This window comes from Phyllobates terribilis, unplaced genomic scaffold, assembly GCF_046119375.1.
Source record: "Phyllobates terribilis strain yellow unplaced genomic scaffold, ASM4611937v1 Scaffold_3__8_contigs__length_932513732, whole genome shotgun sequence".
NCBI lineage: Eukaryota > Metazoa > Chordata > Amphibia > Anura > Dendrobatidae > Phyllobates > Phyllobates terribilis.
The window spans coordinates 46,912,847-46,973,794 of record NW_027362763.1 but is presented as its reverse complement, the minus strand read 5'-3'; the positions used below and the strand labels follow the sequence as shown (position 1 = coordinate 46,973,794).

The following is a 60,948-nucleotide window of genomic DNA, read 5'->3' as shown; positions in this document are numbered from 1 at the left end:
GGAAAGTTCTCCTAAAAGACTTCATGAAGTTCAATGCGTCTGAGGTCTACGCTCTGATCCATATCCCATCCAGCAGGATCTATGACATCAGCTTTAAGCTCCAGTGCGATCTGGATTTGTTCTGGAACATCTATAATGACACCAGAGAAGATGAGATCTGGGATGACCTCCATTGTATCCAGCTGTCTAAGCCGCAGGAGATGACGGCCACTGTCCTGTTCCAGTCTGAGGTGGTGGCGGTGGCGGATCTGCAGCACTGGCTGAACCGGCAGTGCATAGTGAGAAGTCATCCTGACAAGATCTATGATGAGGAGCAGATATGGAATGGAGGATATACACTGAAAATCCAGCTGATACAAGAGAGCGGTGTGACCAGACATCTGCCGCACTCCTACCTGGGCTCAGAGAGGGGGATCTGCTACTACCCTGGTCAGCCACGTCTGTGCCATAGATGTGGGGGCCGGCATCTCGCCATAAACTGCTCTCGTATCACATGCTCATTATGTGGACAGTCAGGTCATACAAAGGACAACTGCACAGGACCCGTCATCTGTAATCTGTGCTCAGAACCAGGGCATACGTTCCAGGATTGCCGGCATGCAGAACACAATAAATATAATGGCCAGACCTCCTCAGAAGTTATTCAGGAAGATGTCACCAGAGGTTCTGATGTCCCAGAAGCTGGTATGGATGAGGACAGAAGTCACAGTATCAGTGAACCTGCTCCAGAGTCTGAGGTACTAACGGATGCTGCACTACTAGGACCACCAGCCACTGAAGAACCACCTAAAGGCCCACCAGCCACTAAAGAAAGACCTAAACCGCCATCAGCCAATATAATAAGACCTAAGCTTCGATCAGCCACTAAAGTAGGGCCTAAAATGCCAGTTGTTAAAGAGAGGCCTAAGGTGTCCAGAAAGCCTGCAACCAAACCATCCAAACATCAGCCCAGTACATCTGTGGAAGCAGTTAGTCCGCCTGCACTGTCCAGTGTGGATGAGGAAGGCTTTGTGACCGTAAAAAGAAAAAATGCATCTGTGGATCCCACCAGAAAAGTCACAACAGTACAGAAAACCTCTGAGCCTCCAGTGCTGGTGATAAGTCCTGGACGTTACAATGTGCTGGGAGAAGACCAAGATGAAGAGGCATAAATGGAGCAAAGTCCTCCATGCGTCCTCGAAAACGTCTCTGATGAGGGGGATCCTGACCCTCCCGTGTCCACAAAGAGATGGGGCACTACAGGTGACAGCAGTGGAAGGAGGAAGAAGACTAAAAAGTCTAAGTGATCAGGATGCGGCTGAGAATAAACTCCATTAATGTGAACAGTGTGAGGACTGCGAGCCGGCGGCAGGCGATTTACCAGCGTTTGTCTGACGAGAGATCTGACGTCTTCTTCTTGCAGGAGACATATTTGAAGAGCAATGCTCATGTGTATGCAGCCAAGAGAGACTGGAGACTTGGGCCGTCATACTGGTCCTTCGGTCTGGAGAGAAATGACGGTGTGGGGGTCCTCTTTAATACCATGAATGTCCAGGTGGACAGAATCCTGGAGATCTGTCCGGGTCGCTGTCTGATGCTGGACTTTACATTGGACTCCATCCATTATAGAGCCATAAACATTTATGCTCCGCAGACCAGGAAAGAGCGGAGGGAACTATTTGACCACATGAAACCATATTGCTTTACATCTAAAGTATTTATATTGTGTGGGGACTTTAATAATGTGTCCTGTAATGTGGACAGATCCAGCAGTCATAAGCAACTAAGATATGATGAGACGTTCCTTAATAATATAGTCCAGCAGGCCCACCTAGTAGACCCCTATGGGTCTCATCATACCAGTAAGACGTACACTTACCATAAGGGTGGTAATGCCAGTAGGATAGACCGGGTGTATGTAAAGAGGGAGGTGAGATGCTCTCAGTACAGGATCAGCCCCCTGGAGTATTCGGACCATTGTATGGTGAGTGTGACGCTGGATCTGGCCCAAGCTGTGGTCTGTGGAAAGGGGTACTGGAAGGTGAACAGCTCTGTGGTCCAAGATCCTCGGTTCAGAGAGGCCTTCACCACATTCTATAATGAACGTAGGACCACCCAGTGTATGTGTGATGACACAGCTGAGTGGTGGGAGATCATGAAGAGTGACATCAAGCAGTTTATTATACGAGCAGCCAGGAGACGTAGTAATATGGATTATATGAGATACACAGCCCTGAGACTGCACCTCAGCCGGCTATACAGCAGGATGAATGGTGGTGAGGAGGTGGACGGACGGAGCGTCAGCCATATAAAGCAGCGGATGAGGGTGCTGCAGTACGATCGCCTCAAGTCTCTCAAGGCGGAGGGACAGTTTGATAGTTGGGGCGTCCATAACCCAGATCCCTTTATTGCCTGTAAGAACAGGGTTAGTAAGAAGCTGATCACTGGCTTGTTAGATGAGAATGGGGTGGAGCAGTCAGAGCCGGAGAAAGTCCACAGGATCATTGGGGATTATTATAGAGATCTGTATAAAGGGGCTCATATTAATAAGGATGACATTAAAGCTTATCTGAAGGGGGTGTCCCTACCAACGTTAGACCTAGTGCAGGCAGATAGTATGGCCGATCCCATAACTGAGGATGAGGTGAAGAGGAGCATTGACTCCTTAAAGGCCAACAAGAGCCCAGGACTGGACGGCCTGACCAGCGAGTTTTACAAAGAGTTCAGGGACTTGTTGGCTCCGGACCTGGTGCAGGTCTATAATGATTGCCTCTCTGCAGGGAAGCTCCTACAGTCCCAGTATAGATCTGTTCTGGTTCTCTTAGCAAAGAAGGGAAATCTAAAAGATGTAAAGAACTGGCGTCCACTGTCTTTGCTAAACACTGACTATAAAATCCTGGCCAAGATCTTGTATTATCGGCTGAGTGAGGAGGCGGGTGAGCTGATCATCGCCAACCAGACGTGTGGTGTGAAGGGTCGGACGATAGAGGACTCATTGCTGCTGGTGAGAGAAGCTGTGACGTACATTAAGCAGCACAATGTGGGGGCGTATATTGTGGGCTTAGACCAGAGTAAAGCCTTTGATAGAGTCCATCATGACTACCTGTACCAGGTGTTGTTACACTATGGCCTCCCGGTGCGGTTTGTGCAGTGGCTGCAGGTTGTGTATAAGGAGGCTGTAAGCCTGCCGCTGATTAATGGTCACTTGGCTGAGCCCTTCAGGATCATGTCAGGGGTGAGGCAGGGCTGTCCTCTCAGCCCATTGTTGTATGTCTTTAGTCTGGATCCTTTCCTCAGAAAAGTGCAGGATCATAGAGGTTTCACAGGGCTGAGGTGTTGCCTGCAGAGTACAGTGGAGGATGTAAAGTTCTGCGCCTATGCGGATGACGTGTCGGCGGTGGTGTCTTCTAGAGAAGACTGTACGGCTCTACAGCAGGAGATGACAGCCTTCTCCAATGTGTCTAACTCCTCTGTGAACATGGAGAAGAGCGAGGCGTTGTGGTTGGGGGGTGACAGTGATGTCTTCTCTGTGCCCTTCAGAACAGTTCAGGGTCAGATAAAGATTTTGGGAGTAGTGTTTGGAGCTGTAGATGATGGGAAGGTGAACTGGGAGGAGAAGCTGGTGGTGTGTGAGCAGAAGGTGCAGAGCTGGAGACACTGGAAGCTGACGTATCTGGAGAAGGTCCGCCTGCTGAAGACCTTCCTGCTCCCGCTCTTCCTCTATATCAGTGTGGTGTTCCCTGTGCCCGATGTGTTACTCCCCAGACTTACCAATGTCTTCTTTCACTTCTTGTGGGGTAACAGAGTGAATGTGGTCAGGAGAAACATTGTCTATCTCCCCCATAAGGAGGGTGGTCTCTCCATGCCCTGTCCTGAGCTCTTCTTTAATCTCATGTTTCTTATGAAGAATTTCTCTTTTTGTAAGAATTCAGAGAAGACGCCATGGTCTTGTTTGTTTAAGAGCCAGATCCAGCAGTTTGTGTCCGTGTGGTCGGTAGGGGACCCCATCAAGAGAATCTCAGGACGACTAAAGAATAATGTTTCTTGGTATGGTGTCCATGTAATAAGTAAGGTCATTAGATGGAGGATCCTGTATGAGGACGTCAGGCAGCTCAGTAGGAAGGAGTTGTATAAGAACGTGCTGTCATCTCACTTTAGTGTCCATGTTCAATTGAGGGGCGCCCCAAGTCTAGATGTAAAACAGGCTGCAAAAAACGTACTAGATCCCAGAGTTCCCCCTCATATGAGAGATGTGGCGTGTCTGGGGCTCCATGGTAAGATGTACGTCAGAGACAACCTAAAGTGCAGGAATGTATCAGACAGATCCTGTCCTAGAGAAGAGTGCCCCCATATACAGGAGACTATGGAGCATCTGCTGCTAGAGTGTCCCCGTATACAGGAGACTATGGAGCATCTGCTTCTAGAGTGTCCCTTCAGTATGCAGGTATGGGAGTGTGTGTCCTTGTCCCTAAAGTTACCGCACCTGGTGGGACAGTCGTATGGTCAGCTGCTGTACGGAGACTTCCAGCCTGAGCTCAGGGCGTATAACCGAAGCTCACTATATGTAATAAATGTGGTGACCATCTATCATCTGTGGTGTGCACGGTGCTGCCTGCTCATCAATAAGGAGGTCCTGTCCTGTGATAGTGTCAGGTATAAGATCCTGGAAAGTCTCAAGTCAGTGTATAAGAAGGACATAAAGATTAACTCAGGTAATGTGAACTGGAGGAACTTTCATGTGGCGGGATTTATCAATGTTTTCTAATATTATTGTGTCAGTGATGTAACAACACAGTATTTATTTTCTTTAATATTTATTATTTTGTGATTTTAATGTAATTATTCTGTAATATTTGGTTGTCAGTTTTAAATAAAAAGATCATTATAGTAGTTATATTCTTGTACATAGGGGCAGTATTATAGTAGTTATATTCTTGTACATAGGAGCAGTATTATAGTAGTTATATTCTTGTACATAGGGAGCAGTATTATAGTAGTTATATTCCTGTACATAGCAGTATTATAGTAGTTATATTCTTGTATGTAGGGGGCAGTATTATAGTAGTTATATTCTTGTACGTAGGAGGCAGTATTATAGTAGTTATATTCTTGTACGTAGGAGGCAGTATTATAGTAGTTATATTCTTGTACATAGGGGGCAGTATTATAGTAGTAATATTCTTGTACATAGGGAGCAGTATTATAGTAGTTATATTCTTGTACATAGCAGTATTATAGTGGTTATATTCTTGTACATAGCAGCAGTATTATAGTAGTTATATTCTTGTACATAGAGGCAGTATTATAGTAGTTATATTCTTGTACATAGGAGCAGTATTATAGTAGTTATATTCTTGTACATAGGGGGCAGTATTATAGTAGTTATATTCTTGTACATAGGGGGCAGTATTATAGTAGTTATATTCTTGTACATAGGGGGCAGTATTATAGTAGTTATATTCTTGTACATAGGGGCAGTATTATAGTAGTTATATTCTTGTACATAGGGGGCAGTATTATAGTAGTTATATTCTTGTACATAGGGGCAGTATTATAGTAGTTATATTCTTGTACATAGGAGGAGTATTATAGTAGTTATATTCTTGTACATAGGGGCAGTATTATAGTAGTTATATTCTTGTACATAGGGGCAGTATTATAGTAGATATATTCTTGTACATAGGAGCAGTATTATAGTAGTTATATTCTTGTACATAGGGGGCAGTATTATAGTAGTTATATTCTTGTACGTAGGAGCAGTATTATAGTAGTTATATTCTTGTACATAGGGAGCAGTATTATAGTAGTTATATTCCTGTACATAGGAGCAGTATTATAGTAGTTATATTCTTGTATATAGGGGGCAGTATTATAGTAGTTATATTCTTGTACGTAGGGGGCAGTATTATAGTAGTTATATTCTTGTACATAGGGGGCAGTATTATAGTAGTAATATTCTTGTACATAGGGAGCAGTATTATAGTAGTTATATTCTTGTACATAGCAGTATTATAGTGGTTATATTCTTGTACATAGGAGCAGTGTTATAGTAGTTATATTCTTGTACATAGAGGCAGTATTATAGTAGTTATATTCTTGTACATAGGAGCAGTATTATAGTAGTTATATTCTTGTACATAGGGGGCAGTATTATAGTAGTTATATTCTTGTACATAGGGGGCAGTATTATAGTAGTTATATTCTTGTACATAGGGGCAGTATTATAGTAGTTATATTCTTGTACGTAGGAGCAGTATTATAGTAGTTATAGTCTTGTACATAGGAGCAGTATTATAGTAGTTATATTCTTGTACATAGGAGCAGTATTATAGTAGTTATATTCTTGTACATAGGGAGCAGTATTATAGTAGTTATATTCTTGTACATAGGGGCAGTATTATAGTAGTTATATTCTTGTACATAGGAGCAGTATAATAGCAGTTATATTCTTGTACATAGGGGGGCAGTATTATAGTAGTTATATTCTTGTACATAGGGGGCAGTATTATAGTAGTAATATTCTTGTACATAGGGAGCAGTATTATAGTAGTTATATTCTTGTACATAGCAGTATTATAGTGGTTATATTCTTGTACATAGGAGCAGTGTTATAGTAGTTATATTCTTGTACATAGAGGCAGTATTATAGTAGTTATATTCTTGTACATAGGAGCAGTATTATAGTAGTTATATTCTTGTACATAGGGGGCAGTATTATAGTAGTTATATTCTTGTACATAGGGGGCAGTATTATAGTAGTTATATTCTTGTACATAGGGGCAGTATTATAGTAGTTATATTCATGTACATAGGGGCAGTATTATAGTAGTTATATTCTTGTACATAGGGGCAGTATTATAGTAGTTATATTCTTGTACATAGGAGGAGTATTATAGTAGTTATATTCTTGTACATAGGGGCAGTATTATAGTAGATATATTCTTGTACATAGGAGCAGTATTATAGTAGTTATATTCTTGTACATAGGAGCAGTATTATAGTAGTTATATTCTTGTACATAGGAGCAGTATAATAGCAGTTATATTCTTGTACATAGGGGGGCAGTATTATAGTAGTTATATTCTTGTACATAGGGGGCAGTATTATAGTAGTAATATTCTTGTACATAGGGAGCAGTATTATAGTAGTTATATTCTTGTACATAGCAGTATTATAGTGGTTATATTCTTGTACATAGGAGCAGTATTATAGTAGTTATATTCTTGTACATAGAGGCAGTATTATAGTAGTTATATTCTTGTACATAGGAGCAGTATTATAGTAGTTATATTCTTGTACATAGGGGGCAGTATTATAGTAGTTATATTCTTGTACATAGGGAGCAGTATTATAGTAGTTATATTCTTGTACATAGCAGTATTATAGTGGTTATATTCTTGTACATAGGAGCAGTATTATAGTAGTTATATTCTTGTACATAGAGGCAGTATTATAGTAGTTATATTCTTGTACATAGGAGCAGTATTATAGTAGTTATATTCTTGTACATAGGGGGCAGTATTATAGTAGTTATATTCTTGTACATAGGGGCAGTATTATAGTAGTTATATTCTTGTACATAGGAGGAGTATTATAGTAGTTATATTCTTGTACATAGGGGCAGTATTATAGTAGTTATATTCTTGTACATAGGGGCAGTATTATAGTAGATATATTCTTGTGCATAGGAGCAGTATTATAGTAGTTATATTCTTGTACATAGGGGACAGTATTATAGTAGTTATATTCTTGTACATAGGGGACAGTATTATAGTAGTTATATTCTTGTACATAGGGGCAGTATTATAGTAGTTATATTCTTGTACATAGGAGCAGTATTATAGTAGTTATATTCTTGTACATAGGAGTAGTATTATAGTAGTTATATTCTTGTACATAGGAGCAGTATTATAGTAATTATATTATTGTACATAGGAGTAGTATTATAGTAGTTATATTCTTGTACATAGGAGCAGTATTATAGTAGTTATATTCTTATACATAGGAGCAGTATTATAGTAGTTATATTCTTGTACATAGGGGCAGTATTATAGTAGTTATATTCTTGTACATAGGAGGAGTATTATAGTAGTTATATTCTTGTACATAGGGGCAGTATTATAGTAGTTATATTCTTGTACATAGGGGCAGTATTATAGTAGATATATTCTTGTACATAGGAGCAGTATTATAGTAGTTATATTCTTGTACATAGGGGGCAGTATTATAGTAGTTATATTCTTGTACGTAGGAGCAGTATTATAGTAGTTATATTCTTGTACATAGGGAGCAGTATTATAGTAGTTATATTCTTGTACATAGGGGCAGTATTATAGTAGTTATATTCTTGTACATAGGAGCAGTATAATAGCAGTTATATTCTTGTACATAGGGGGGCAGTATTATAGTAGTTATATTCTTGTACATAGGGGGCAGTATTATAGTAGTAATATTCTTGTACATAGGGAGCAGTATTATAGTAGTTATATTCTTGTACATAGCAGTATTATAGTGGTTATATTCTTGTACATAGGAGCAGTGTTATAGTAGTTATATTCTTGTACATAGAGGCAGTATTATAGTAGTTATATTCTTGTACATAGGAGCAGTATTATAGTAGTTATATTCTTGTACATAGGGGGCAGTATTATAGTAGTTATATTCTTGTACATAGGGGGCAGTATTATAGTAGTTATATTCTTGTACATAGGGGCAGTATTATAGTAGTTATATTCATGTACATAGGGGCAGTATTATAGTAGTTATATTCTTGTACATAGGGGCAGTATTATAGTAGTTATATTCTTGTACATAGGAGGAGTATTATAGTAGTTATATTCTTGTACATAGGGGCAGTATTATAGTAGATATATTCTTGTACATAGGAGCAGTATTATAGTAGTTATATTCTTGTACATAGGAGCAGTATTATAGTAGTTATATTCTTGTACATAGGAGCAGTATAATAGCAGTTATATTCTTGTACATAGGGGGGCAGTATTATAGTAGTTATATTCTTGTACATAGGGGGCAGTATTATAGTAGTAATATTCTTGTACATAGGGAGCAGTATTATAGTAGTTATATTCTTGTACATAGCAGTATTATAGTGGTTATATTCTTGTACATAGGAGCAGTATTATAGTAGTTATATTCTTGTACATAGAGGCAGTATTATAGTAGTTATATTCTTGTACATAGGAGCAGTATTATAGTAGTTATATTCTTGTACATAGGGGGCAGTATTATAGTAGTTATATTCTTGTACATAGGGAGCAGTATTATAGTAGTTATATTCTTGTACATAGCAGTATTATAGTGGTTATATTCTTGTACATAGGAGCAGTATTATAGTAGTTATATTCTTGTACATAGAGGCAGTATTATAGTAGTTATATTCTTGTACATAGGAGCAGTATTATAGTAGTTATATTCTTGTACATAGGGGGCAGTATTATAGTAGTTATATTCTTGTACATAGGGGCAGTATTATAGTAGTTATATTCTTGTACATAGGAGGAGTATTATAGTAGTTATATTCTTGTACATAGGGGCAGTATTATAGTAGTTATATTCTTGTACATAGGGGCAGTATTATAGTAGATATATTCTTGTGCATAGGAGCAGTATTATAGTAGTTATATTCTTGTACATAGGGGACAGTATTATAGTAGTTATATTCTTGTACATAGGGGACAGTATTATAGTAGTTATATTCTTGTACATAGGGGCAGTATTATAGTAGTTATATTCTTGTACATAGGAGCAGTATTATAGTAGTTATATTCTTGTACATAGGAGTAGTATTATAGTAGTTATATTCTTGTACATAGGAGCAGTATTATAGTAATTATATTATTGTACATAGGAGTAGTATTATAGTAGTTATATTCTTGTACATAGGAGCAGTATTATAGTAGTTATATTCTTATACATAGGAGCAGTATTATAGTAGTTATATTCTTGTACATAGGGGCAGTATTATAGTAGTTATATTCTTGTACATAGGGAACAGTTGTTATGATCTGCTACAGGGACTAAGGAAAGACAGGAGATCTGTCCCTACAATACAACTAAACTAGATCCCTACGATGTAACGGGGAACCTGATCCTGCGATCAGACCCGCTAAAGTCCTCGGCTGGTCTGTACGAAGACCTATAGATGTGAGGGAGGGATCCCTACAAGAACTAGGGACTGGGATAAGTTGGACACCTCCTAGCAGAAATAGTAGCAGTCAAAGACAAACACACAACAAAAAGCATAGAGGTCAGAAGACCTAGCAAAACTAACAGAGAACGGCAACAGAGCACCAAGCTAGCTCAAGAGTAGTAAATTAATGAAGTCCAGCAAGGCCAGGAGGGCGGAGCCGTATTAAATAGGCAAAAATGGTCATGTGACCAGCAAACTAAAAAAAACCTAACAGGATAGTTCTAACAGCAGTATTATAGTTATATTCTTGTACATATGGGCAGTATTATAATAGTTATATTCTTGTGCATAGGGGCAGTATTATAGCAGTTATATTCTTTTACATAGGGAGCAGTATTATAGTTATATTCTTGTACATAGGGGCAGTATTTTAGTAGTTATATTCTTGTACATAGGGGCAGTATTATAGTAGTTATATTCTTGTACATAGGGGCAGTATTATAGTAGTTATATTCTTGTACATAGGGGCAGTATTATAGTAGTTATATTCTTGTACATAGGGAGCAGTATTATAGTTATATTCTTGTACATATGGGCAGTATTAGAGTAGTTATATTCTTGTGCATAGGGGCAGTATTATAGCAGTTATATTCTTTTACATAGGGAGCAGTATTATAGTTATATTCTTGTACATAGGGGCAGTATTATAGTAGTTATATTCTTGTACATAGGGGCAGTATTATAGTAGTTATATTCTTGTACATAGGGGCAGTATTATAGTAGTTATATTCTTGTACATAGGGGGCAGTATTATAGTATTTATATTCTTGTACATAGGAGCAGTATTATAGTAGTTAAGGTATTTTATTAAGAAGGGATTTTTTTGTACTTATATTTTTGCAAATAGAGGCATTTACTGTACGTTTATGCTGTAATAGTTTGGTACGGGGCTATACACCTTACATATTTTTAGGATATAGTAATTTGAAGAGTGAGAACTGATTCCTTAGACATCTTTCTTTTGATGGCACAGGGCAGCTTTATCTCTGAATCCGGAGTCACTGTAGCTCGGAGATGTGTTTAGACAGATGTTAATGAGTTCTCTTATTATAGATCCGCATGAAAGAATCATCACGTGTTTTCTGTGTGAAAACAATTACCGTATATACTTTTTTCCGTACATTTATATATATACATCAGTGACACTTTCTTCGTATTTTTAGCATGTTGTGATATAATGGTTACAACATGTGAGATTTCTTTTGAAGTGCGATCCAGCCTTGTTTCAGTTGTATTCAATGAATTGGATCGCACGGAATCTGCAGGCTTCGTAGGAAATCACAAGTAAAGGAGACAAGTTCCACAATCCAGGACTTACAATAAAATATTCCAAAAATGTTCTTTATTTCATATTCAGCCTATCGACAGACACTAAAAGTAGGGTAAGAAAAACCGACGCATTTCGAACTCTACTGGTCATTACTCATGGCATAATATGAACATGTTTAAAACAACATCTAAATGCAAGTATTAAATTAAACCCCTCTTAAAGGGAACATGACATGTAATAAAAAAACACCCTTTTAATTTGCAGATATGGAGGTAATCTGCAGGTTAATATTGCTCTGAAGCAGCCTGGAAACCACACTGAGCAAATTAATTTTAATCCTCCCAGTAGCCTTGGGCTTTCAGTCATAGGGATAGGCCGGCACGGATTAAGCCACCACACACTTACTCCATGGTGAGCGGCGGCGGTATCCTCATTCCCAGCACTGACTGACAGCCGGCTCACCATTAGGAAGCAGAAATCCTAAAAAATCAATATCGACCCTTTAACGAGCCTTGTCCCGTGACAAAATCCAAACCAGAATCTCAATTTGCAAGCACGGTGTTTTGGGGTGATGATATCCTAAGTCATGTGGCAAGGCTTGTTAAAGGGTCGATATTGACTTTTAGGATTGGTACTTTCAATAGGTGCCGTTAGAGTTCAAGTTGTCTTCAATTTGCATTTTTAATTTTGCCTATGTAGCGCCCCGAGGGTTCGGTCGCTACAGAGGTATTGCATCTCACCCAGAGGTGTGATATCTCACTTCCAGGTAAGGAAGGAGTATGGCTCAGGACCCTAACACCCACATGCACTACACCACATTTCCGGGGGAGCAGGGCGACAATGCTCCCGGGTGTGAGCACAACTGCCCCTGTCCCCGGCTGGAGTAGGGGGAGGGAACACCTAGAAAGGGGGAACCCGGTAGTGTGTGGGTGGGGAGAGTAGATTCTGGGTGCACTAAAAAGGGGAGTATATAAGGTGGGCACCATCTTAGAGTCAGAGAGGAGAAAGGGGAGAGCAGAGAGAGAGAAGGAGGCTGGGAGCAGAGGCTCTGCATGGGCTCTGCTCCGTAGGCAGGCCAAGTCTCAAGGCCTGAGCCTGGAGAAGAGAGGGAAACAGGGAGGAGAGGAACGGAGGAGGCTCCAGGAGTGGAGTGAAGGGACCCCAGGGGTGCGGACCGGGCAGTCGCCACCGTACGCCCGCTGCTACCAGAGTAGGGGGGTCAGGCCAAGAAAGGGAACCGGATCCCTCATCTAGTGGAGGAGAGCAACTACCCTCAGCTAGTAACCGGAGGCCGTGGCATTGCACGTGTTACGGCCCCTCACTACACCCGTTAGGAAGGCACCATATAGGGCTCAGGGAAACGGAACATACGTTTGCCCGCCAAGGCCCGAGGCAGCTGGACAGAAACGTGGTCAATTGTGGGGTACGACGGGCCAGAGAAAGGACACACGAAGGTGTCCTGAAAAGGACTCCAAAGGTACCTGGGAGATGGCCGAGCCCCTCACCTGGTGAGCCCAGCACGACGTGGGCAGCCATAACCTACAGAAGTGGCTTGGAGTGTAAAACTGTGAGTAAATACCCTGGACTGCATCACTGGACTCTGAGTCATTACTGCTGCTCCCACGCACCATCACCCCCACCATCTGCACTCACTGCCCTGAGGCTATACTCCTCCCGTGGGGAGTTATACTACCCTCTGCTGCGCACACAACATCAGCCTCAGCGGTCTGCCCCGCAGCGGCGGTTCTCAGTGACCGCAATCCACGGGTGGCGTAGTCAGACATTTAAACATTACAAAACCAAAGAAACAGATCTGCCACTGGTTTGACCACCCTGAGCCACGGGACCGGGTCGCCGCCACGGAGACTACAACCCCCAGCGTTACCCAGAGACCCGGCTCCGGGTATCCCCCCCACACGGCCCAGGGGGCGCGTCACCTACAAGTCTCCTTACACTAGTATGTCGTTCCCTACAAGGAAAGACGTTACCCTTTAGACCCCAATAAAGGAGAGAAAAAGGTATCTGGAGTAGTGAAACACTTTGTAGAGAAACATAATGGGAACTTTGAACACTTCAGTTTTTTTGCCATTGAACAGTTAATAATAGTAATTAGGAGAGAAGCAAGAGAGAGAAGCATTTTTGATTTTGCAACTGGACAGAAGAATACCTATAGGTATGAAGAATTATTTTATATTTATTAGTGAATATTTTGTGACAGTTTTCATATATTCATACTAGTCCCGTTTGAATCGTGATACATTTACTCAGGATTCATAACTTTAAGAGTTAATTACGAGGGGTAAAGTTTGGTTTCATACATCCTTAGAAATGTTCGTATCTTCTATGCTCATATTATACTATGACTAGTAGAGTTCGAAACGCGTCGGTTTTTCTTATCATACTTTCTCATAGAGTCTGTCTGGAACTTTCTCACTTTACTTACAATAATACTGGGTTTGGGTGATAGATCCCACAGCTGCTACATTATGTTAAAAGGATGATCCTTCATATAATCAGAACGATAAACCAGGAGTATCTCGTAATGTAGAAGGCAGAGGACAGGGCTAGGAAGAGGTTTATAGAGATATTTTGGGATAAACATAGTAGAAAAGTTTATCGTGGCCTTTTTCCATCATGTCCAGGTGAGCTGTGATTCTTCTACCCTCACTAGTTGGGGCTTAGTTGTCACAAGACAGTGTAAGTGCTGAGGAGCCTGATCGCCTACTGATGTGTCCAGCCATCAACTACTACAATGTAAAAGCTGAAAAAAGGTAATTAGCTCATATCACCTGATACTCACAGGAATCCCCGGCTCACGGATTAGTGTCCAGCATACACTTGCAAGGATATATAAAGAAGATATATAAATCCGGTGCCACATGCGATAAATCCTTTTATTCCAAAATTAAAAATCACAACATGTCCCTAGGAGGGGAACAACTGGACGCGTTTCGAGGACACAGCCCCTTATTCGTCAGTATACAAATGAATTAAAAAACAACACATTTATAATAAAAACTGTGACCACCCCTAGACATGTGTGATAGATTAGTATACAAATTAGGATATTAACTCCTACTTAGACAAGATTTGCGTGCAACGAATTCTCATAAAATATTCAGATATAAACTTAGGAGAAAAAAAAATGATTAAAAAAATAAATAAATAAAATGAAAAAAATCAGATTATCAGGTCTCTCAAAACATTTCAGGGAGGTACATGCGTTCAATATAAGTACATTAAATATTAGAGGCATAAAGAGAGTACCACGTCCCCATCGTGGCGGTAATTGGGAAAAAATGCTCCATAACAAAGAAAAATTATGGATATTGAAATTAAATGCACGGATACCGCAAGGTATGAATTATAGATCAGATCTAATGTTTTTTTATTAAATTATACATATATGCTTGCATTTACAATATTATATGCATGTTCTGTTCTGTGCATTTATATGGCAAATTTATTACATATAAAAAAATATTTTTTATTTATTTTGTTTTTTTTTATTTTTTTATTTATTTTTTTTCTAAGTTTATATCTGAATATTCTATGACAATTCGTTGCACGCAAATCTTGTCTAAGTAGGAGTTAATATCCTAATTTGTATACTAATCTATCACACATGTTTAGGGGTGGTCACAGTTTTTATTATAAATGTGTTGTTTTTTAATTCATTTGTATACTGACGAATAGGGGACTGTGTCCTCGAAACGCGTTCAGTTGTTCCCCTCCTAGGGACATTTTTAATTTTGGAATAAAAGGATTTGTCGCATGTGGCACCGGATTTTACCTTCTTTACAATGTTAAAGCCATGCTATAACTGGAGCTCAGAAAACATTATTAATTGATTTTATGGAATCACCACGGTTCCAGTTAGAGATGATACACTTCAATATTTTCCTTCTTTTAGACCATTCGTGCCATAAAAGTTCTCATTAAAGGGGTTGTCCTAGTAGTGATTAGGATCATCCCTTCTTAAACTAAATGTTCTGCCCCAATAAAATAAAAAAAACTATACTCACCTCCTGTGCCGGCTCCGTTCCAGCGGTGTCGGCACTCGCGGTCCCGGGTCGGTGATGCGGTGGAATGACACGCAGTCCAGACTTCCTCTTCATGTTCCATTTGTCCGAAGGCGGGGACAGTGATGCTAGTGCTGATTGGGCACCGGGCATCACATGTCATTCCACCGCACCAGAGCTCCGGGACCGCGAGTGCCGACACTGCTGGAATGGAGCCGGCACAGGAGGTGAGTATAGGAGTTTCTATTTTATCGGGGCTGAACATTTAGTTTAAGAAGGGGTTGTCCTAGTAGTGGACAACCCCTTCAATGAGAACTCTTATGACACGAATGGTCTAAAAGAAGGAAAATATTGCCGTGTATCATCTCTAACTGGAACCGTGGTGATTCCATAAAATCAGTTAATGATGTTTTCTGAGCTTCAGTTTTTATTTTCTGGCCCAGATAAAGACATACTAAAACTATAACGGGAAGCTGTCAGAAACTTCTGCACCTGAAAACCTTTTGCATGACTGTGCAGTCCTTTAAAAGATAAGCAATGAGTTAATATTGGAAATATGCGCAGCGTACAACTTCTGATCTGTTCTATGTTCAGTTAAGTCTATGATTTATTGGGAACTTATTTTTGTTTAAATTATATTTAAATTTTAAAATTTCTGTGGGTTATCCATTTACCAAAATTTTACCAACATTTTCTGATGTATTAATAACACAAGGTACAGGGAACAATTACAGTAATTTATGTGTCACGGGGTTACCGCAACAGGGTGGAGCCAAAAGACCGCAGCGTCTGAGGGCTCCTACTCCGGCTCCGAGAAGAAGCACTTCTCCTTCATTTTAAGACATGATTTATTTCTTCTGGCAGAACAGGGGTTAAACGGCCATGTTGGAAATCTTGGTGCTCGCAGCTGAGCTCGATTAGCCACTCCTTTTCCCTTTATAATCTGGGCTCTGATATTAGTCCTTGTCACAGTTAGCTTTTGCTGCGTGGCTAATGGAGGGAGAGGAGTTATTATGAGAAGGAGAGTTGGAGGAATTATCAGTGACTGTTGTTTGGTTTGTACGCATGGTAATTCCTTATCCTTCTCCATTTTGGTTTATTCCCCTACCTTCATACCCTAGTGTTTTCCTCTGTTATACAGTACAGACCAAAAGTTTGGACACACCTTCTCATTTAAAGATTTTTCTGTATTTTCATGACTATGAAAATTGTACATTCACAGTGAAGGCGTCAAAACTATGAATTAACACATGTGGAATTATATACTTAACAAAAAAGTGTGAAACAACTGAAAATATGTCTTATATTCTAGGTTCTTCAAAGTAGCCACCTTTTGCTTTGATGAGCTTCAAGAGGTAGTCACCGGAAATGGTCTTCCAACAATCTTGAAGGAGTTCCCAGAGATGCTTAGCACTTGTTGGCCCTTTTGCCTTCACTCTGCGGTCCAGCTCACCCCAAACCATCTCGATTGGGTTCAGGTCTGGTGACTGTGGAGGCCATGACATCTGGTGTAGCCCCTCATCACTCTCCTTCTTGGTCAAATAGCCCTTACACAGCCTGGAGGTGTGTTTGGGGTCATTGTCCTGTTGAAAAATAAATGATGGTCCAACTAAACGCAAACCGGATGGAATAGCATGCCGCTGCAAGATGCTGTGGTAGCCATGCTGGTTCAGTATGCCTTCAATTTTGAATAAATCCCCAACAGTGTCACCAGCAAAGCACCCCCACACCATCACACCTCCTCCTCCATGCTTCATGGTGGGAACCAGGCATGTAGAGTCCATCCGTTCACCTTTTTTGCGTCGCACAAAGACACGGTGGTTGGAACCAAAGATCTCAAATTTGGACTCATCAGACCAAAGCACAGATTTCCACTGGTCTAATGTCCATTCCTTGTGTTCTTTAGCCCAAACAAGTTTATTCTGCTTGTTGCCTGTCCTTAGCAGTGGTTTCCTAGCAGCTATTTTACCATGAAGGCCTGCTGCACAAAGTCTCCTCTTAACAGTTGTTGTAGAGATGTGTCTGCTGCTAGAACTCTGTGTGGCATTGACCTGGTCTCTAATCTGAGCTGCTGTTAACCTGCGATTTCTGAGGCTGGTGACTCGGATAAACTTATCCTCAGAAGCAGAGGTGACTGTTGGTCTTCCTTTCCTGGGGCTGTCCTCATGTGAGCCAGTTTCTTTGTAGTGCTTGATGGTTTTTGCAACTGCCCTTGGGGACACATTCAAAGTTTGCCCAATTTTTCGGACTGACTGACCTTCATTTCTTAAAGTAATGATGGCCACTCATTTTTCTTTTCTTAGCTGCTTTTTTCTTGCCATAATACAAATTCTAACAGTCTATTCAGTAGGACTATCAGCTGTGTATCCACCTGACTTCTGCACAACACAACTGATGGTCCCAACCCCATTTATAAGGCAAGAAATCCCACTTATTAAACCTGACAGGGCACACCTGTGAAGTGAAAACCATTTCCGGTGACTACCTCTTGAAGCTCATCAAGAGAATGCCAACAGTGTGCAAAGCAGTCATCAAAGCAAAAGGTGGCTACTTTGAAGAACCTAGAATATAAGACATATTTTCAATTGTTTCACACTTTTTTGTTAAGTATATAATTCCACATGTGTTAATTCATAGTTTTGATGCCTTCAGTGTGAATGTACAATTTTCAAAGTCATGAAAATACAGAAAAATCTTTAAATGAGAAGGTGTGTCCAAACTTTTGGTCTGTACTGTATGTGAGTGAATATTTTGTGTGCCTGGAGTTTTCTCTTTACCCCTGTCTGTGTAGCCTTGTTTGTCAGGTGGGTGTTCTACGGTGCAAAGTAGCGCCCCCTTCCCTGGGTGGGGGTGGTGAACAGATGGAGGGCTAACTCAGGAGTTAGGGCTAGGGTGGAGGCCCCAGCATCCTCACCTTCAGAGGTATCCTGGGGAATAGGGTGAGCTAGGGCTCCCTCTAGTGTTAGGGACAGGGTAGGAGCCCCTGTTTCCTGGTCATCAACTAGCTGTGTGGTAACATTATGCAGGCGATAGGTGAGTCTTGGCGGCATGCTTGCATAGTGCACCATCTCCCACTATGCAAGATCGCATCTTAACCTTCAGTCTAGTTTGTAAGTCGTGCTCCTGTTTTACTGTGTGCATGCTTTGGTCTGACTGCTTGGGGCGGCGGCCCGGTTACTTCCTGTTTATTATAGCTGCTGTCGGCGTACTCCTAATGCGTCCCCAGCCTATTGCTGTGAGTCACTGGATATTTAAACCCACTCCACCCTGTAGGAGATGCCTGAGCAACTCTTACCTTCAGAGGGCTCCTTGCCTCTGATGTGCCAGGTCCCGTTCTATTTCTTGCCTGTCCGCCAACCTGGGGGCTGTATTCCCAGGCCTGTCTGAACTATCTCTTAGCCTGTTTGTCTGCCTCTCTGGGGGCTGTATACCCAGACTCGCTCCTGTATCTTGTTGCAGTGTCAGTTCCTGTCTGAACACTCTCCAAGCCTGTTTGTCCGTCTCTCTGGGGGCCGTATACCCAGACTCACTCCTGTATCTTGTTGCAGTGTCAGTTCCTGTCTGAACACTCTCCTAGCCTGTTTTTCTCTATGTCCGTACCTTCCCTTTTCCTGCAGTATCTGAACCTGCACCTAACTCCAACTCGTTGTCTCTGTTCTTCTGTTTGTGAGTTTTGTGTCCACTCGCTACTTCATGTGTAGTACCTTGTGTGTATCTGGTTCTGCTTGTCCCTTTTCCCTTCCTCCGTATCTTCCTCCTGTGTTCTAGCCATCTTCCTGCATTTTTCTGTCTGTTCCATGTGAACAGAGCCCTGTCCTCTCTGCCTTGTCCATCGCACCTGCGGTTTCGCTCTGCTCAGCCTTGTCCACCGCACCTGCGGTTTGGCTCTGCTCAGCCTTGTCCACCGCACCTGCGGTTTCGCTCTGCTCAGCCTTGTCCACCGCACCTGCGGTTTCGCTCTGCTCAGCCTTGTCCACCGCACCTGCGGTTTCGCTCTGCTCAGCCTTGTCCACCGCACCTGCGGTTTCGCTCTGCTCAGCCTTTTCCACCGCACCTGCGGTTTCGCTCTGCTCAGCCTTGTCCACCGCACCTGCGGTTTCGCTCTGCTCAGCCTTGTCCACCGCACCTGCGGTTTCGCTCTGCTCAGCCTTGTCCACCGCACCTGCGGTTTCGCTCTGCTCAGCCTTGTCCACCGCACCTGCGGTTTCGCTCTGCTCAGCCTTGTCCACCGCACCTGTGGTTTCGCTCTGCTCAGCCTTGTCCACCTCACCTGCGGTTTCGCTTTGCTCTGCTTGACTACCGCATCTGCGGCTCTGAACCCGTTTCCCAGTCTGTACTGGACCCTATCCAGCCTGCACTCCAACCTGCCAGTGCCCACCTGTTTGCATACCAGCTGTGCTTGCCAATACCCACCTGCCTGTCTGCCAGTCTAACCTGCCTGTTCCTGCATTCCCCGGTATGGGTCAACAACTGTGACCGGGGTCTGACCTGCAGTCGCACCTGGTCCCTCTGCTCTGCTCCTCCTTGGTCCACGGAGTCGACTGAGCCTCCGTGCGACCTTGGTCGGATCGGGTTGATACTTAGTTACGCCCCTCCAGGCACTCCTCGGTTCATGGTACAGTGGGATCACTAATCACGCTCACGCCAGTCAGTGCAGGCGCGAGCGTAACAAGTCTTTTAATTAGTGAGCACTTATTATTCTGCTGTCCATTTACCTATTGTACTATAAGCATGGGCCTACATTGGCTCCTATGATGACTATAGATATTTTGATAAATCTGCTTTGTCCTTCCTGACTGGGCCCTAAATGTCCAATAGAAGTCTTTTCTGGGTCTCTGGATCCTTGGTGATTTGTGCATTGTGTTATGGAGCAGTAATGTTTTTCTTATAAACAGTTTGAAATTTCTCTACGTTTGTTATCAATTTACCATGATTGCTGCTTCCAATAGGTGGCGCTATAGAGTACAAGTCCTCTTTTTCTCTGAAGAGGCAATTTGCATATTAAATTTCCCAGAGGAGCATTGCCCGGCGAATAAGCCTCCTTACCTTGTGCCAGAGCTGGTGTGTCACTCTCCATAAGGAGAAATGTTACCCCTTAGACCTTATCAATTTACCAAAATTTTCTGGTATATGTCATCATGAGGTGCAAGTAATAACAACTACAATTTCTGTAGGCAACAGATGAGTCTGTGATTTACTGGATTCTTATTTTAATGGTTCCCACTAATCTACATTATTGTTGACTTCAATGTCATTGCCTACAATCATTCATGAGATATTCTTTGTCCTCCCTCACTAGAATCTAAATGTCCTAAAAAAGCCTGTACTTGGTCTCTAAATCTTATCAATTTCTCCCCAAATTATTAAAGTTTTGGAGAAATAATGTTTTTCTTACCAGCAGTTTGAAATTTGTCTATAATTGTTACAAATGTACTAAAATTTTACCAAAATTTTCAGATGTATGGTCATCACAAAGCACATAGAACTACTACTGTAATTTTACCAGGCAACAGTTGAATCTATGATTTATTGGATACTTATTTTGTGTCGCCTGCTACTCTATGTTACTGTAGGCAAGTGTGTTCGTTGGCCAATATGGTGTCTATAGATGTTTTGATAAATCTGGTTTGTCCCTCTTGGCTGGGCCTAAAAATGTCCAAAATAAGTTTTGACTGGGTTTCTGAATCCTTGTTAATTCCTGCATTGTGTTGTGCAGAAGTTAAGTTTTTCTTATCAATACTTTGAAATTTCTCTACAATTGTTATCAATTTACCAAAATTTTACCAAAATATTTTGGTATATGTTATCACGGTGATACACAACTGTCCTGGGTCCAGGCTCTGTGCCCTTCACCCCGGTCCACTAAACTCTCTTGTGCCCTACGTCGGGCTTTGTAAAGTAGCCTGACGTGCTTCCATATAATCATCTACCTAGGTCTATATAGGGCCACCTAGGCACACACCTGTGTCTTGGTATTTAGACTCTTAGTCTGACTGTGCACCACTACCTGCTCCATACCTGTTTCCCTGTGTCTTGTCTGCCTGCAGCCTCCAGTGCTTCAAGTACCTGTTTCCCGCGTGCCTTACCTGCCTATTGCACCGACCGACGCCCATGGTCCATGTGCCCACCTGGACCTGGGGCTTAGAGTATCCACATCACAAGGTGAGCCCATAACACACGGGGCTCAAAGAACAACTTCTGAATTTTCTGTAGGCAAGAGTTTAGTCTATGATTTACTGGACACTTATTTTGCTTATGTTACTGTAGGCGAGGGCCTAAATTGGCTCATATGGTATCTGTACATTATATCTGAAAGGGTTCCAAAATAAATCTGGATTGGGTTTCTTAATCCTTGGTAATTTAATCATAGCATCCTCAGTGTTATGAAGAAGCAATGTTTTTCTTACAAAAAGTTTGAAATTTCTCTATATTTTTATCAATGTACTAAAATTTTACCAAAATTTTCAGATGTACTGTATAGTCAAGTCATCACAAGGCACATGCAACTACTACTGTAATGTTTTAATGTTATTGGGCGATATTGAATCTATTATTTATTGTGCACTTATTTTTGTTCAAAATCTTACATTTATGTGCCTTGTTATCAATTTACCCAAATTTTACCAAAATTTTCAGATGTATGGTCATCACAGGGCACATGGAATTACTACCGTAATTCATTAATCTTAGTAGGCAATATTGAATCTATGATTTAATGCAGGGGTCTCAAACTCAGCTGGGCATATGGGCCGCACAAGGAAAAACATTTAATTTGGGGGGCCGCATTATTTGCATGACAGAGTGACATTTTTAGTGATACCATTTTATTTTCTATACACTTTTTGAACTGGTCCTCATCTTGTAGACATGGTCTCCCCTCCAGGTCCCCCATATTGCAGACATGGTCTCCCCTCCAGGTCCCCCATATTGCAGACATGGTCTCCCCTCCAGGTCTCCAATATTGCAGACACGGTCTCCCGTCCAGGTCCCCCATATTGCAGACATGGTCTCCCATCCAGATCCCCCATCCATCAGACATGGTCTCCCATCCAGGTCGTCAGGTCCCCCATATTGCAGACATGGTCCCCCATCCAGGTCCCCCATATTGCAGACATGGTGCAGACATGGCCTTCATATTGCAGACATGGTCCCCATATTGCAGACATGAACCCCCATCCAGGCCTCCCCACCCATACTGCCCACAGGGCCGTCCCCCCATACTGCGCACAGGGTCCCCATCCCCCCCATTCTGCGCTCAGGGTCCCCCCCCCATACTGCACTCAGGGTCCCCGTCCCCCCCATACTGCGCTCAGGGTCCCCGTCCCCCCATACTGCGCTCACGGTCCCTTGTCCCCCCCCCATTCTGCGCTCAGGGTGCCCGTCCCCCCCCATACAGCGCTCAGGGTCCCTGTCCCCCCCCATACTGCACTCAGGGTTCCCATCCCCCCCATACTGCGCTCAGGGTCCCCGTCCCCCCATACTGCGCTCAGGGTCCCCGTCCTTCCACACTGCGCTCAGGGTCCCCCCCCCCATACTGCGCTCAGGGTCCCCCCCCCCATGCTGCGCTCAGGGTCCCCGCCCCCCCGCCCATACTGCGCTCAGGGTCCCCGCCCCCCCGCCCATACTGCGCTCAGGGTCCCCATCCCCCCATATTGCGCTCAGGGTCCCCGTCCTCCCCCATACTGCTCTCAGGGTCCCCGCCCCCCCATACAGCGCTCAGGGTCCCCGTCCTCCCCCATACTGCGCTCAGGGTCCCCGTCCCCCCCATACAGCGCTCAGGGTCCCCGTCCCCCCATACTGCGCTCAGGGTCCCCATCCCCCCATACTGAGCTCAGGGTCCCCGTCCTCCCCCATACTGCGCTCAGGGTCCCCGTTCCCCCATACAGCGCTCAGGGTCCCTGTCCCCCCTATACAGCGCTCAGGGTCCCTGTCCCCCCCATACTGCGCACAGTGTCCCCCCTATACTGATCACAGGTCCCCTGTGCTGTATTTCACATGACAGAGAAAAAAAAAAAAAGATTCTCACCTGTCCTCCATTCCCTCGGCGTCCTTTCTGCACCTGTGGCCCGCAGGCATAGACCTGTCCCCCCCATACTGCACTCAGGGTCCCCGTCCCCCCCATACTGCGCTCAGGGTCTCCGTCCCCCCATACTGCGCTCAGGGTCCCCGTCCCCCCATACTGCGCTCAGGGTCCCCGTCCCCCCATACTGCGCTCAGGGTCCCGTCCCGCCATACTGCGCTCAGGGTCCCCGTCCCCCAATACTGCGCTCGGGGTCCCATCCCCCCATGCTGCGCTAAGTGTCCCCATCCCCCCATACTGCGCTCAGGGTCCCCGTCCCCCCCATACTGCGCACAGTGCTCCCCCCATACTGAGCACAGGTCCCCTGTGGTGTATTTCACATGACAGAGAAAAAAAAAAAACGATTCTCACCTGTCCTCCGTTCCCTCGGCGTCCTTTCTGCACCTGTGGCCCGCAGGCACAGACCCCCTAACGATCGCGGCTCTCTCCAGCAGCCGCCGACATCAGCGCTGTAGTGCAGAGTATTGCCGCGCAGAGACCGGGTCAGCCGCCGGCCTATCAGAGGTCAGCAGCTGACATCTGCGTGTGGCAGTGACGTCATACGCCGCTGCGCTGGGACGCAGATATCAGCTGCTGACCTCTGATAGGCCGGCGGCTGGCACTGGTATTGCTGTGCAGAGAGCCGATCTCTGCGCAGCAATACACTGCACTACAGCGCTGATGTCGGCGGCTTCTGGAGAGAGCCGCGATAGTTGCGGGGTCTGTGCCTGCGGGCCGCAAGAAGCAGCCGGAGGGGCCTCATGCAGCCCGCGGGCCGCGTGTTTGAGACCCCTGATTTAATGAGAACTTAGTTTTGTTTAAAATGTATTTGAAAATCTTACATTTCTGTGCCTTGTTATCAATTTACCCAAATTTTACCCAAATTTTCAGATGTATGGTCACCGCAGGTCACATGAAACAACTACTGTAATTTTAGTAGGAAACAGTTTAATCTACGATTTATTGGGCACTTATTTTTGTTTAAAATATATTTCAAATTTGAAATTTTTGTGCCTTGTTTACCAAAAATTTTACCAAAATTTTCTGATTTATGCTTTAACACAAAGGACGTGGAACAACTACAGTCATAGGTGAGTCTTTTAATTAGAGGGTACTTATTTATGCGTTTCCTGTTATTCTATGCTACTTTAGGCAAGTGCCTACATTGGCTCATATGGTTTCTATAGACTTTTTGATACATCATTTTGACCTTGCTGACTGCGGAATAACGCTGTCTTGAGTCAGCTCAGGAATGATGTCATAGATATAGAACCCTTCTGTAAAAAGAACTATGAGGGTTGTAGTCCAAGTAGAGGTCCCACTGCATAGTACAAGTGGTCCTGTAGACCACGCCGATGATGAGTAATGACACAGACACATGTGTATAACCTGATAACGTATGTATTGATGGCATTATAATGGTAGACATAGAAAATTAGTGCCAATTAATAGCCCTGTCTATAGCAGACAAACAGATCGGTTGGTTCATCTGCGCTACAGTAGCCTGACAACCACCGGCGCTTTCCCCATCATATACGGATGCATTGATGTAAAGTTAATGTTGAAGGCAGGGTTCATGGGTATAACTCTTTAGGACTTGCGGATGAGATGGCCAACCCTTCCCGTTACATCCTCCCAATGCCCGCCCTAAGCTGTCTTAAAAAAAAGGTGGCTTTGCCGGTCATCTCTTGACATTCACAAACAAACAAAGCAAAAGAGTCTCAGTCGCTTAACATTGTGCTGCGCCTCTCGGGGCACCTTGTGGGGGTCCTCAGTCCAAATTGTGAAAGCCACCATCACCTTCTACCTCGAAGCTTCTTCCTTAAGTTCTTTGTTTTTCCTTACTTCTTCTGCATGTTTGTCCTGGAAAGGAGACAACGTCCCTATTAGTTGAAGATATAACATGTATATAATGTGTTTAGAAAATGAATCCATCTCCCGATTTACCATTTTGACCCATCTCATGACTTATTACCCCAGAAAACCAAAAATTTAAAAGGTAAAATGTAATATTTTGTAACAATGTGCATTATTTTATAGAAAGATAATAAGCACTATACCAGCTCAGAGTCGAGATCATTTGACGAGACCAAGCACCAGCCCGTTGATCTCCATTGATTAGGTTAAGATGAAGTATGAACCTCCTGTTGTGATATATCCCCAAAAAATGGATGATAGTGACCAAATTGGTGTTTTCAAACCTCCATTGTCTACGAAGAGCAGATCAGATTGAAGGAGAGAGGTCATAGACATTGAGGTGCCACCTTCACCAAAATTGTTGGTCAATATCTATGCTCGGAAGATATGGGGTCATGCAGTAATTCAGTGTGTGAGTCAATGTTTGTAGGTAGACAATCCCTCAACTTGTCCTCAGGTGTAGTACTAGGTGGCATAAGCTTTTACACTTGGGAACTCAAGGACAGAAGAAGACATTGACTTGAACAGAAGCGAAGAACGTTTTGTGACCAACTTTAACTGACCTTTAACTAACCTTCTCCTGCAGACGTTCGATCATGGCGGCTAAGTGGGCTTCCCTGTTCTCCTTGTTGACTTCCATTTTCTGGGTTAGTTTTTCCTTGGCCATTTTGCTGAAGTTGTTGTTTTCTTCTATCGCTTTCTGGATGACTTCACGTTCATGTTCCCTTTTCTCCGCCAGGTGCTTGAGCAGCTCGGCCTCCTGACACTACGAAAGGAAGAAAGGGAAATAATGTCAGTCTAAGAAGTTTATGATAGTTTCAAAGTTAACAGGGTTGAAAAAAACACAGAGGTCCATCAAGTCCAAAACTATAATCCTAACATACTGAAGAGGGCAAAGACTTATTATGAGGTTATTGCAAATTGCCCCATATTAGTGGGAAAATTCCTTCCCGACTCTGGTTTTGATGCTTCATTTCCAAAAATATAACTTGCAATATTATCTACTTTTTCAAGAAAAGCATTCTTTCTCCTCTTGGTATGGCAGAGAACTCCATAGTCTCAATGCTCTTATAGTAAAGAATCCAATGTGTGATTGCTTCCTCTGGGCCATTCTCAGGTTTCAAAGATCACTTGAAGAACTCAAAATCATACTACCTAAATAGGTGACCGAGGCATTAAACCAGTGAAACAACTCTTTATCACTTGCCTAGAGTACGGTCTAAGCTAAACTTTTCATTTTTCTATGTGGCATCTGCGTATTGTCCACCTCCAGGTCATGAGAAGTAACCCACCCCAAGTGTATTGCAGGAGGAACATAGTGCACTTGATCACGAGTGGACATCCAGGTCTATGGTCCTCTACTATCAAGTTCTGCCTTGAATTTGGCCCTGGGAAAATCCTGAGCAGGTCTTCCTTTGCTAATATTAGCTAAACATAATCTTGTGGGTTGTCCAACATCTTCAATTGGCCAAAATGGTTCCCTACTAGTAGTTTCATGCCCCATGTAAGATCACCAGACACTGTAGGGTCCAGTTATTCCAAGTTATCTTGCGCTTACCTTGCGTCTTTCCTCAGCGGCTTCCAGTTTTTTCTGAATCTCTTCCAAGGATGGGTCTCGTCGATGAGGGAGGGCATTAAATTCTGGGACTCCATCGAATGAAGATGGCTTTAGGATGACTTCAAAGGCATGTCCTGAGGTTCTCTTATTTAACTCTATGACTTCCATGTCTGAGATAACGCACCAGGTGAGGTCCACAGTGTCTGCTGTAATTAGGGGAGGTACGGAATAGGTGACATTGAATCTAAAAGTCTACATAAAAGTAACAAAATGTAATGTAAACCATCAGGATCTGCACATAACTAAGGCAGTGGGGTCAGCAAAAAAACCCTAACCAGACGTTCGCTGGACCTTTACAAAGAAGATCATGATACTAGGACATCACTTTTGAGTGTTATTGAAATTAGTAAGACCCAATGCAAAAATACAGTATGCCCCTCTGAAGCATTATTACTAGTGTCGGCCGCCCTTCCATGTAGCAGACTGGACTTTGGTTTTACTATAACTTCTGTACCCAAAGGGTCAAGACGCTACAGTACGGTACTCGCTAACCTGATATTGGTGTAAGGAAATAAGTTACAAGTTACACAGCATCCATTTTGCAAAAACTGGAAATAGATTTTTAGGGAAACATCGACTATTGACTCTAGAAGCAGCTGCTGATTTCCCAGTTATGTGACTTGTGGTTTTGGATGCCATATGCCCCAAATCTATGAATTAGGAGGAGCAGGTAATATCTACTCCAGATCCAAGCTCTGCAATCACAGAGAGACCCCATTAGGATTTCTGCTGAAGCCCCAGTGATGCCGCAGGTCGTCCTGTTATCTCAGCCACCACTCACCATCATATTTGTACGTTTGCTTCTTAGTGGGATCAGAGAGGAAACAGGAGCAGAAAAGAGACACGAGAGGAAGCTCCTTCATCTTCTCCTTGTAAGCTGCGGACAACATGGACCCCGGTCATAGAAGCCTCATAGATCAGTATGTTCTTATATCAATGAGGTTATCTATCATCTATCTATGTATTATCTATCATCTATCTATTATCTATCTATTATCTATCATCTATCTATGTATTATCTATCATCTATCTATTATCTATCTATCATCTATCTATCATCTATCTATGTATTATCTATCATCTATCTATTATCTATCTATTATCTATCATCTATCTATGTATTATCTATCATCTATCTATTATCTATCTATTATCTATCTATCATCTATCTATCATCTATCTATCATCGATCTATTATCTATCTATTATCTATCTATTATCGATCTATTATCGATCTATTATCTATCTATTATCTATCATCTATCTATTATCTATCCTCTATCTATTATCTATCTATCATCTATCTATCTATCTATCTATCTATTATCTATCTATCATCTATCTATCTATTATCTATCTATCTATCTATTATTTATATATGTATCTATCTATTATCTATCTATCTATTATCTATCTATCATCTATCTATTATCTATCTATTATCTATCTATCTATTATCTATCTATTATCTATCTATCATCTATCTATTATCTATCCTCTATCTATTCTCTATTATCTATCTATCTATCTATTATCTATCTATCTATCTATTATCTATCTATCATCTATCTATTATCTATCTATCTATTATCCATCTATCTATTATCTATCATCTATCTATTATCTATCTATTATCTATCATCTATCTATTATCTATCTATCATCTATCTATTATCTGTTTATTATCTATCTATTATCTATGTATTATCTATCTATCTATTATCTATTATCTATCTATCTATTATCTATCTATTATCTATCTATTATCTATCCTCTATCTATTATTTATCCTCTATCTATTATCTATCATCTATCTATCTATTATCTATATATCTATCATCCATCCATCCATCCATCCATCCATCCATCTATCTTGGCCAGTCCTTACCTGCCAGAGTCATGATGCTGAGGTTCTTGGTTGGTGATCTCTGAGGTTATAGATTGAGGTAAATCACCTATTAATAAAGGAGAATAAATTCAGGGACAATTCAGACTTATGGCAAAAATATTATAATTTGCAGTAAAATAGAATTTATTCTAGAAATATCTTTCTTCGCAGTCAGAGAAATACAGAAGTGTCCTGAGCTAAACTCTGCAGTAATGTCTGATCTCTGGATCTCCTGTGATATTATCTCCGTTCTGCTGAATAATGTACAGACCCTGAACGAGGAGAAACCAGGACCAGCACCGGCAGCAGCCGACGTACGGACGAGAGTAATGATGGTGCCTTATTTTAATCACTTGGAAATTAGAAAATCTAGGAAACTTGATGACATTTATAGAGGCGAGAGAGATACATAAATAATAGATTTCCTTTAAAGGGGAAAATAAATACAGAAAATATCTATTTATCCCCAGGTTTGTAATCTGAGAGCAGCATGATGTAGATGCTGAGACCCTGATTCCAACAATGTGTTACTTACTGGTCTACAAGTTGCTGTTTCAATACAATCATTGTTTTATCAGCAGGAGATTATCACTACAGGACTAGGTGTCTGGTGCCTCCTTGTCCAACCAGGCCCCCAGCACTGATACAGTGTACACAGAAAGCAGCCAATCAGAGGTGGGGGCGGGGTTATACACAGCTCAGCATTCTGAGCTCTGTTAGATCTATAGCAGAGAAAACTGTCACAACTGCAGCAAGCAGCCCAGTAAGTGACACATCACTGGAATCAGGGTCTCTGCCTCTACATTATGCTGCTTTCTGATGGAGGAGCAAAAATGTAGTGACAGATTTTATGTAAGTGAGCTATTTTTCTCTTTATTTATTGGTTTCTTGACACGCCCCCCTCCCGGGATCAGGACCGCCTGGTGCGCCTTGTCTTTTATTATACCACAAAACAAAGAAAGGAGCCAAAGCAGCGATCACAGGGTAACAATGTGCGGTCTGTCCTCCGCAGCCATCAGCAGGACGGGCGCTGGGGACACATTACGTGGGATAAGCACTGTTTGGCGGATGTTTTGCCAGAAGGGAACATGTGATTCATTCTATGGAAAGAAACAAGCGCAGCGTCCAAGTGACGTCACCTTGTTTATGAGAAGCCGAATGTCCACGAGTCATATACAAGGCACCACAACTCCCAGCATGGTCTCACTGTCTGCTGCTTACTGGGTATGCTGGGAGTTTTGCAATAAGGACAGGTTGGAGACAACTGATTGAAGGGATTTCTTTTGACACATATGTCTGTCATTTAGAAAAAGCTAAAAGTAGAAATTAAATAAATAAATAAATAATAATAATAATAATAAAAGCTCTTACAGTATTATTTGTCTGTTATTTTCTAAAAAAAAATTAAAAAATAAAAATATATATATAAAAATAAATATATATCATTTTATATATATATTATATAATTATATAAATAGAAATAATGTAAAAAAAATATAATATTGTTAAAATAAAATAAGAAATAAAAAAACTTACATTTCTAAAAAGAAAAAGTAAATGTAATCATATATATAAATATATATATATATATATATATTGTGCATTTCTAAAAAGAAAAAAGAAATATATATAATCATATTATATATATATATATATATATATATATATATAAATATATATATATATATATAGATACATGCACATTTTCTTTTTAGAAATGTATGTTTTTTTTTATTAAATTATTCTAACAATATTATATTTTTTTTTACATTATTTCTATTTTTCTGCCGGATTTCATTTAATATGTCTAGATCATCTATGCAGTCTATCTATTTATCAGTGGATTAATTTTATTATTATGCTTCTTTTTAGAATTATTTTTATTTTTACAAGTACATGTTACTTTTATAAAAAAAAAAGAAAAAAAAAAAACCCTTACATCGACTTGAATTACTGATTTGAAAAAAAAACAGCAAAAAAAAACAAAAAATAAAATAAATAAAAAATAAAATTCCCATCCAGGTAATAGTGACTCGTCCATGTAAACAAACCTCCCGGAAGCTGCGTGTACGGCGAATGTGACATCACAAGGCGTCAGGTGACCGCTTCCCGTCATCTGACTTTTTTTTCCATGTGATCGAAAGTACATGTGATTTTTTTCTCCCAATGAATCTTTTTTTTTTTAATTTAGGATCCATTCTACAAATTATATATATATATACATATATATATATATACATATATATACATATATATATATATATATATATATATATATATATATATATATATAAAAACTTGATTCGAATTTTACATTACTTTTCGGATTTAGTATTTTTTTTTCTCCAGTTATTTTTTTTAACTTTAGCTGTAACTGTAAAACATTCTATAAAAGTTGAACTTTTTGTTATGAGGCTTCTAGGGGTGATCCAGGTAGAAGATACATAATATGGGGCATGTTTACAGGTAGAAGCCATTCTAATATGTTTTTCTCCAGTATCACATCGATGAGCGTTGTGCCTCCCTCCTCCATGGTGTCTGCAGCTTCTAGCTCCAGTCTGGGGGTATAACTGCATCCACACTAAAGTAGTTAACAAACTATGTGCATAGGAATAAGTGTTTTGTGCTGCTTTCTGGATTCCTTTCCAGCAGTGCAGACCACAGCATCTGATCTAGTGAAGTCATAGGATATTGTTCTGGGATCAGGAATGATGCGGAGGGTCCTTATTAACCCCTGTGGGCAATGACTGCACTGCAGATGGGGCCACTGCTTCCTATGATACGTCATATATGAGACCTGGCAATGCAATGGTTTAGGGGTGCAGGTAGGGGCGGGGGAGGTATTTTTTACTCTTTTCCCTTCCTCCTCCAATGACATCACTATTAAATGCACTCGGACATTACTCATTACATCCTTTCTATCCATGCACATACAAGTCATAGGGGGGTTTGTAGGATCAGGGTGTAACCTAAAGCAAATATTAGGTCTATATACAGGGAATATATCAGGATATGAAGAATTCCATAAAAAAAAAAAAAAGAGGGGAAAAAAATATTGAGGCATAGCGTGCCTCATACCTCACAGGACAAGAAAAGGAAATAATACAGCATAATAGACCCTAAAATTGACCACACGCTTCTATCCAGCGCTCAAGTGGTTAAAAACATAGAATCCCCCCCCGCAATCATTTTGTCGGTTTAACCCTTTCAGACAATGATGTCACGTCTGCCGCGTCTCCCAGACATCTCTGTGGGAACCGAAGCAGATGACACGGACACATGTGGTTCGTTTTCTGATCTCCGGATGAGACTACAACCGGCTAATTACCTCTTGTCACCCCGCACCCCAACCATCGCCACCACCCCCCCATATTCCTGGCGGTATTCGTACAGGTGACCATTACGTTGTATAAAGGGCGAGACCTTCCCTATAAGTGCAAATGTAACAAAAAAAGCACAATATGAACCATAAACAGAAAAGCAAATAAATAAACGAATGAATGATATTGATACACTGTAGCAAGTAAATAAGCAATAAATAAATGATACATTGTAGCAAGGAAAGAGCACAAAGCAACAACAATGATGGCAACAATTTTATAAATATTATTTTAATCGGTTAAAAATGATACATTTAATAATGGTCCTAGAAATATAAAAAATAAAAAAAATTCACTATTGAAATATTATATACGCATGACGTTGCTTTTAGCATAAATTCAGTAAATTTTTAAACAATTCTTTAAAAAAAGGAAAATAAAAATGATTTACAAAAATAAATAAATAAATATTAGAAGTAATTAGAAAGGTTGAGTAAATTTAGCGTCAGCGTCACTCACCTTTGTCTGGCAGAAGACTGCGCTCCGATCAGATCAACTCCCTGTATTAAATCCCTGGTAGAGATGGAGGCAGCATCAGCACCAGCGCTCGGCTCTCCCCATGACATCATTTCTAAGCCCTCTCATTGGCTGCGCCTGCGAGCCCTGTGATTGGGCAGCATCGTCCTGGGGAAGCTCGTTCTGACCAACACGCGGCTGATACAGGAGCAAAAGGATGATGTCACATAGAAACCCGGATCCTCCATCACATCAGGAGAAAACCTACCAGAAAGAGGAGAACAGGAGCGAATGACTGCACCGGCTGTGAGATAATGTCTGCGGATCCGCACAAGGCAGGAGGAGGAAAGACGATTACCAGCTACATCATACATTACTAATATATTGTCATTAATAACAGACAGTGATACATACATGCTAAAATAATTATATACAAGAGATGCCCAGGTTATACCAGCTGTACATATATAATTATATACAGGAGATGCCCAGGTTATACCAGCTGTACATATATAATTATATACAGGAGATGCCCAGGTTATACCAGCTGTACATATATAATTATATACAGAAGATGCCCAGGTTATACCAGCTGTACATATATAATTATATACAGGAGATGCCCAGGTTATACCAGCTGTACATATATAATTATATACAGGAGATGCCCAGGTTATACCAGCTGTACATATATAATTATATACAGGAGATGCCCAGGTTATACCAGCTGTACATATATAATTATATACAGGAGATGCCCAAGTTATACCAGCTGTACATATATAATTATATACGGGAGATGCCCAGGTTATACCAGCTGTACATATATAATTATACACAGGAGATACCCAGGTTATACCAGCTGTACATATATAATTATATACAGGAGATGTCCGGGTTATACCAGCTGTACATATATAATTATATACGGGAGATGCCCAGGTTATACCAGCTGTACATATATAATTATACACAGGAGATACCCAGGTTATACCAGCTGTACATATATAATTATATACAGGAGATGCCCAGGTTATACCAGCTGTACATATATAATTATATACAGGAGATGCCCAGGTTATACCAGCTGTACATATATAATTATATACAGGAGATGCCCAGGTTATACCAGCTGTACATATATAATTATATACAGGAGATGCCCAGGTTATACCAGCTGTACATATATAATTATATACAGGAGATGCCCAGGTTATACCAGCTGTACATATATAATTATATACAGGAGATGCCCAGGTTATACCAGCTGTACATATATAATTATATACAGGAGATGCCCAGGTTATACCAGCTGTACATATATAATTATATACAGGAGATGCCCAAGTTATACCAGCTGTACATATATAATTATATACGGGAGATGCCCAGGTTATACCAGCTGTACATATATAATTATACACAGGAGATACCCAGGTTATACCAGCTGTACATATATAATTATATACAGGAGATGTCCGGGTTATACCAGCTGTACATATATAATTATATACGGGAGATGCCCAGGTTATACCAGCTGTACATATATAATTATACACAGGAGATACCCAGGTTATACCAGCTGTACATATATAATTATATACAGTAGATGCCCAGGTTATACCAGCTGTACATATATAATTATATACAGGAGATGCCCAGGTTATACCAGCTGTACATATATAATTATATACAGGAGATGCCCAGGTTATACCAGCTGTACATATATAATTATATACGGGAGATGCCCAGGTTATACCAGCTGTACATATATAATTATACACAGGAGATACCCAGGTTATACCAGCTGTACATATATAATTATATACAGTAGATGCCCAGGTTATACCAGCTGTACATATATAATTATATACAGGAGATGCCCAGGTTATACCAGCTGTACATATATAATTATATACAGGAGATGCCCAGGTTATACCAGCTGTACATATATAATTATATACAGGAGATGCCCAGGTTATACCAGCTGTACATATATAATTATATACAGTAGATGCCCAGGTTATACCAGCTGTACATATATAATTATATACGGGAGATGCCCAAGTTATACCAGCTGTACATATATAATTATACACAGGAGATACCCAGGTTATACCAGCTGTACATATATAATTATATACAGGAGATGTCCGGGTTATACCAGCTGTACATATATAATTATATACGGGAGATGCCTAGGTTATACCAGCTGTACATATATAATTATACACAGGAGATACCCAGGTTATACCAGCTGTACATATATAATTATATACAGTAGATGCCCAGGTTATACCAGCTGTACATATATAATTATATACAGGAGATGCCCAGGTTATACCAGCTGTACATATATAATTATATACAGGAGATGCCCAGGTTATACCAGCTGTACATATATAATTATATACGGGAGATGCCCAGGTTATACCAGCTGTACATATATAATTATACACAGGAGATACCCAGGTTATACCAGCTGTACATATATAATTATATACAGTAGATGCCCAGGTTATACCAGCTGTACATATATAATTATATACAGGAGATGCCCAGGTTATACCATCTGTACATATATAATTATATACAGAAGATACCCAGGTTATACCAGCTGTACATATATAATTATACACAGGAGATACCCAGGTTATACCAGCTGTACATATATAATTATATACAGGAGATGCCCAGGTTATACCAGCTATACATATATAATTATACACAGGAGATACCCAGGTTATACCAGCTGTACATATATAATTATATACAGGAGATGTCCGGGTTATACCAGCTGTACATATATAATTATATACAGCAGATACCCAGGTTATACCAGCTGTACATATATAAATATATACAGGAGATGTCCAGGTTATGCCAGCTGTACATATATAATTATATACAGGAGATGCCCAGGTTATACCGGCTGTACATATATAATTATATACAGGAGATGCCCAGGTTATACCAGCTGTACATATATAATTATATACAGCAGATACCCAGGTTATACCAGCTGTACATATATAAATATATACAGGAGATGTCCAGGTTATACCAGCTGTACATATATAATTATATACAGTAGATGCCCAGGTTATACCAGCTGTACATATATATTTATATACAGGAGATGCCCAGGTTATACCAGCTGTACATATATAATTATATACAGGAGATACCCAGGTTATACCAGCTGTACATATATTATTATATACAGGAGATGCCCAGGTTATACCAGCTGTACATATATAATTATATACAGGAGATACCCAGGTTATACCAGCTGTACATATATAATTATATACAGGAGATGCCCAGGTTATACCGGCTGTACATATATAATTATATACAGGAGATGCCCAGGTTATACCTGCTGTACATATATAATTATATACAGCAGATACCCAGGTTATACCAGCTGTACATATATAAATATATACAGGAGATGTCCAGGTTATACCAGCTGTACATATATAATTATATACGGGAGATGCCCAGGTTATACCAGCTGTACATACAGTACAGACCAAAAGTTTGGACACACCTTCTCATTTAAAGATTTTTCTATATTTTCATGACTATGAAAATTGTACATTCACAGTGAAGGCGTCAAAACTATGAATTAACACATGTGGAATTATATACTTAACAAAAAAGTGTGAAACAACTGAAAATATGTCTTATATTCTAGGTTCTTCAAAGTAGCCACCTTTTGCTTTGATGACTGCTTTGCACACTCTTGGCATTCTCTTGATGAGCTTCAAGAGGTCGTTACCAAAATGGTTTTCACTTCACAGGTGTGCCCTGTCAGGTTTAATAAGTGGGATTTCTTGCCTTATAAATGGGTTGGGACCATCAGTTGTGTTGTGCAGAAGTCTGGTGGATACACAGCTGATAGTCCTACTGAATAGACTGTTAGAATTTGTATTATGGCAAGAAGAAAGCAGCTAAGTAAAGAAAAACGAGTGGCCATCATTACTTTAAGAAATGAAGGTCAGTCAGTCCGAAAACTTAGCAAACTTTGAAAGTGTCCCCAAGTGCAGTTGCGAAAACCATCAAGCGCTACAAAGAAACTGGCTCACATGAGGACCGCCCAAGGAAAGGAAGACCAACAGTCACCTCTGCTTCTGAGGATAAGTTTATCCGAGTCACCAGCCTCAGAAATCGCAGCTTAACAGCAGCTCAGATTAGAGACCAGGTCAATGCCACACAGAGTTCTAGCAGCAGACACATCTCTACAACAACTGTTAAGAGGAGACTTTGTGCAGCAGGCTTTCATGGTAAAATAGCTGCTAAGAAACCACTGCTAAGGACAGGCAACAAGCAGAAGAGACTTCTTTAGGCTAAAGAACACAAGGAATGGACATTAGACCAGTGGAAATCTGTGCTTTGGTCTGATGAGTCCAAATTTGAGATCTTTCGTTCCAACCACCGTGTCTTTGTGCGACCAAGAAAAGGTGAACGGATGGACTCTACATGCCTGGTTCCCATCGTGAAGCATGGAGGAGGAGGTGTGATGGTGTGGGGGGGCTTTGCTGGTGACACTGTTGGGGATTTATTCAAAATTGAAGGCATACTGAACCAGCATGGCTACCACAGCATCTTGCAGCGGCATGCTATTCCATCCGGTTTGCATTTAGTTGGACCATCACTTATTTTTCAACAGGACAATGACCCCAAACACCTCCAGGTTGTGTAAGGGCTATTTGACCAAGAAGGAGAGTGATGGGGGGCTACGCCAGATGACCTGGACTCCACAGTCACCAGACCTGAACCCAATCGAGATGGTTTGGGGTGAGGTGGACCGCAGAGTGAAGGCAAAAGGGCCAACAAGTGCTAATCATCTCTGGGAACTCCTTCAAGATTGTTGGAAGACCATTTCCGGTGACTACCTCTTGAAGCTCATCAAGAGAATGCCAAGAGTGTGCAAAGCAGTCATCAAAGCCAAAGGTGGCTACTGTGAAGAACCTAGAATATAAGACATATTTTCAGTTGTTTCACACTTTTTTGTTAAGTATATAATTCCACATGTGGTAATTCATAGTTTTGATGCCTTCAGTGTGAATGTACAGTTTTCATAGTCATGAAAATACAGAAAAATCTTTAAATGAGAAGGTGTGTCCAAACTTTTGGTCTATACTGTATATAATTATATACAGGAGATGCCCAGGTTATACCAGCTGTACATATATAATTATATACAGAAGATACCCAGGTTATACCAGCTGTACATATATAATTATACACAGGAGATACCCAGGTTATACCAGCTGTACATATATAATTATATACAGGAGATGCCCAGGTTATACCAGCTATACATATATAATTATACACAGGAGATACCCAGGTTATACCAGCTGTACATATATAATTATATACAGGAGATGCCCAGGTGATATCAGCTGTGCATATATAATTATATACAGGAGATGCCCAGGTTATACCAGCTGTGCATATATAATTATATACAGGAGATGCCCAGGTTATACCAGCTGTACATATATAATTATATACAGGAGATGCCCAGGTTATACCAGCTGTACATATATAATTATATACAGGAGATGCCCAGGTTATACCAGCTGTACATATATAATTATATACAGAAGATACCCAGGTTATACCAGCTGTACATATATAATTATACACAGGAGATACCCAGGTTATACCAGCTGTACATATATAATTATATACAGGAGATGCCCAGGTTATACCAGCTATACATATATAATTATACACAGGAGATACCCAGGTTATACCAGCTGTACATATATAATTATATACAGGAGATGCCCAGGTGATATCAGCTGTGCATATATAATTATATACAGGAGATGCCCAGGTTATACCAGCTGTGCATATATAATTATATACAGGAGATGCCCAGGTTATACCAGCTGTACATATATAATTATATACAGGAGATGCCCAGATTATACCAGCTGTACATATATAATTATATACAGGAGATGCCCAGGTTATACCAGCTGTACATATATAATTATATACAGGAGATACCCAGGTTATACCAGCTCTACATATATAATTATATACAGGAGATACCCAGGTTATACCAGCTGTACATATATAATTATATACAGGAGATGTACGGGTTATACCAACTGTACATATATAATTATATACAGGAGATGTCCGGGTTATACCAGCTGTACATATATAATTATATACAGCAGATACCCAGGTTATACCAGCTGTACATATATAATTATATACGGGAGATGCCCAGGTTATACCAGCTGTACATATATAATTATATACAGAAGATGCCCAGGTTATACCAGCTGTACATATATAATTATATACGGGAGATGCCCAGGTTATACCAGCTGTACATATATAATTATATACAGGAGATGCCCAGGTTATACCAGCTGTACATATATAATTATATACAGAAGATACCCAGGTTATACCAGCTGTACATATATAATTATACACAGGAGATACCCAGGTTATACCAGCTCTACATATATAATTATATACAGGAGATACCCAGGTTATACCAGCTGTACATATATAATTATATACAGGAGATGTACGGGTTATACCAACTGTACATATATAATTATATACAGGAGATGTCCGGGTTATACCAGCTGTACATATATAATTATATACAGGAGATACCCAGGTTATACCAGCTCTACATATATAATTATATACAGGAGATACCCAGGTTATACCAGCTGTACATATATAATTATATACAGGAGATGTACGGGTTATACCAACTGTACATATATAATTATATACAGGAGATGTCCGGGTTATACCAGCTGTACATATATAATTATATACAGCAGATACCCAGGTTATACCAGCTGTACATATATAATTATATACGGGAGATGCCCAGGTTATACCAGCTGTACATATATAATTATATACAGAAGATGCCCAGGTTATACCAGCTGTACATATATAATTATATACGGGAGATGCCCAGGTTATACCAGCTGTACATATATAATTATATACAGGAGATGCCCAGGTTATACCAGCTGTACATATATAATTATATACAGAAGATACCCAGGTTATACCAGCTGTACATATATAATTATACACAGGAGATACCCAGGTTATACCAGCTGTACATATATAATTATATACAGGAGATGCCCAGGTTATACCAGCTATACATATATAATTATACACAGGAGATACCCAGGTTATACCAGCTGTACATATATAATTATATACATGAGATGCCCAGGTTATATCAGCTGTGCATATATAATTATATACAGGAGATGCCCAGGTTATACCAGCTGTGCATATATAATTATATACAGGAGATGCCCAGGTTATACCAGCTGTACATATATAATTATATACTGGAGATGCCCAGGTTATACCAGCTGTACATATATAATTATATACAGGAGATGCCCAGGTTATACCAGCTGTACATATATAATTATATACAGGAGATACCCAGGTTATACCAGCTCTACATATATAATTATATACAGGAGATACCCAGGTTATACCAGCTGTACATATATAATTATATACAGGAGATGTACGGGTTATACCAACTGTACATATATAATTATATACAGGAGATGTCCGGGTTATACCAGCTGTACATATATAATTATATACAGCAGATACCCAGGTTATACCAGCTGTACATATATAAATATATACAGGAGATGTCCAGGTTATGCCAGCTGTACATATATAATTATATACAGGAGATGCCCAGGTTATACCGGCTGTACATATATAATTATATACAGGAGATGCCCAGGTTATACCAGCTGTACATATATAATTATATACAGCAGATACCCAGGTTATACCAGCTGTACATATATAAATATATACAGGAGATGTCCAGGTTATACCAGCTGTACATATATAATTATATACAGTAGATGCCCAGGTTATACCAGCTGTACATATATATTTATATACAGGAGATGCCCAGGTTATACCAGCTGTACATATATAATTATATACAGGAGATACCCAGGTTATACCAGCTGTACATATATTATTATATACAGGAGATGCCCAGGTTATACCAGCTGTACATATATAATTATATACAGGAGATACCCAGGTTATACCAGCTGTACATATATAATTATATACAGGAGATGCCCAGGTTATACCGGCTGTACATACATAATTATATACAGGAGATGCCCAGGTTATACCGGCTGTATATATATAATTATATACAGGAGATGCCCAGGTTATACCTGCTGTACATATATAATTATATACAGCAGATACCCAGGTTATACCAGCTGTACATATATAAATATATACAGGAGATGTCCAGGTTATACCAGCTGTACATATATAATTATATACGGGAGATGCCCAGGTTATACCAGCTGTACATATATAATTATATACAGGAGATGCCCAGGTTATACCAGCTGTACATATATAATTATATACAGAAGATACCCAGGTTATACCAGCTGTACATATATAATTATACACAGGAGATACCCAGGTTATACCAGCTGTACATATATAATTATATACAGGAGATGCCCAGGTTATACCAGCTATACATATATAATTATACACAGGAGATACCCAGGTTATACCAGCTGTACATATATAATTATATACAGGAGATACCCAGGTTATATCAGCTGTGCATATATAATTATATACAGGAGATGCCCAGGTTATACCAGCTGTGCATATATAATTATATACAGGAGATGCCCAGGTTATACCAGCTGTACATATATAATTATATACAGGAGATACCCAGGTTATACCAGCTGTACATATATAATTATATACAGGAGATGCCCAGGTTATACCAGCTGTACATATATAATTATATACAGGAGATACCCAGGTTATACCAGCTCTACATATATAATTATATACAGGAGATACCCAGGTTATACCAGCTCTACATATATAATTATATACAGGAGATGTACGGGTTATACCAACTGTACATATATAATTATATACAGGAGATGTCCGGGTTATACCAGCTGTACATATATAATTATATACAGCAGATACCCAGGTTATACCAGCTGTACATATATAAATATATACAGGAGATGTCCAGGTTATGCCAGCTGTACATATATAATTATATACAGGAGATGCCCAGGTTATATCGGCTGTACATATATAATTATATACAGGAGATGCCCAGGTTATACCAGCTGTACATATATAATTATATACAGCAGATACCCAGGTTATACCAGCTGTACATATATAAATATATACAGGAGATGTCCAGGTTATACCAGCTGTACATATATAATTATATACAGTAGATGCCCAGGTTATACCAGCTGTACATATATATTTTTATACAGGAGATGCCCAGGTTATACCAGCTGTACATATATAATTATATACAGGAGATACCCAGGTTATACCAGCTGTACATATATAATTATATACAGGAGATGCCCAGGTTATACCGGCTGTACATATATAATTATATACAGGAGATGCCCAGGTTATACCGGCTGTACATATATAATTATATACAGGAGATGCCCAGGTTATACCTGCTGTACATATATAATTATATACAGCAGATACCCAGGTTATACCAGCTGTACATATATAAATATATACAGGAGATGTCCAGGTTATACCAGCTGTACATATATAATTATATACAGTAGATGCCCAGGTTATACCAGCTGTACATATATATTTATATACAGGAGATGCCCAGGTTATACCAGCTGTACATATATAATTAGATACAGGAGATGCCTAGGTTATACCAGCTGTACATATATAATTATATACAGAAGATACCCAGGTTATACCAGCTGTACATATATAATTATATACAGAGGATGCCCAGGTTATACCAGCTGTATATATATAATTATATACAGAAGATGCCCAGGTTATACCAGGTATACATATATAATTATATACAGGAGATACCCAGGTTATACCAGCTGTACATATATTATTATATACAGGAGATGCCCAGGTTATACCAGCTGTACATATATAATTAGATACAGGAGATGCCTAGGTTATACCAGCTGTACATATATAATTATATACAGAAGATACCCAGGTTATACCAGCTGTACATATATAATTATATACAGAGGATGCCCAGGTTATACCAGCTGTATATATATAATTATATACAGAAGATGCCCAGGTTATACCAGGTATACATATATAATTATATACAGGAGATACCCAGGTTATACCAGCTGTACATATATAATGATATACAGGAGATGCCCAGGTTATATCAGCTGTACATATATAATTATATACAGGAGATGCCCAGGTTATACCAGCTGTACATATATAATTATATACAGGCGATGCCCAGGTTATACCAGCTGTACATATATAATTATATACAGGAGATGCCCAGGTTATACCAGCTGTACATATATAATTATATGCAGGAGATGCCCAGGTTATACCAGCTGTACATATATAATTATATACAGGAGAGCCCAGGTTATACCAGCTGTACATATATAATTATATACAGGAGATGCCCAGGTTATACCAGCTGTACATATATAATTATATACAGGAGATGCCCAGGTTATACCAGCTGTACATATATAATTATATACAGGAGATACCCAGGTTATACCAGCTCTACATATATAATTATATACAGGAGATACCCAGGTTATACCAGCTGTACATATATAATTATATACAGGAGATGTACGGGTTATACCAACTGTACATATATAATTATATACAGGAGATGTCCGGGTTATACCAGCTGTACATATATAATTATATACAGCAGATACCCAGGTTATACCAGCTGTACATATATAAATATATACAGGAGATGTCCAGGTTATGCCAGCTGTACATATATAATTATATACAGGAGATGCCCAGGTTATACCGGCTGTACATATATAATTATATACAGGAGATGCCCAGGTTATACCAGCTGTACATATATAATTATATACAGCAGATACCCAGGTTATACCAGCTGTACATATATAAATATATACAGGAGATGTCCAGGTTATACCAGCTGTACATATATAATTATATACAGTAGATGCCCAGGTTATACCAGCTGTACATATATATTTATATACAGGAGATGCCCAGGTTATACCAGCTGTACATATATAATTATATACAGGAGATACCCAGGTTATACCAGCTGTACATATATTATTATATACAGGAGATGCCCAGGTTATACCAGCTGTACATATATAATTATATACAGGAGATACCCAGGTTATACCAGCTGTACATATATAATTATATACAGGAGATGCCCAGGTTATACCGGCTGTACATATATAATTATATACAGGAGATGCCCAGGTTATACCGGCTGTACATATATAATTATATACAGGAGATGCCCAGGTTATACCTGCTGTACATATATAATTATATACAGCAGATACCCAGGTTATACCAGCTGTACATATATAAATATATACAGGAGATGTCCAGGTTATACCAGCTGTACATATATAATTATATACGGGAGATGCCCAGGTTATACCAGCTGTACATATATAATTATATACAGGAGATGCCCAGGTTATACCAGCTGTACATATATAATTATATACAGAAGATACCCAGGTTATACCAGCTGTACATATATAATTATACACAGGAGATACCCAGGTTATACCAGCTGTACATATATAATTATATACAGGAGATGCCCAGGTTATACCAGCTATACATATATAATTATACACAGGAGATACCCAGGTTATACCAGCTGTACATATATAATTATATACAGGAGATACCCAGGTTATATCAGCTGTGCATATATAATTATATACAGGAGATGCCCAGGTTATACCAGCTGTGCATATATAATTATATACAGGAGATGCCCAGGTTATACCAGCTGTACATATATAATTATATACAGGAGATACCCAGGTTATACCAGCTGTACATATATAATTATATACAGGAGATGCCCAGGTTATACCAGCTGTACATATATAATTATATACAGGAGATACCCAGGTTATACCAGCTCTACATATATAATTATATACAGGAGATACCCAGGTTATACCAGCTCTACATATATAATTATATACAGGAGATGTACGGGTTATACCAACTGTACATATATAATTATATACAGGAGATGTCCGGGTTATACCAGCTGTACATATATAATTATATACAGCAGATACCCAGGTTATACCAGCTGTACATATATAAATATATACAGGAGATGTCCAGGTTATGCCAGCTGTACATATATAATTATATACAGGAGATGCCCAGGTTATATCGGCTGTACATATATAATTATATACAGGAGATGCCCAGGTTATACCAGCTGTACATATATAATTATATACAGCAGATACCCAGGTTATACCAGCTGTACATATATAAATATATACAGGAGATGTCCAGGTTATACCAGCTGTACATATATAATTATATACAGTAGATGCCCAGGTTATACCAGCTGTACATATATATTTTTATACAGGAGATGCCCAGGTTATACCAGCTGTACATATATAATTATATACAGGAGATACCCAGGTTATACCAGCTGTACATATATAATTATATACAGGAGATGCCCAGGTTATACCGGCTGTACATATATAATTATATACAGGAGATGCCCAGGTTATACCGGCTGTACATATATAATTATATACAGGAGATGCCCAGGTTATACCTGCTGTACATATATAATTATATACAGCAGATACCCAGGTTATACCAGCTGTACATATATAAATATATACAGGAGATGTCCAGGTTATACCAGCTGTACATATATAATTATATACAGTAGATGCCCAGGTTATACCAGCTGTACATATATATTTATATACAGGAGATGCCCAGGTTATACCAGCTGTACATATATAATTAGATACAGGAGATGCCTAGGTTATACCAGCTGTACATATATAATTATATACAGAAGATACCCAGGTTATACCAGCTGTACATATATAATTATATACAGAGGATGCCCAGGTTATACCAGCTGTATATATATAATTATATACAGAAGATGCCCAGGTTATACCAGGTATACATATATAATTATATACAGGAGATACCCAGGTTATACCAGCTGTACATATATTATTATATACAGGAGATGCCCAGGTTATACCAGCTGTACATATATAATTAGATACAGGAGATGCCTAGGTTATACCAGCTGTACATATATAATTATATACAGAAGATACCCAGGTTATACCAGCTGTACATATATAATTATATACAGAGGATGCCCAGGTTATACCAGCTGTATATATATAATTATATACAGAAGATGCCCAGGTTATACCAGGTATACATATATAATTATATACAGGAGATACCCAGGTTATACCAGCTGTACATATATAATGATATACAGGAGATGCCCAGGTTATATCAGCTGTACATATATAATTATATACAGGAGATGCCCAGGTTATACCAGCTGTACATATATAATTATATACAGGCGATGCCCAGGTTATACCAGCTGTACATATATAATTATATACAGGAGATGCCCAGGTTATACCAGCTGTACATATATAATTATATGCAGGAGATGCCCAGGTTATACCAGCTGTACATATATAATTATATACAGGAGAGCCCAGGTTATACCAGCTGTACATATATAATTATATACAGGAGATGCCCAGGTTATACCAGCTGTACATATATAATTATATACAGGAGATGCCCAGGTTATACCAGCTGTACATATATAATTATATACAGAAGATACCCAGGTTATACCAGCTGTACATATATAATTATATACAGAAGATACCCAGGTTATACCAGCTGTACATATATAATTATATACAGGAGATGTCCAGGTTATACCAGCTGTACATATATAATTATATACAGAAGATGCCCAGGTTATACCAGCTGTACATATATCATTATATACAGGAGATGTCCAGGTTATACCAGCTGTACATATATAATTATATACAGAAGATGCCCAGGTTATACCAGCTGTACATATATAAATATATACAGGAGATGCCCAGGTTATACCAGCTGTACATATATAAATATATACAGGAGATGCCCAGGTTATACCAGCTGTACATATATAATTATATACAGGAGATGCCCAGGTTATACCGGCTGTACATATATAATTATATACAGGAGATGCCCAGGTTATACCAGCTGTACATATATAATTATATACAGGAGAGGCCCAGGTTATACCGGCTGTACATATATAATTAAATACAGGAGATGCCCAGGTTATACCAGCTGTACATATATAATTATATACAGGAGATGCCCAGGTTATACCAGCTGTACATATATAATTATATACAGGAGATGCCCAGGTTATACCGGCTGTACATATATAATTATATACAGGAGATGCCCAGGTTATACCAGCTGTACATATATAATTATATATAGGAGATGCCCAGGTTATGTCGCCTATACATATATAATTATATACAGGAGATACCCAGGTTATAGCAGCTGTACATATATAATTATATACAGGAGATGCCCAGGTTATAGCAGCTGTACATATATAATTATATACAGGAGATGCCCAGGTTATACCAGCTGTACATATATCATTATATACAGGAGATGCCCAGGTTATAGCAGCTGTACATATATAAATATATACAGGAGATACCCAGGTTATACCAGCTGTACATATATAATTATATACAGGAGATACCCAAGTTATACCAGCTGTACATATATAATTATATGCAGAAGATGCCCAGGTTATACCAGCTGTACATATATAATTATATACAGAAGATACCCAGGTTATAGCAGCTGTACATATAAAATTATATACAGGAGATGCCCAGGTTATACCAGCTGTACATATATAATTATATACAGGAGATGCCCAGGTTATACCAGCTGTACATATATAATTATATACAGGAGATGCCCAGGTTATATCAGCTGTACATATATAATTATATACAGGAGATGCCCAGGTTATACCAGCTGTACATATATAATTATATACAGGAGATGCCCAGGTTATACCAGCTGTACATATATAATTATATACAGGAGATGCCCAGGTTATACCAGCTGTACATATATAATTATATACAGAAGATGCCCAGGTTATACCAGCTGTACCTATATAATTATATACAGGAGATGCCCAGGTTATACCAGCTGTACCTATATAATTATATACAGGAGATGCCCAGGTTATACCAGCTGTACCTATATAATTATATACAGGAGATGCTCAGGTTATACCAGCTGTACATATATAATTATATACAGGAGATGCCCGGGTTATACCAGCTGTACATATATAATTATATACAGGAGATGCCCGGGTTATACCAGCTGTACATATATAATTATATACAGGAGATGTCCGGGTTATACCATCTGTACATATATAATTATATACAGGAGATGCCCAGGTTATACCAGCTGTGCATATATAATTATATACAGGAGATGCCCAGGTTATGCCAGCTGTACATATATAATTATATACAGGAGATGCCCAGGTTATACCAGCTGTACATATATAATTATATACAGGAGATGCCCAAGTTATACCAGCTGTACATATATAATTATATACAGGAGATACCCAGGTTATACCAGATGTACATATATAATTATATACAGGAGATGCCCAGGTTATACCAGCTGTACATATTTAATTATATACAGGAGATGCCTAGGTTATACCAGCTGTACATATATAATTATATACAGGAGATACCCAAGTTATACCAGCTGTACATATATAATTATATACAGGAGATGCCCAGGTTATACCAGCTGTACATATATAATTATATACAGGAGATGCCCAGGTTATACCAGCTGTACATATATAATTATATACAGGAGATGCCCAGGTTACACCAGCTGCACATATACAATTATATACAAGAGATGCCCAGGTTACACCAGCTGCACATATACAATTATATACAAGAGATGCCCAGGTTATACCAGCTGTACATATATAATTATATACAGGAGATACCCAAGTTATACCAGCTGTACATATATAATTATATACAGGAGATGCCCAGGTTATACCAGCTGTACATATATAATTATATACAGAAGATGCCCAGGTTATACCAGCTGTACCTATATAATTATATACAGGAGATGCCCAGGTTATACCAGCTGTACATATATAATTATATACAAGAGATGCCCAGGTTACATCAGCTGTACATATATAATTATATACAGGAGATACCCAGGTTATACCAGCTGTACATATATAATTATATACAGGAGATGCCCAGGTTATACCATCTGTACATATATAATTATATACAGGAGATGTGCAGGTTATACCAGCTGTACATATATAATTATATACAGGAGATGCTCAGGTTATACCAGCTGTTTATATATAATTATATACAGGAGATGCCCAGGTTATACCAGCTATACATATATAATTATATACAGGAGATGCCCAGGTTATACCAGCTGTACATATATAATTATATACAGGAGATGTCTGGGTTATACCAGCTGTACATATATAACTATATACAGAAGATGCTCAGGTTATACCAGCTGTACCTATATAATTATATACAGGAGATGCCCAGGTTATACCAGCTGTACATATATAATTATATACAGGAGATGCCTAGGTTATACCAGCTGTACATATATAATTATATACAGGAGATGCCCAGGTTATACCAGCTGTACATATATAAATATATACAGGAGATGCCCAGGTTATACCAGCTGTACATATATAATTATATTCAGGAGATGCCCAGGTTATACCAGCTGTACATATATAATTATATACAGGATATGCCCAGGTTATACCAGCTGTACATATATAATTATATACAGGAGATGCCCAGGTTATACCAGCTGTACCTATATAATTATATACAAAGCATACCCAGGTTATACCAGCTGTACATATATAATTATATACAGAAGATGCCCAGGTTACATCAGCTGTACATATATAATTATATACAGGAGATGCCCAGGTTATACCAGCTGTACATATATAATTATATTCAGGAGATGCCCAGGTTATACCAGCTGTACATATATAATTATATACAGGAGATGCCCAGGTTATACCAGCTGTACATATATAATTACATACAGAAGTTGCCCAGGTTATACCAGCTGTACATATATAGTTATAAACAGGAGATGCCCAGATTATACAAGCTCATAATTATACACAGGAGATGCCCAGGTTATACCAGCTGTACATTTATAATTATATACACGAGATACCCAAGTTATACCAGCTGTACATATATAATTATATACAGGAGATGCCCAGGTTATACGAGCTGTACATATATAATTATATACAGGAGATGTCCAGGTTATACCAGCTGTACATATATAATTATATACAGGAGATGCCCAGGTTATTCCAGCTGTACATATATAATTATATAGAGGAGATGCCCAGGTTATACCAGCTGTACATATATAATTTTATACAGGAGATGTCCAGGTTATACCAGCTGTACATACATAATTATATACAGGAGATGTCCAGGTTATACCAGCTGTACATATATAATTATATACAGGAGATGCCCAGGTTATTCCAGCTGTACATATATAATTATATACAGAAGATACCCAGGTTATTCCGGCTGTACATATATAATTATATACAGGAGATGCCCAGGTAATACCGGCTGTACATATATAATTATATACAGGAGATACCCAGGTTATACCAGCTGTACATATATAATTATATACAGGAGATACCCAGGTTATACCAGCTGTACATGTATAATTATATACAAGAGATGACCAGGTTATACCAGCTGTACATATATAATTATATACAGGAGATGCCCAGGTTATACCAGCTGTACATATATAATTATATACAGGAGATGCCCAGGTTATACCAGCTGTACATATATAATTATATACAGGAGATGCCCAGGTTATACCAGCTGTATATATATAATTATATACAGGAGATGCCCAGGTTATACCAGCTGTACATATATAATTATATACAGGAGATGCCCAGGTTATACCAGCTGTACATATATAATTATATACAGGAGATGCCCAGGTTATTCCAGCTGTACATATATAATTATATACAGAAGATGCCCAGGTTATACCAGCTGTACATATATAATTATATACAGGAGATGTCCAGGTTATACCAGCTGTACATATATAATTATATACAGGAGATGTCCAGGTTATACCAGCTGTACATATATAATTATATACAGGAGATGCCCAGGTTATTCCAGCTGTACATATATAATTATATACAGGAGATGCCCAGGTTATTCCAGCTGTACATATATAATTATATACAGGAGATGTCTGGGTTATACCAGCTGTACATATATAATTATATACAGGAGATGCCCAAGTTATACCAGCTGTACATATATAATTATATACAGGAGATACCCAGGTTATACCAGATGTACATATATAATTATATACAGGAGATGCCCAGGTTATACCAGCTGTACATATTTAATTATATACAGGAGATGCCTAGGTTATACCAGCTGTACATATATAATTATATACAGGAGATACCCAAGTTATACCAGCTGTACATATATAATTATATACAGGAGATGCCCAGGTTATACCAGCTGTACATATATAATTATATACAGGAGATGCCCAGGTTATACCAGCTGTACATATATAATTATATACAGGAGATGCCCAGGTTACACCAGCTGCACATATACAATTATATACAAGAGATGCCCAGGTTACACCAGCTGCACATATACAATTATATACAAGAGATGCCCAGGTTATACCAGCTGTACATATATAATTATATACAGGAGATACCCAAGTTATACCAGCTGTACATATATAATTATATACAGGAGATGCCCAGGTTATACCAGCTGTACATATATAATTATATACAGAAGATGCCCAGGTTATACCAGCTGTACCTATATAATTATATACAGGAGATGCCCAGGTTATACCAGCTGTACATATATAATTATATACAAGAGATGCCCAGGTTACATCAGCTGTACATATATAATTATATACAGGAGATACCCAGGTTATACCAGCTGTACATATATAATTATATACAGGAGATGCCCAGGTTATACCATCTGTACATATATAATTATATACAGGAGATGTGCAGGTTATACCAGCTGTACATATATAATTATATACAGGAGATGCTCAGGTTATACCAGCTGTTTATATATAATTATATACAGGAGATGCCCAGGTTATACCAGCTATACATATATAATTATATACAGGAGATGCCCAGGTTATACCAGCTGTACATATATAATTATATACAGGAGATGTCTGGGTTATACCAGCTGTACATATATAACTATATACAGAAGATGCTCAGGTTATACCAGCTGTACCTATATAATTATATACAGGAGATGCCCAGGTTATACCAGCTGTACATATATAATTATATACAGGAGATGCCTAGGTTATACCAGCTGTACATATATAATTATATACAGGAGATGCCCAGGTTATACCAGCTGTACATATATAAATATATACAGGAGATGCCCAGGTTATACCAGCTGTACATATATAATTATATTCAGGAGATGCCCAGGTTATACCAGCTGTACATATATAATTATATACAGGATATGCCCAGGTTATACCAGCTGTACATATATAATTATATACAGGAGATGCCCAGGTTATACCAGCTGTACCTATATAATTATATACAAAGCATACCCAGGTTATACCAGCTGTACATATATAATTATATACAGAAGATGCCCAGGTTACACCAGCTGTACATATATAATTATATACAGGAGATGCCCAGGTTATACCAGCTGTACATATATAATTATATTCAGGAGATGCCCAGGTTATACCAGCTGTACATATATAATTATATACAGGAGATGCCCAGGTTATACCAGCTGTACATATATAATTACATACAGAAGTTGCCCAGGTTATACCAGCTGTACATATATAGTTATAAACAGGAGATGCCCAGATTATACAAGCTCATAATTATACACAGGAGATGCCCAGGTTATACCAGCTGTACATTTATAATTATATACACGAGATACCCAAGTTATACCAGCTGTACATATATAATTATATACAGGAGATGCCCAGGTTATACGAGCTGTACATATATAATTATATACAGGAGATGTCCAGGTTATACCAGCTGTACATATATAATTATATACAGGAGATGCCCAGGTTATTCCAGCTGTACATATATAATTATATAGAGGAGATGCCCAGGTTATACCAGCTGTACATATATAATTTTATACAGGAGATGTCCAGGTTATACCAGCTGTACATACATAATTATATACAGGAGATGTCCAGGTTATACCAGCTGTACATATATAATTATATACAGGAGATGCCCAGGTTATTCCAGCTGTACATATATAATTATATACAGAAGATACCCAGGTTATTCCGGCTGTACATATATAATTATATACAGGAGATGCCCAGGTAATACCGGCTGTACATATATAATTATATACAGGAGATACCCAGGTTATACCAGCTGTACATATATAATTATATACAGGAGATACCCAGGTTATACCAGCTGTACATGTATAATTATATACAAGAGATGACCAGGTTATACCAGCTGTACATATATAATTATATACAGGAGATGCCCAGGTTATACCAGCTGTACATATATAATTATATACAGGAGATGCCCAGGTTATACCAGCTGTACATATATAATTATATACAGGAGATGCCCAGGTTATACCAGCTGTATATATATAATTATATACAGGAGATGCCCAGGTTATACCAGCTGTACATATATAATTATATACAGGAGATGCCCAGGTTATACCAGCTGTACATATATAATTATATACAGGAGATGCCCAGGTTATTCCAGCTGTACATATATAATTATATACAGAAGATGCCCAGGTTATACCAGCTGTACATATATAATTATATACAGGAGATGTCCAGGTTATACCAGCTGTACATATATAATTATATACAGGAGATGTCCAGGTTATACCAGCTGTACATATATAATTATATACAGGAGATGCCCAGGTTATTCCAGCTGTACATATATAATTATATACAGGAGATGCCCAGGTTATTCCAGCTGTACATATATAATTATATACAGGAGATGCCCAGGTTATTCCAGCTGTACATATATAATTATATACAGGAGATGCCCAGGTTATTCCAGCTGTACATATATAATTATATACAGGAGATGCCCAGGTTATACCAGCTGTACATATATAATTATATACAGGAGATGCCCAGGTTATACCAGCTGTACATATATAATTATATACAGGAGATGCCCAGGTTATACTAGCTGTACATATATAATTATATACAGAGGATACCCAGGTTATACCAGCTGTACATTTATAATTATATACAGGAGATGCCCAGGTTATATCAGCTGTACATATATAATTATATACAGGAGATACCCAGGTTATACCAGCTGTACATATATAATTATATACAGGAGATGCCCAGGTTATACCAGCTGTACATATATAATTATATACAGGAGATGCCCAGGTTATACCAGCTGTACATATATAATTATATACAGGAGATGCCCAGGTTATACCAGCTGTACATATATAATTATATACAGGAGATGCCCAGGTTATACCAGCTGTACATATATAATTATATACAGGAGATGCCCAGGTTATTCCAGCTGTACATATATAATTATATACAGGAGATGCCCAGGTTATACCAGCTGTACATATATAATTATATACAGGAGATGCCCAGGTTATACCAGCTGTACATATATAATTATATACAGAGGATACCCAGGTTATACTAGCTGTACATATATAATTATATACAGAGGATACCCAGGTTATACCAGCTGTACATATATAATTATATACAGGAGATGCCCAGGTTATATCAGCTGTACATATATAATTATATACAGGAGATACCCAGGTTATACCAGCTGTACATATATAATTATATACAGGAGATGCCCAGGTTATACCAGCTGTACATATATAATTATATACAGGAGATGCCCAGGTTATACCAGCTGTACATATATAATTATATACAGGAGATGCCCAGGTTATACCAGCTGTACATATATAATTATATACAGGAGATGCCCAGGTTATACCAGCTGTACATATATAATTATATACAGGAGATGCCCAGGTTATTCCAGCTGTACATATATAATTATATACAGGAGATGCCCAGGTTATACCAGCTGTACATATATAATTATATACAGGAGATGCCCAGGTTATACCAGCTGTACATATATAATTATATACAGAGGATACCCAGGTTATACTAGCTGTACATATATAATTATATACAGAGGATACCCAGGTTATACCAGCTGTACATATATAATTATATACAGGAGATGCCCAGGTTATATCAGCTGTACATATATAATTATATACAGGAGATACCCAGGTTATACCAGCTGTACATATATAATTATATACAGGAGATGCCCAGGTTATACCAGCTGTACATATATAATTATATACAGGAGATGCCCAGGTTATACCAGCTGTACATATATAATTATATACAGGAGATGCCCAGGTTATACCAGCTGTACATATATAATTATATACAGGAGATGCCCAGGTTATACCAGCTGTACATATATAATTATATACAGGAGATGCCCAGGTTATACCAGCTGTACATATATAATTATATACAGGAGATGCCCAGGTTATACCAGCTGTACATATATAATTATATACAGGAGATGCCCAGGTTATACCAGCTGTACATATATAATTATATACAGGAGATGCCCAGGTTATACCAGCTGTACATATATAATTATATACAGGAGATGCCCAGGTTATACCAGAATCCTCCGTATTACTATGTACAAGAAGACGTATAACTTTTACCGCCAGCACAGGACCCCGGTAGTTGGATACACGGGATGTGTTGGCTGCCGCCGTGGTTTGCAGGAGACCAGTGGGGAGGATCAGGTTGTGACGCGCAGGTGTCGGGGATTGCATTGTTGAGCGCACATTATTCTCTTTTCTTCGCTGTATTACTACATGTGCAGCTTTTTAATTTACTGGGAAAACCCCTTGATGAAACACCTCTGTATTTTGCCTGCAGTCCTATGTAACAGGAGTAAACTGTAATACCAGACACAGCCACTACTAAAAGCATTGCAGATACTGAAATGCATACGCAGTGCAAAGAAATTTAAAGGGCCAGCACACATTTTCTGGCATGTTTGATATTATTCACACATCTGTGAATAGCGCTTCTAGTTCTAGCTGCTCTCTGCTTCCGGTCATATAGATGTTTTGTTTGTTTTTTATAAAGGCCTTTGTGAGTTCTTAGCCAATTAACTTTTCTGGGATTGTTAAATTTCTTGTAGGGAGGGCAGTACATGTGTGATATTATTAATGAGATTTAGACAATTTCTTATATTTCACTTTCTAACTAAGGCGGAGCAGTCACCAAACTGCACAATAAAAATGGAATACATTATTAAATAAATAACCTAGACCTGATGATACTGGTGTAGTTACCATGAAAAATTTGTGCCGGAATAGCTGAGTAACCCTATGCAAAAGTTTAAACTCAGTCTCCGCTCACCTGATTGACAGCTCCTCAATGTCCCTCTTCCCTGCTGCTGCTGCTGAATCTCTACCCACCTGACCAGTTTTACAGCTCCTCAGTGTGCCTCCTCCTTGCTGCTGCTGAATTTCCACCCCTACAGACTGACGGACAGCTTCTCACTGATCCTTCTCTTTCTCCCTACTACTATTTAATCTCTACCCACCTGGATTTATTAACATCTCCCACTGTTAACCCTACCTGCTGCAGCTGCTGAATGTCTGTCCGCTTAGCCTGACTGACAGCTCCTCAGTGTCCCTCCTCCCTGCTGCAGAATCTCCACCCAAATAACCTGAATGACAGCTCCTCAGTGTCTCTTCTGTCTGGTATTAAATCTCCACCTACGTGGTCTGATTCACAGCTCCTCACTGTCCCTCCTACCTGTTGTAGCTGCTAAATCTATGTCTAATTGACAGCTCCTCAGTGTCCCTCCTCCCCTTGTGCTGATGAATATCTACCTACCTTAGCAGTATCCTCCTTCCTGCCTCCACCCTTCTAGACTTCTCAACATCCATTCTTCCTACTATTTAATCTCTGCCCACCTGGCCTTATTAACAGCTCCTCACTGTTATTCCTACCAGCTGAAGCTGCTGATGGACAGCTCCTCACTGTCCCTCCTTCCTGCTGGTGCTGAATCTCCATCCAAATAACCTGATTGACAGCTCCTCAATTTCCCTTCATCCTGCTGCTTAATCTCTCTCTACCTGGGTTGATTGACAGCTCCTCACTGTCCCTCTTACTTGTTGCCGCTGCTGAATCTATGCCTAGCAACCTGATTGATAGTTTCTCAGTGTACCTCCTCCCTGCTATTGCTGAATTTCTACCTTCCTGACCAGTTTTACTGTTCTTCAGTGTCCATCCTCCTTCCTGCTGCTAAATTTCCACCCCTCTAGACTGACTGACAACTTCTCAGCATGCCTTCTCCCAACTACTATTTATCTCCACCCTTCTGGTCTTATTAACAGCTCCTCACTGTCATTACTACCATCTGCATCACTGTCCCTCCTCCCTGCTGGTGCTTTATCTCCATCCAAATAACCTGACTGACAGCTCCTCACTGTTCCTTCTACCTGTTGCAGCTGCTTAATCTGTGCCCAGCAACATGATTGACAGTTCCTCAGTGTACCTCCTCCCTGCTGCTGCTAAATCTCAACCCAACAATCCCAATTCACAGCTCTTCAGTGTCCCTCCCCCCAACTACTGAAGAGACCCAATCCACCCACCCCGATGAACTGCTCCACAGTGTCCCTCCTCCTTGCTGCTACAGAGATCTGACACTGCTCAGTACAAGCTGCAACTTTTAAATAATTGAAAAAAAAACTTTTTATTACATTTCACTTTACTTTTATTCTTCCAGGGGGCATAAACCTGTGACCTTTTAATTACTGTTACGATATACTGACATTCTTTAGTACTGCAGGTTATAGCACTAATGACGCTCTACTGTAAAGCCCAGCCTGTGATAAAACCGCCACAAAGCGGCAATAAAAACACCTTCTACAATGATGTCATGTGCAGTCACTGCAATCAATATGGAGATTTATTCTCACATCCAGAGGAGGAATATTTTTTTATAGAAAATGAACGCCGTCCCTTGTAATCTTCATAAATATTTAAGCAAACTCAAAATAATCTAGATGGGAAAATCCGAAAAATCATAAAGAGACATTACTGGGAAAATTACAGTCAGAGGATAAAACACAGGAACAATGCATGAAGAATGAGATCATTGATGATTTCCTGACTCATCCAATTCCTGGTCATTGATACATGATACGGTAATAAAAAAAAAAACCTAAAGAGATGAACTGGAATATAAGTTGGTGTGCATGTAACATGTAGGCGCATGTTCACACTGAACACTAGACAGACAAAACCTGAGATAAAATCATCATAAGCAAATACCCTGCACTAAATATACGACGTCACAGTGACCCTGTTCAGGACCGTCCTAACCTCTAGTATTAAAACCTTCACATGGAACAGACTGGAAAACACAGGAAGATGGCTAGAACACAGGAGGAAGATACGGAAGAAGGGAAAAGGGACAAGCAGAACCAGATACACACAAGGTACTTACTATGAAGTAGAGAGTGGACACAAAACTCACAAACAGAAGTACAGAGACAACGAGTTGGAGTTAGGTGCAGGTTCAGATACTGCAGGAAAAGGGAACGTACGGACATAGAGACAAACAGGTAACAGGCTGGGATACAGTTCAGACAGGAACTGCTACTGCAATGAGATACAAGAACGAGCCTGGGTATACAGCCCCCAGAGTGGCGGGAACAGACTAGAAGCCAGAGATAACAGGTCTGGGAATGCAGCCCCCAGAATGGCAGAGACAGACTAGAAACAGGACAGGACCTGGCAATTCAGTAGCAAAGACTAACTGAGTGAAGGTGTTGCTCAGGCACCTCCTACTGGGTGGAGGGAGTTTAAATATCCAGTGACTCACAGCAATAGGCTGGAGACGCATTAGGCGTGTGCCCCCAGCAGCTATAAGAATTAGGAAGTAACCGGGCCGCCGCCCTAAACAGTCAGTCAAGAGACATGCACATAGCATGAACTGGAGCAAGATTTGTAGGCTGGACTGACAGGTAAGATTGCGGTCTTGCATAGTGGGAGGTGGTGCACTATGCAAGCACGCCGCCAGGGATGTTACACTGCCCCTATGTATAAGAATATAACTACTATAATACTGATTCCTATGTACAAGAACATAACTCCTATAATACTGCCCCTATGTACAAGTATATAACTACTATAATACTGCCCCTATGTACAAGAATATAACTACTATAATACTGCCCCTAGGTACAAGAATATAACTACTATAATACTGCTCCTATGTACAAGAATATAACTACTATAATACTGCTCCTATGTACAAGAATATAACTACTATAATACTGCCTCCTATGTACAAGAATATAGCTACTATAATACTGCCTCCTATGTACAAGAATATAACTACTATAATACTGCCCCTATGTACAAGAATATAACTACTATAATACTGTCCCTATGTACAAGAATATAACTACTATAATACTGCCCTTATGTACAAGAATATAACTACTATAATATTGCCCCTATGTACAAGAATACAACTACTATAATACTGCCTCATATGTACTATAATATAAGTCCTATAATACTGCCCCTATGTACAAGAATATAACTACTATAATACCACTCCTATGTACAAGAATATAACTACTATAATACTGTCCCCTATGTAAAAGAATATAACTACTATAATACTGCTCCTATGTACAAGAATATAACTACTATAATACTGCCCCTATGTACAAGAATATAACTACTATAATACTACCCCTATGTACAAGAATACAACTACTATAATACTGCCTCCTATGTACAATAATATAACTCCTATAATACTGCCCCTATGTATAAAAATATAACTACTATAATACTTCCCCTATGTGCAAGAATATAACTACTATAATGCTACTCCTATGTACAAGAATATAACTACTATAATGCAGCCCCTATGTACAAGAATATAACTACTATAATACTGCCCCTATATACAAGAATATAACTACTATAATACTGCTCCTATGTACAAGAATATAAATACTATAATACTGCCCTCTATGTACAAGAATATAACTACTATAATACTGCCCCCTATATGCAAGAATATAACTACTATAGTACTGCCCCCTATGTACAAGAATATAACTACTATAATAGTGCCCCCTATGTACAAGAATATCACTACTATAATGCTGCCCCCTATATACAAGAATATAACTACTATAATACTGCCCCCTATATACAAGAATATAACTACTATAATACTGCCCCCTTTATACAAGAATATAACTACTATAATACTGCCCCTATGTACAAGAATATAACTACAATAATACTACCCCTTAGGTACAAGAATATAACTACTATAATACTGCCCCCTATGTACAAGAATATAACTACTATAATACTGCTTCCTATGTACAAGAATATAATTACTATAATACTGCTCCTATATACAAGAATATAGCTACTATAATACTGCCCCCTATGTACAAGAATATAACTACTATAATACTGCCCCTATATACAAGAATATAACTACTATAATACTGCCCCCTATGTACAAGAATATAACTACTATAATACTGCCCCCTATGTACAAGAATATAACTACTATAATACTGCCCCCTATATACAAGAATATAACTATCATAATACTGCTCCTAAGTACAAGAATATAACTACTATAATACTGCCCCTATGTACAAGAATATAACTACTATAATACTGCCCCCTATGTAGAAGAATATAATTAGTATAATACTACCCCTATATAAAAGAATATAACTACTATAATATTGCCCCCTATATACAAGAATAGAACTACTATAATACTACCCGCTATGTACAAGAATATAACTACTATAATACTGCCCTCTATGCACAAGAATATAACTACTATAA

At 39.1% G+C, this 60,948-nt stretch overlaps 1 protein-coding gene across 2 annotated transcripts; it reads right to left on the bottom strand.

The window, feature by feature from the left end:
• Positions 1-24,934: 24,934 nt before the first annotated feature.
• STMN4 (stathmin 4) lies at positions 24,935-32,934 on the bottom strand. Of its 2 annotated transcripts, none has more exons than XM_073673848.1 (6): positions 32,803-32,934; positions 28,964-29,030; positions 27,857-27,952; positions 27,016-27,221; positions 26,021-26,223; positions 24,935-25,403 (listed from the first exon to the last, which is right to left on the bottom strand). In XM_073673848.1, the coding sequence occupies exons 2-5, from the start codon at positions 28,974-28,976 to the stop codon at positions 26,023-26,025; spliced, it is 516 nt and encodes a 171-aa protein (XP_073529949.1). In that variant the 5' UTR covers positions 28,977-29,030; positions 32,803-32,934; the 3' UTR covers positions 24,935-25,403; positions 26,021-26,022. The 2 variants fall into 2 exon arrangements, with proteins under 2 accessions (XP_073529949.1, XP_073529948.1); XM_073673847.1 differs by having other exon boundaries at positions 24,940-25,403; positions 26,032-26,223; positions 32,803-32,933.
• Between the last annotated feature and the right edge of the window lie 28,014 nt (positions 32,935-60,948).

What these genes read in the sequence shown, in the direction of transcription:
- STMN4 (XM_073673847.1), bottom strand. An exon ending in GCAAACGTACAAATATGATG is followed by an intron (nt 27,222 to 27,856) that starts GTGAGTGGTGGC and finishes CCCTAATTACAG; the next exon opens with CAGACACTGTGGACCTCACC. An exon ending in TCGAACGTCTGCAGGAGAAG is followed by an intron (nt 25,404 to 26,031) that starts GTTAGTTAAAGG and finishes TCTCCTTTCCAG; the next exon opens with GACAAACATGCAGAAGAAGT.